General features: G+C 36.4%; 3 protein-coding genes across 5 annotated transcripts; 1 reads left to right on the top strand and 2 right to left on the bottom strand.

Annotated features, from left to right (window-relative positions):
- Positions 1 to 1,798: 1,798 nt before the first annotated feature.
- LOC110797618 (zinc finger CCCH domain-containing protein 39) lies at positions 1,799 to 5,343 on the bottom strand. The gene is made up of 2 exons (XM_022002727.2): positions 4,123 to 5,343; positions 1,799 to 2,364 (listed from the first exon to the last, which is right to left on the bottom strand). The coding sequence occupies exons 1-2, from the start codon at positions 4,913 to 4,915 to the stop codon at positions 2,111 to 2,113; spliced, it is 1,047 nt and encodes a 348-aa protein (XP_021858419.2). The 5' UTR covers positions 4,916 to 5,343; the 3' UTR covers positions 1,799 to 2,110.
- A 26,541-nt stretch (positions 5,344 to 31,884) lies between these two features.
- Positions 31,885 to 43,556, top strand: LOC110797616 (uncharacterized). 3 transcript variants are annotated; one of them, XM_022002725.2, is made up of 8 exons: positions 31,885 to 32,202; positions 34,155 to 34,663; positions 35,304 to 35,549; positions 35,633 to 35,790; positions 40,210 to 40,365; positions 42,367 to 42,730; positions 42,802 to 42,872; positions 43,333 to 43,556. In XM_022002725.2, exons 6-8 carry the CDS (start codon positions 42,375 to 42,377, stop codon positions 43,344 to 43,346), a joined length of 441 nt encoding a protein of 146 aa, XP_021858417.1. In that variant the 5' UTR covers positions 31,885 to 32,202; positions 34,155 to 34,663; positions 35,304 to 35,549; positions 35,633 to 35,790; positions 40,210 to 40,365; positions 42,367 to 42,374; the 3' UTR covers positions 43,347 to 43,556. The 3 variants fall into 3 exon arrangements, with proteins under 3 accessions (XP_021858417.1, XP_056693074.1, XP_021858416.1); XM_056837096.1 differs by lacking the exons at positions 31,885 to 32,202; positions 34,155 to 34,663; positions 35,304 to 35,549; positions 35,633 to 35,790 and having other exon boundaries at positions 38,600 to 40,365; XM_022002724.2 differs by lacking the exons at positions 31,885 to 32,202; positions 34,155 to 34,663; positions 35,304 to 35,549; positions 35,633 to 35,790; positions 40,210 to 40,365 and adding an exon at positions 40,404 to 42,201.
- LOC110797617 (uncharacterized) lies at positions 37,078 to 38,364 on the bottom strand. The gene is made up of 4 exons (XM_022002726.2): positions 38,209 to 38,364; positions 37,592 to 37,977; positions 37,422 to 37,492; positions 37,078 to 37,335 (listed from the first exon to the last, which is right to left on the bottom strand). Exons 2-4 carry the CDS (start codon positions 37,963 to 37,965, stop codon positions 37,322 to 37,324), a joined length of 459 nt encoding a protein of 152 aa, XP_021858418.1. The 5' UTR covers positions 37,966 to 37,977; positions 38,209 to 38,364; the 3' UTR covers positions 37,078 to 37,321.
- Positions 43,557 to 62,471: the final 18,915 nt, after the last annotated feature.

Raw genomic sequence — 62,471 nt, 5'->3', positions numbered from 1 at the left:
TTATTATTTATTATTTATTATTTATTATTTATTATTATTATTTATTATTATTATTATTATTATATTTATTATTTATTATTTATTATTTAGTATTTATTATTGATTATTATTTATTATTTATTATTTATTATTTATTATTATTATTTATTATTTATTATTTATTATTTATTATTTATTATTTATTATTTATTATTTATTATTTATTATTTATTATTTATTATTTATATTTATTATTTATTATTTATTATTTATTATTTATTATTTATTATTTATTATTTATTATTATTATTTATATTTATTATTTATTATTTATTATTTATTATTTATTATTTATTATTATTATTTCATTATTATTATTCATTATTCATTATTCATTATTCATTATTCATTATTCATTATTATTATTCATTATTCATTATTCATTATTCATTATTTATTATTATTATATTATTATTTATTATTATTATTTATTATTTTTATTTATTATTTATTATTTATTTATTATTTATTATTTATTATTTATTATTTATTATTTATTATTTATTATTTATTATTTATTATTTATTATTTATTATTTATTATTTATATTTATTATTTATTATTTATTATTTATTATTTATTATTTATTATTTATTATTTATTAAGTTCAGTTCAGTTCAGTTCAGTTCAATTCAGTTCAGCTCTAAAGAACAGGGCCTACAATTCACTAGGAATCAATTATTCAATGAAGTATTGATTTAATGGTTAAAAATAAGCTCAATAAGAATCCAGGTATAGTAGATCATAAATTTAAATGTTATCCACGTATAGTAGATCATAAATTTAAATGTAATACATCTCCCATATTTGGCTTCTCGACATAACTTCTTGTTCCTGTTCCACTACAGGAACTAGTATGCTTATTTGACAACTTGTGTGTAAAACCGCTTTACCGAAAAGACCACTTTGATTGTTTAACTAATTGGTTGCATTGCTTAACTAATTGGTTGCATTGCTTAACTAATTAGTTTCAGTACTTAACTAATTGATTACAGTGCATAACTAATTGGTTTTATTGTTTAACTAATTGGTTTCATTACTTAACTTATATGATACCAATGTGATCTTTTGTGTAAGACCGCCTTATAGTTTGTAATGCTTATTTGGGTCGGGTTGATCTAATAGGACAACTTACCATAAAATTTTGTACTACTGCTTCTACTAGAGTCTATGAACAATAACAAATTTTCATATATTTCCTGTGTTTCAAAATAACTGTAAAGAAATGATATCCATTTTGCTTGATATTAATTGGCATCCGTCTCGCAACAAAAGAAAATGATATCTACAAAACGTATATTTAAACGAATCTATCAGGAGCCACACGACTGTATATTTCCTTTCAAATAAATGAAGGATACAGAGTATTGGATAAATAGCGTAAAACTGGTAACACAAATTCTTATTTATAAAGGTTGTACAATAAATATTGTACAGCATAGTAAAAGTTAACTCAAAATGTTTAAAAGTTAAGCTTATATATGTAAAAGTTATCCATTTTTTAGTGATAAATTTTTTCATTTTAATAAAACTTATTTCTTCAAAATCACTAATAATGTATAAAATTAATCATTCAACTCTTTAAAATGTTTATCTATCAACGTTTTTTTTACAAAAATAAAAGTTAATCAAAACTAGGTTAAAGTTACAAAAAATGGTTAAAAGTTATCTTGGTGTACAATAAATTTATTGTGCACCTAGTGCGCGCAAGACCTTTTGAACTAGTAATGAATCAAGATTTTGAGAACGGGGACAAAAATAAGAGCAATCATTTATTGTAATTCCTATATTATGAGCTGAGTATACCTCTGACGTCTGAACTAAGCTATAGTTGCCTGTATATATTACAACTTGCAAGTCAAAATTCACAAACCAAAACTCCTACAAAAACTTTGGTTAAGAAATAACCAAAAACTGAAGAGAAAAATAAAACAATAATAACCTACCCCCTCGACTAGAAAAAATGAAAACACAAGCAGAAAATTCTATTGAAAAAATATCAATGATGATATTGATGAATACCTATAGACATTCAAGTTGTAAATTCTAGCAAAACTTAAACAAAAAAGACTCAGCTTTCCACTTTACTATTAGGCAAGTAGAGGGGCAAATCATCGATCCAATCCCCATAAATGCGATTAATCTTCTTGGTTCCGTTCCATTTCAAGAGGCACTTCTTCCCCTGGCCTTCTTGGCCTGAGGGAACTCCGTTATCATTTTTTACGGGAGTTGGATCATTAACAGGAGCAGAAACAGATTTAAGAGGAGCAGAGCTCATTGTCGCCGTTTCAGCATCAGCAGGATGACCACGAGGCAGCAACAACTCTGGAAAACAAGCAGAGCCTGATGTCAGAAAAAAGTGTTCATTGGATTCATGCTTAGAAATGACAGGATAAACCAACTAAATACTACAGAAGCCTATCTTCCATGAATCGGAATTCTATCTGGTGACTGGATGGACCAGTTACCACGGGATTTAAAGGGGTTTTTTGGGATGGTGTAGCAACAGGGGAGAAACTCTCTTTTTCAATCACCAAAACCGGTATACATAATCAAAGCTAATCATGAAGAAACATACTTCGTATCCCTCAATTTCTATCAGCAAAATCGATTTACATAATCAATGTGATTTATAAACAAACAGAACACTCATTTTCTATCACCTAAATCGATATATATAATCAATGCAATTCATAAAGAAGCCGATGTAGCTCATGTCGGAACTCAATATCTTCAGAAAGCCATAGAGGGTCAAAATATCAATATCAACCAAGCATTAATCAGAAGATAAAAAGTTTACCCAATACAACAACAAAAACTCCCACTATGAATCCAGTATTTTTCCCAACATCTCAAGGGCCTAATTGTAGTGAAGTTCTAGTCTTCTCCCTAACTTTAATGCCTAACTATAGCTGGGCAAGCAGTCTTAGACCAACTATATAGACCAACTAATTTCTCACAAGTTATAGACCAAGAGTTGATCATGGTAGGATAGAATCAACGAAAAGCATCAACTTTCAATCAATAATTGTTTTCTTATGCAACCAAATTACTTTCAAACAGGAATATGATATTGTGACCAGGGCGGATAAGATGCCCAACTTAAGATGGCAACCTCCTAATTTGACAACAAAATTCTACTTCCACAATCAATATATAAAGATTGAATGATTCACCGATTAACCTTCTAAAACCTCTAGGTCTAAAAGGTATATTACATACAAATCGGATCTAACAGTAATTGACCCTCAAATACTCCACAAATCACAAATCTGTCTTGCCTTATACGTAGTTCCTAAAAAGGGCAATTGCATTTTAATCAAGTCACGGGTAAAAAGGTATACTCACCAAATCAACAATCGACCCTAATTTAACAAGATGGAAAACTTAAAGATGGCAATCTCCTAATGCAACAAGTAATGATTGATTGACGACAAAATTCTACTTACACAATCAATAGATAATGATTGAATGATTCGCCAATTAACCCGCTAAAACCCCCCGCCATAAAAGGTACATTACTTATGGCTTACGAGTTACGAATCGGATCACAGAATAAGTGTCTCTAAAATGTTCCTCAAATCATAAATGTCTTACCTTTTATGTTGTTCCTAAAATGGAAAATTGACATTTTGCTCATGAGCAAGCAGGTATAATCACTGGTAACAGAATCAATAATCGACCCTAAGGTCCCTAACATGTTCCTTAGTTAGGCAAGCAGGACTAATGAAAGTAAATAACAAAAGCTATCCAATGCAATTCTCATAAGTCTGTCTTAAGCTCCATAGAGGAATACCAAAGGAAACAATTGACCTAATTTCCACAAGATAAACCCCACAGAGATCCTGATAACCCAACACTCCACCTTCTTACCACATGAGACATCTATGATTTTAACACATTTAACATATCATCAACCATTGATCAAGAGCAAATGACAGATACCCATTCTCAGCAACATATTGAAAACAACAAATTGCAGCAAGAACATCATGAATTAGTATAGTAATACAAATACTACATATATGCAATTTTCATAGGGTTTTATTGAGACAATTACTACAAATTTGTCATGATACATACCTACATGTCCATGAGCAAAATGGCAATTGTCCCCAAAAGGGCAGAGCCCTGTTGTTTCAAACTTGGTACATAGCTTTGTTTTCCAATAAACAGGCTTCGAATTCCCTCTCATGACATCCATACCACCATTACCATTCGCCGCCATCCGATGAACATCATATTGATCAGGAGCCCTAGGTTGCTGCACCATTGGTGGCCCTGTAGTACCAATGCTGATTGCAGAGCTCTCCCTAGAATTCTCCCTAAATCGAATCGGAGTTGGCTCCCTAAACTTAGCAGGCTCTTTGTGAAGAAAATTACACCTCTCCCCATAAGGGCATTCTTCCCCATTGTAAAATTTCTTGCAAAGCTTCATCTTATGAATGATCCTATCGTCATCCTCCCAGTTTTCACTCCCACCATTCCCTCTATCCTCGGTTCGCCCGCCCACGAGTTCTTGCCAATTAGGAGGAGGCTTCCTCAAGTCTTCTTCCCCATGAGCAAAGTTACAGTTCTCGCCGTTTCGACATTGACCCATCCTAAACTTTGCACACAACCTGGTTTTAAAGAAGATTTTTCCGGTTGGCTGATTGACAGTGGGGTTCATCTGGGGTGGTGTTCTATGAGTATGGTTGTTGTTGGATAGGTTATCAGAAGAGTTCTTAACCCTTTTCAATGGCGGATGATCATGATCAAATTCTGAATTTACCTCAGGTTGTTCGTTTGAAGCAGGAAATTGAGGCCAAAATCCCCCCATTGAATCTACCCCATTAGAGAAAGGGGCAAACGATGAAAAAGAATCAGAGAAACTCATCCTGTTGAAATTTGAGATGCAAAATCAATCAATATCAACAAACCCAGATCAAAATTAACTAAAGATTCAAACTTTCTTATATACCCACTAATTAAAACCAACCAAATTCCTAAATTAAAGGGGACAAAATCAAAGAATTCGGAAATTACAACGAAGATTTGATAAGAGGGAATCAAAGAATTGAATAATTGAATTAATTGAGAGATGATTAATATATATAAATCTCCAGATTAGTAAAAACAGAACATGGATAGTAGTGGGTAGAATATATATTGGACGAAATATGGGAACCCCAAATTGAAAACCCTAGCCGCCTTCCTCTAGAATTTGACAAAGGGAAAATTGCAGAGAAAAAGGTGGAAAGATAAAAGGAAAAACCCTAAAGCCCTTAAACCCTAACGGCTCATTATCTTAATTTACGCCATTATCCTCTCCAATTTACTTAATTTAGATTGTTCTGTTCTTCTAAACTTTTTTTTTTTTCTTTTTCTTTTTTCCTTTTTCTTACCTTATACGGAAGTGTATGTTTTGGGCCCTTCTTGAGCTAGCCCGACCCAACTTCTCTTTGCACTCTAAATCTAACTTATCAAAAACCGACCCGACTCGAACTCAATTTAACAAAAATCGAAGAAATTCGATATTCTTTTTAACGCGTTTGATCTGCAGACACAACCGACCCGAAATCACTAAGTCATTACGGAGTTACTCCCTCCGTGTTTATTTTATTTAAGAGATACATTTGGCCAGGCACGGTTATTAAGAAGAAATTAAATGAAATAAAATAATAAAACAAATGGAGTTGGATAGATATTTTAATAATTAAACAATGAGATTGGATATCGTGGGACCCTTCACGACAGCGTCTGGAGGCAGGAAGTTCTTAATTGTCGTCGTAGATTACTTCACGAAATGGATAGAGGCTGAGCCGATAGCAAAGATAACGGCCAACCAGGTACGAAAGTTTATCTGGAAGAATATAATAACAAGGTTCGGAATACCGACAACAATAGTACTCGACCACGGGGCCCAATTCGACTGCACACCTATCCGAGCTTTCCTGGCAGAATACCGGGTCAAATTCTTCTACGCCTCAGTCTGCCACCCCCAAAGCAACGGCCAGGCAGAGGCCGCTAACAAGCAGATACTCACGGCACTAAAGAAAAAACTGCCAACAAGCTACCGGAACAGCTAAGACTTTGTATGTAAACCAACGTGAAGTGCGGATAATGGTTGTATTTGCACATTAGTTTTGCACTTTGCTGATACGTTGCTAGTACAATTTATGAGTTTATATGTATGCCTTTTCCTCCACTTTGGTGTCTCATATGCTTGTATCTAATGTCTGATTAACACTTTGTTTGTCAGTGTCATTTAAATTTGTGATATGTTACCTGCAACTTCAATACAAAGATTAAAATGGGTGTGGATATAATGGCAAAGTTTTTCAGTTAGGCTGCTTTTACAGAGATCTCTTTCTTTGGTTTGATACATTAAGTTGCAATGTTAGTGATTGAAGGTACTGTGTTACTTTAGATTGGGATGAAAAAACCAAATACCTGGAATAACTAGACTATGAGCACTAATAATACTCCCTCCGTCCCGGAATACTTGACCTATTTTCCTTATCGCGTCGTCCCTTAATATTTGACATGTTTCTAAAAATGAAAATATTCTAACAATATTATATTATTTCTCACTCCACCCCTATTAATCCACCTACCCCCTACTCCATACAAAAAATAATTAAAAATTCAACCCCCACTCTCCCCCAACCCCACTCCTTTACACATTTCCCACTAACTACATTAAAATAATACCCCATTATCAACTACTACCTATTAAATTAAATAAGTCAATTCAAGTCCCTTAAACTTTGTGCTGGTCAAACCGGGTCGAGTATTCCGGGACGGAGGGAGTAGTAATTGTTAGATAATAGTCTTCTATTTGTGAGTGTGGTAGTATTCTCCCATATGGAAGAAATATGAAGTTTATGATGTCTTTAAATAGACCCATGTGCATAGTATATTAAATATGTGGTGGGTTAAGTTGTTGGGCCAAATGGAGCATTGGGCTTTGGTGTGCTAGTATTGGGTTGGTAATATAGCTATATATTACTAATCAAGACTTAGCACTTGGCACTTGCACGGTTATTTAATGACATAATTAATGTTAATCTTTTTGCGGTTATTAGTTAATTAATATTTCGATATTAATTAATTATTTATTTTAAATAGGATAATAACAAAGAGCGGTTATTAGTAACTGCCATATGGTTTCCTATTTAATCTAATGCACATTGATTATGTTAATCACGTTTTTTCATATTTATCATAATGTCAGTTTCTTCAAAAATACTTGTTCATGGAGAATGGTTTAATTTGCTGTAATCCGTTCTTGATTAGGGAATCCTGGGGGTAGATTAGCTTTGAATCCCATCAGCAATATAGTGGGGGCTAATATTATCCTTAGGACAGATCGAGATTATCTCGTCCTAATTAATTTTGATTTTCGTTTTTCATAATTCAAAGTTTCGTATTGAACAGTAATGTAATACCAATTGAGGTTGACATGAGTGGTAAAGGGCCTCTTGCTCATTAACCAAGATCTCGGGTTCGAGCCTTGGGAATGGAAAAAATCTCAACTGGGAGAGATGCTGCCCATCGAGGTACCCATGCAAACTCCCGCGGAAGATTAGTCCACTCGCCGAAGGCGGTGGGAACTCCTCGTAGTAGAACCAAAAAAAATAATAGTAATGTAATGAAAGTGCTATTGGCCACTTCACTTGTGCGACACTATTTCCCCTTTCATTGTCCGGTACCTTTCTTATGTACTCCCTCCGTCCCTTAATACTCGCACCGGTTTGACCGGTGCGGAGTTTAAAACATTTGAATTGACTTATTAATTTAATGGTGTTAGTTGGTAGTGGGGTTTTTTTTTAATATTGTTAATGGGAAATGTGTAAGAGGTGGGGAGTGGTGAGTGGAGGATGTCAATTTTTAAATAATTTTTTGTAAGAATAGGGGTGTAGGTGGGGTAGTAGGTAAGTGTGAGAAATAATATAATATGGATAAAAATTTCCATTTATAGAAGTGGTGCAAGTATTAAGGGACGGCCCGAAAAGGAAAGCGGTGCGAGTATTAAGGGACGGAGGGAGTAGCTATTTGTTACGATAATATATACGGAGTATATTATGTTAATATTTAATATTGTAATATTCTAGATATACGAAGTTACTTAATTAGCCTTCCCGTGTAATATATATACGTTGAGAATTAATGAGAAGGGGACGAGCTTGCATATTATTTGTCATGGTATCATGAGCCTAGGTTAAAAACCCTAGTATTTTTTTCCGCACAATATTTTTCGAAGTCAACGGGATTTGAGTATTTGAGAAATTCAGGTTGCTGCAAATTAGTGAGGAGTACGTGGTTACATACTATCTTGTACGCAATTTTGTGTTAGGTTATGATACATATGACAATTCATAAATCATGCGGAAAAAACCATAAAGCCAGGAAAACATATTATTTACACATAATCATTTAGCATAGTTTAGATGCATACTCTTTGTTGCGTGCCTTCCCTAGCTGCGCCCGAACCGAACAAGAACAAGTCTTTAGGACTCCAAGTGTCGTCCCTCCGTAGATAGTCCACAACACGTCCGGATCCGCCTTAAGATTGACCAACTAGAATCGCCCTTAAGGTACTACTTATTTTCGGCTAAATGGGCAAGAGTTATGGCTGATTTTTTTGCTTAAAAATCCTAGCTTTGAATACTTGAAAAGTTATGTATAAATAATGACCCTAGGCCCTTATTTATAGAGGTATGGAAAAGGAATTGGAATCCTATTAGGATACTAATTTATTTAATTAGAATCCTGCTAGGACTCTATTTAAATAAACTTTATCTAATAGGTTTAGGATTTAATCTTTTATCGAATCCCGATAGCTTTAGGATTCGCATACGAGCATCGCACGAGCACCGTACACCCGCGCAGGCCTTGCGTCCCACGCTGAGCGCACAGCGCTCGGCCCATGCTACTGTCCGCGCGCGCCCATGGCTTCGGCTGGGCCTGGCTTGCGCTGGGCCTGGTCGAGGCTTTGGCGTGTGTTGGTGATGCGTGTGGCTTGCTGGGCGATGGCCTGGCTTCGTGCTGGGCCTTCGTCTAGCGAGCCTCGTCCGATGCTAATTCGTACGATACGCTTTCGATTAAATTCCCGATTCCGGAATTTATTTCCGATACGAACAATATTTAATATTTCCGATTCCGGAATTAATTTCCGTTTCGAACAAATATTTAATATTTCCGTTTCCGGAATTATTTTCCGATTCCGATAATATTTCCGTTTCTGACAATATTTCCGTTTCCGGCAATATTTCCGATTCCGGCAGTATTTCCATTTCCGATAATATTTTCCGATACGTACCATGTTTCTGTTTCCGGCAACATCTACGACTTGGATAATATTTATATTTCCGATACGATCCATATTTCCGTTTCCGGCAATATCATCATTTCCGGAGTATTCATTTCTTGCCTGTGACGATCTCAGCTCCCACTGAAACCAAGATCCGTCGATTCCGAATATCCATAGATGGAGTATTTAATGCCATTAAATACTTGATCCGTTTACGTACTATTTGTGTGACCCTACGGGTTCAGTCAAGAGTAAGCTGTGGATTAATATCATTAATTCCACTTGAACTGAAGCGGCCTCTAGCTAGGCATTCAGCTCACTTGATCTCACTGAATTATTAACTTGTTAATTAATACTGAACCGCATTTATTAGACTTAACATTGAATGCATACTTGGACCAAGGGCATTATTTCCTTCAGTCTCCCACTTGTCCTTAGGGACAAGTGTGCATTTCCTAATTCCTTTGTCGCTCGATGCTTGCTCTTGAACATAAGGTAAGAGTTGTCATCCTTATTATGTCCAGAGGTGTTCCTCGGTTTCAGAGTTCAACTGATCAAATAAACAGATAATCATAGCCTATGATTCATCCGAGCACGGCCATGCATTTCACAGTTTCTAGCTCTCCGAGTGGCCTTGTACAACTTTTAAGCATCTCATCCCGATTTATGGGAGGACAATCTCAATCTTGCGATCTTGAGATTAGACTTCGTTTGATAGGTGATTACCTGAGCGTTGCCTTTATAGCCTCCTTTAACGGTGCGACGGTTGGTCAACGTCAAAGCAATCAGTTCTCAAACAAGTAATCTCAAATCACTCAGGTATTGAGGATTTAGTGTCTAATAATTTTAATGAAATTTACTTATGACAGATTTTCATCTCTTACAGTAAAGTTTCATAGGTCTTGTCCGATACTAGTCTTCCCAAAGTAAGTATCTATGCAAATGATTATGACATTGCCATGTCCACATAGTTCAAGAAACAGAACTACTAGTCATCTTGCATTCTAATCGTCTAACGTTTTCTATGCGTCCAATTTTATAGAAAACTCCGACTAGGGACCATTTTCAACCTTTGACATTCAAGTTCACTTGATAGACATTTCTTAGTCACAGGACTGGTCCTGACAGTCTATCTTGAATATATCGTCAAATTGAAGGGACTCATCATTTAATAAACCACTAATTAAATGGAAAAATGAATTCTTTTCATTTGTTGTGAATGGTTAACCAATAATGTTTTACAAAGATTTAAACTCTAAAACTTTAAAACATTAAACAGGGATATCAAAGCCATTCTCCAATATGCTTGATTCCCATAGCTGCAGTGTGCGAGTTGTGCTTCGCTTGCGGCAGAGGTTTAGTCAATGGATCTGATATGTTGTCATCAGTTCCAATCTTGTTTATCTCGACTTCTTTTCTTTCAACGAACTCTCGTAGAAGGTGAAATCTACGAAGTACATGCTTGACTCTCTGGTGGTGTCTAGGCTCCTTTGCCTGTGCAATAGCTCCGTTATTATCACAATACAGGGCCATTGGTCCTTTAATGGAGGGGACTACACCAAGTTCACCTATGAACTTCCTTAGCCATATAGCTTCCTTTGCTGCTTCATGTGCAGCAATGTACTCCGCTTCAGTTGTAGAATCCGCAATGGTGCTTTGCTTAGCACTTTTCCAGCTTACTGCACCCCCGTTGAGGCAGAAGACAAACCCAGACTGTGATCTGAAATCATCTTTGTCGGTTTGGAAACTTGCGTCCGTATAGCCTTTAACAATTAATTCATCATCTCCACCATAGACCAGGAAGTCATCTTTGTGCCTTTTCAGGTACTTCAGAATATTCTTGGCAGCAGTCCAATGTGCCTCTCCTGGGTCTGACTGGTATCTGCTCGTAGCACTGAGTGCGTACGCAACATCCGGGCGTGTACATATCATAGCATACATTATTGAACCAATCAATGATGCATATGGAATCCCATTCATTCGTCTACGCTCATCAAGTGTTTTTGGGCACTGAGTCTTGCTTAGAGTTATTCCATGAGACATGGGTAGGTAGCCTCGCTTGGAGTCTGCCATCTTGAACCTATCAAGCACCTTATTGATATAAGTGCTTTGACTAAGTCCAATCATCTTTTTAGATCTATCTCTGTAAATCTTGATGCCCAATATGTACTGTGCTTCTCCTAGATCTTTCATCGAAAAACATTTCCCAAGCCAAATCTTGACAGAGTTCAACATAGGAATGTCATTTCCGATAAGTAATATGTCATCGACATATAATACTAGGAAAGAAATTTTTCTCCCACTGACCTTCTTGTATACACAAGATTCGTCTGTGTTCTTGATGAAACCAAAGTCACTGACTGCTTCATCAAAACGTATATTCCAGCTCCTGGATGCCTGCTTCAATCCGTAGATTGACTTCTTTAGCTTGCATACCTTTTTAGCATTCTTTGGATCCTCAAAACCTTCAAGCTGTGTCATAAACACAGTTTCTGTTAAAACGCCGTTTAAGAAAGCAGTTTTGACATCCATCTGCCATATTTCGTAATCGTAATATGCAGCGATTGCTAACATTATCCGAATAGACTTTAGCATTGCAACTGGTGAAAAGGTTTCATCGTAATCCACACCGTGGACTTGCCTGTAACCTTTTGCAACCAATCTAGCTTTGAAAACTTCAAGTTTCCCATCCTTGTCCTTTTTCAGTTTGAAAACCCATTTGCTTCCAATGGCTTGGTAGCCATCTGGCAAATCGACCAAATCCCATACTTGGTTTTCAGACATGGAGTCTAATTCAGATTGCATGGCTTCTTGCCATTGCTTGGAGCTAGGGCTCGTCATAGCTTGTTTGTAAGTCGCAGGTTCATCACTTTCAAGTAATAGAACGTCATAGCTCTCGTTCGTCAAAATACCTAAGTACCTTTCCGGTTGAGATCTATATCTTTGCGATCTACGCGGGGTAACATTTCTAGATTGACCATGATTCTCACCAGATTCTTCTAAAGATCTCTGAGTTTCATCCTGAATGTCATCTTGAGCATTTTCTAGAGTTTGTTGTTCGACTCGAATTTCTTCGAGGTCTACTTTTCTCCCACTTGTCATTTTGGAAATGTGATCTTTCTCCAAAAAGACACCATCTCGAGCAACAAACACCTTGTTCTCAGATGTATTGTAGAAGTAATACCCCTTTGTTTCCTTTGGATAGCCCACAAGGATACATTTGTCAGATTTTGGATGAAGTTTGTCTGAAATTAATCGTTTGACGTATACTTCACATCCCCAAATCTTAAGAAAAGACACATTTGGAGGCTTTCCAAACCATAATTCGTATGGAGTCTTTTCGACAGCTTTAGACGGAGCTCTATTTATAGTGAGTGCAGCTGTATTTAGTGCATGTCCCCAAAATTCTAATGGAAGTTTGGCCTGACCCATCATTGACCTGACCATGTCTAGCAAGGTTCTGTTCCTCCGTTCCGACACACCGTTCCATTGTGGTGTTCCAGGAGGAGTCAATTCTGATAGAATTCCACATTCTTTCAGATGGTCATCAAATTCATAGCTCAGATATTCACCGCCTCTATCAGACCGCAGTGCCTTAATCTTCTTGCCTAATTGATTCTCTACTTCACTCTGAAATTCCTTGAATTTGTCAAAGGATTCAGACTTATGCTTCATTAGGTAGACATAACCATATCTACTGAAGTCATCAGTGAAAGTGATAAAGTAGCTGAAACCACCTCTAGCATTTGTACTCATTGGTCCACATACATCTGTATGGATTAAACCCAATAGTTCATTTGCTCTTTCTCCAACTTTAGAGAAAGGTTGCTTTGTCATTTTGCCAAGTAAACATGATTCGCATTTACCATAATCCTCTAAGTCAAATGGTTCTAGAATTCCTTCCTTTTGAAGTCTTTCTAAGCGTTTCAAGTTTATATGGCCTAATCGACAATGCCACAGATAGGTGAGATCTGAATCATCCTTTTTGGCCCTTTTGGTATTTATGTTATATATTTGTTTGTCGTGATCTAATAAATAAAGTCCATTGACTAATCTAGCAGATCCATAAAACATCTCTTTAAAATAAAACGAACAACTATTGTCTTTTATTAAAAAGGAAAATCCCTTAGCATCTAAGCAAGAAACTGAAATGATGTTTTTAGTAAGACTTGGAACATGGAAACACTCTTCCAGTTCCAAAACTAGCCCGGAGGGCAACGACAAATAATAAGTTCCTACAGCTAATGCAGCAATCCGTGCTCCATTTCCCACTCGTAGGTCGACTTCACCCTTGCTTAACTTTCTACTTCTTCTTAGTCCCTGTGGATTGGAACATAAGTGTGAGCCACAACCTGTATCTAATACCCAAGAAGTTGAATTAGCAAGTATACAGTCTATAACGAAAATACCTGAAGATGGAACGACTGTTCCGTTCTTCTGGTCTTCCTTTAGCTTCAAGCAATCTCTCTTCCAATGCCCCTTCTTCTTGCAGTAGAAGCATTCGGATTCAGAAGTGGGTTGACTGACCTTCCTCTTTACAGATTTGGCGCCAGTTTACTTAGTTGGGCTGGCCTTGTTGCCACCTTTCTTAGCATTCCTCTTCTTTCCAGATTTCTTGAATTTGCCCCCACGCACCATAAGCACATCCTGCTTATCACTTTTGAGCGTCTTTTCAGCGGTCTTCAGCATACCGTGAAGCTCAGTGAGCGTTTTGTCCAGACTATTCAGACTATTCATGCTATGAAGAGAATGGAGGATGGTGTCTATAGCCATTTCCTGAGAAAATTGCTGATCCAGCCGACTCATATTCTCAATGAGTCCAATCATTTTGAGAACATGTGGACTTACGGGCTCGCCTTTCTTAAGCTTGGTCTCAAGAATTTGCCTATGAGTCTCGAATCTTTCGACTCGAGCCAGATCTTGGAACATGTTCTTTAACTCACTGATGATTGTGAAAGCATCTGAGTTGATGAACGTTTTCTGCAGATCTGCACTCATGGTGGCGAGCATTAGACATTTCACATCCTTGTTGGCATCAATCCAACGATTGAGGGCTGCCTGAGTGACCCCGTTGCCTGCGGCTTCGGGCATCACCTCTTCTAGGACATACTCCTTTTCTTCCTGCATAAGAACTATTTGCAAGTTCCTTTGCCAGTCAAGGAAGTTTTTCCCGTTCAACTTCTCCTTTTCGAGAATTGATCGAATGTTGAATGAATTTTTGTTTGCCATATTTAAAACTACAATTGAAAAGAATAAACAAATAAATAACCATTCACAGTTTCTCTTAATAAACTTAAATTCTAGCATACATGCATAATTCAATGTTTATTAAGCATTTTATTCAAGTTATGTGTTCCGGCAGGTGTGAATAAAATGATTCCAAGATCCTAAAATCATTGAAGAACTAAGCACAGTTTGTCGACTTAATCCTAAAACATCTTAGGTAAGCAAAAGCCTTTTGCTAATAGTCTAGAAACTATTCTTGGTTGATAGGTACGTCTAAGAACTTATTAGGTAAACCTATCGATTTTGCCACGACATAAAAGGACTCCTTACTTATATCGTTGAGTTTCACCAAAACTAACATGTACTCACAATTATTTGTGTACCTTGCCCCTTTAGGACCAATAAGTAACACCTCGCTGAGCGAAAACTATTACTAGATTGATGTAAAGGATATCCAAGCAAGTGTATATTTTGGCATGGCACCTTTTATCTCAATTTTTAAGTTTGGAACTTAAGGCTCTTACTATGTTGGTTAGATTTTAAGTGAACTAAAATCCTTAATCATGCAACATAATCAAGCTTTTGATCTCATGCATTTTAAGACATATTTAAAAGCAATAAATAACTTAAAACATGCATAAGATAAATGTGATCTAGTATAGCCCGACTTCATCTTGAAGCTTTAACTTCAAAGTCCGTCTTGAAAATCTCCGTGGGAGGCACCATTTTCTTCAAATAGAATAAGCTATAATTAAAACTAATTACAACTATTTGATGGTACGCAGAACATATTTGAATTGGAAAACAACTTTGGTCCTTTAGACTAATTACATTCAAATTAATGGTACGCAGACCATATTTTCTATCCTATTTGGGCCATACTAGTCACTTCATAACCTGCAAAACAGTACATATACAATATATATACCATTCATCCATTCATTAACATGAATGGCCCACATAGCTGGTTAGTAAAACACATTATGCATCACATAAACATTTGCATCAATTAATCAAGGGCACCAATAATCTACAAATTATTCAGTCCTTATTAATTCTAATCAAGTTGTTTTAACCTTAAGGTTTTGTAGACCTAATCAAGAGTTTATGACTAAAAGGGGCTCCCACTTAAACCAATAAATTCATATGCTTTACTAATTTTAAACATAAAAATGTATTTCTAGTCTAACCGGAAACATACAAATTTAATTAAAATTTAAAGCTCATATAAATTTATAATTGAATCCATAAAGTTTAATTTAATTTCAGTCGTATTTAAATTAATTCATGATTTTAATTTTAGTAAAATAATTAGAATAAATAAAATTTATTATAATTACAATATTCAAAATTAAAATCCAAGAAAATAATTTAAATTATTAATTTTAAAATTAATTAAAATTACGTAAACTGAAAATTTCAAATTAAAATTTCAAAACGATCTAATCGCAACGCAACAATCCCACGCAACGCACGCCCATGGGCCACACGCACACAGCCATCGCTGGCCATGTGCGCGCAGCCCATGCGCTGCCTCGCATCGCTGCTGCTCACCATCGCAAAGCATCACGCGAGCTGGTGCTCGCTGCGCGCCCCAGCGCTCGACGCACGAGCATGCTGCCGCAACCCATCGCTGGGCGCAGCGCTCGTCGCACGTCGCAACACGCACCCGCACGCCATCGCTGGGCGCAGCGCTCGTCGCACGCACAACAAGCACTTGCACGCCATCGCTGGGCGCAGCGCTCGTCGCACGCACAATAGCGCTCGCACGCCATCGCTGGGTGCAGCGCTCGTCGCATGCACAATAGCGCTCGCACGCCATCGCTGGGCGCAGCGCTCGTCGCACGCACAATAGCGCTCGCACGCCATCGCTGGGCGCAGCGCTCGTCGTACACACAGCAGCGCTCGCTGCGCGCGAGCGATCGATGCTTGGCGCAGCACTCGTGGCACGCGAGCTTACGCTCGCTGCGCGCGAGGCTCCGCACGCTTGCGCGAGGCAGTGCGCGCTGTGGCGCAGCTCGCTTGCTGCCCACATGCGACTGCTCGTGCCTTGCTCTCGCCCTCGCCCATTCGCCCATTGCACACAGCCCACGACACAAGGCAGGGCTGCTGCCTTGTGCTCGTGCACCATGGCCTTGCTCATTGCATTCGTACCGCATGGGCGATGAGCTCCCTTGCTCGTCGTCACATGCCCGCACTATACAACACCCCTTAAGGGTAACACGTAGCGTCCATTGCTTTGTGCGTGCAAGTTATATGAGCGAATCGCATAAAAATTTAAAATTTATATTCAAAATTAATGACAAATTAATAAATAATATTAATTTCATAATTTTAGGGCGAAAAATCGAAAATTTATTATTCAATTGATTTCCGATTAACATGGATTCAAGTCTAGGTCATAAAAAATTTAAATTTAACATAAATTTACAATTTTTATGGTGGTTTTTAATGATAGGTATCTAATTAAATTATAATTAATTATGAAAAACAAATCAATTCTAAATTATTCGAATTTCAACAAATTAATCATAATTACAAATTAGGTTGTATAATTAACAAGTCTAGGCATTCATAATTGTTAAACATATACTGTAGGTCAATCAAAAATTCAAGATTTATCAACAAGAATCGCAAATACTTAATTTAACATCTTAAATTTACAAACTTTTGCGTTCGAAAAACTAAAACCTCCGAAAAGTCATAGTTAGGCTTCGAATTTGAGAATTCTGGGTTCGGCCGAAAAAAAAAAAATTTGTCAAAATTTTAGAATGTCTTTTACATGCGGAATTGACACAAAAGTCACTCGATTTGGATGAGTAACGAAGAAACTGCCGAAAAACTGCGTACGTATAATTAAATAAACGCAATTTGCAATTAGTTAACAATTACGAAAATTAATCACCCCTTTTAATTCTTGCAAATTTGTAATATTTAACCATGTTCATGCAATTTAGATTATGAAAATAATAAGAGGCTCGTGATACCACTGTTATGTTATGATACATATGACAATTCATAAATCATGCGGAAAAAACCATAAAGCCAGGAAAACATATTATTTACACATAATCATTTAGCATAGTTTAGATGCATACTCTTTGTTGCGTGCCTTCCCTAGCTGCGCCCGAACCGAACAAGAACAAGTCTTTAGGACTCCAAGTGTCGTCCCTTCGTAGATAGTCCACAGCACGTCCGGATCCGCCTTAAGATTAATTAACCAACTAGAATCGCCCTTAAGGTACTACTTATTTTCGGCTAAATGGGCAAGAGTTATGGCTGATTTTTCTGCTTAAAAATCCTAGCTTTGAATACTTGAAAAGTTATGTATAAATAATGATCCTAGGCCCTTATTTATAGAGGTATGGAAAAGGAATTGGAATCCTATTAGGATACTAATTTATTTAATTAGAATCCTGCTAGGACTCTATTTAAATAAACTTTATCTAATAGGTTTAGGATTTAATCTTTTATCGAATCCCGATAGCTTTAGGATTCGCATACGAGCATCGCACGAGCACCGTACACCCGCGCAGGCCTTGCGGCCCACGCTGAGCGCTCAGCGCTCGGCCCATGCTACTGTCCGCGCGCGCCCATGGCTTCGGCCGGGTCTGGCTTGCGCTGGGCCTGGTCGAGGCTTTGGCGTGTGTTGGTGATGCGTGTGGCTTGCTGGGCGATGGCCTGGCTTCGTGCTGGGCCTTCGTCTAGCGAGCCTCGTCCGATGCTAATTCGTACGATACGCTTTCGATTAAATTCCCGATTCCGGAATTTATTTCCGATACGAACAATATTTAATATTTCCGATTCCGGAATTAATTTCCGTTTCGAACAAATATTTAATATTTTCGTTTCCGGAATTATTTTCCGATTCCGATAATATTTCCGTTTCTGACAATATTTCCGTTTCCGGCAATATTTCCGATTCCGGCAATATTTCCATTTCCGATAATATTTTCCGATACGTACCATGTTTCCGTTTCCGGCAACATCTACGACTTGGATAATATTTATATTTCCGATACGATCCATATTTCCGTTTCCGGCAATATCATCGTTTCCGGAGTATTCATTTCTTGCCTGTGACGATCTCAGCTCCCACTGAAACCAAGATCCGTCGATTCCGAATATCCATAGATGGAGTATTTAATGCCATTAAATACTTGATCCGTTTACGTACTATTTGTGTGACCCTACGGGTTCAGTCAAGAGTAAGCTGTGGATTAATATCATTAATTCCACTTGAACTGAAGCGGCCTCTAGCTAGGCATTCAGCTCACTTGATCTCACTGAATTATTAACTTGTTAATTAATACTGAACCGCATTTATTAGACTTAACATTGAATGCATACTTGGACCAAGGGCATTATTTCCTTCATTTTGTTGATTGTTCATGGCTAAAGAGGACGATGTCTCTAAGCCAGAGGCGCTGGTGGATCTTGACTATCATCTAGGATCAAGCGATGGTCCGGGGGTCATGATTACGCCGGTGAAATTGAAGGGGGCGAGCAACTACGATGAGTGGGCTAAGGCAGTGCGTCGTTCGATGATTTCTAAATTCAAATTTGGGTTCCTTGATGGTACAATTTGTGAACCAACATCCGATCCCCAAAAGATGAAACATTTGGTAGCAATTAATTCATTGTTGGTATCTTGGGTTACGAATACGGTCGAGGAAAATTTGAGGTCCACACTTGAGGATTTTGATATGGTGAATGAACTGTGGATGCATCTGAAAACGCGATTTTGCGTTGTGAGTGGTACACGGGTATGTCAGATTAAGAATGCCCTGAGTGAGTGCAAACAGACCTCCACGGTGCCCATTGCTGAATTCTATGGTCGCTTGTCGAAGGTGTGGAAGGAATTCGTGCAATTTACGCGGGTGGCGAAGTGTTCATGTGGTGGTTGCAAGTGCAACATTGCGGGGCAGATAAGTGACATTCGAGCTGAGGATCACTTACATTACTTTCTGATTGGTCTTGACAATCACTACGATGCTATTCGTTCACAATTATTGGCTCAGTCACCTCTTCCCTCTGTTGATGAGGCGTATCAGTCAGTCACAAACACCGAGAGGATCCGCTTGAAGGGTGCTAAAGACAAGGACAAGGTCATGGCATTTAAGGTGGAGTCGATCGCTAAGCCGAGAACTGCAGATTTGGGTGATAAGTTTTGTCACCACTGTAACAGGGAAGGACATACGGAGGAGAGTTGCTATCAAATCATTGGCTTTCCTGAGTGGTGGGACGAGAAAAAGCATGGTGGCAGGGGTCCTGGACGTGGAGGCAGAGGGGGTAGTGGACGTGGTGCACGTGCAGGCAGAGGGAACCACCGTGCCAATGTTGTGACTGTGGCAGCAGGTGTGGGCAGTAGCACTCAGCAAGCTGGAACAACAGATATAGTGCAAGGTCTTTCGGGTGTGTCGAGTGATCAAGTGCAACAAATAATGGATATTCTGTCGAAGCCCAAGCCTAAATTACAAGGTAATGTGGAATTACAATGGATTGTAGATACAGGTGCTTCGAATCATGTGACGGGTAATCTGTCATTGTTGAGGAATATCACCACATCGGGAGATTGTCCGATAGTTTTACCAGATGGCGAGACGGCAAACTCGAATCAATATGGTTCTGTGACATTGGAGGGTGGATTAATACTTCGTAATGTTTTATTTGTGCCTAAATTAAACTGCAATTTAATTTCTGCATGTAACTCAATTAAGTGACGAATTAAATTGTTCAGCTCAATTTACTAACAAAATATGTGTGATTCAGGACCATTTGACGAGGACGGTGATTGGCGTGGGTGACAGACAAGAAGGACTATATTTTTTCCGGGGGGTTCCACAAGTGAAGGTGTTCGCAGTGCAATGTGTGTTTGACTTGTGGCATCAACGAATGGGGCATCCGTCGGAGAAAGTATTACGGTTACTCCCGCCTGTGAGTAATACTAGTAGGAAGTATAATAAGATTTGCGACATATGTCCGCGTGCAAAGCAATGTAGAGATAGTTTTCCAATTAGTGATAATCATGCTAGTCGAATGTTTGAGTTAGTTCATGTTGATTTATGGGGTCCTTACAAAACTCCATCGTCATGTGGAGCGAAATATTTTTTGACAATTGTTGATGATTTTTCGAGAAGTGTGTGGATTTATTTAATTAGCAATAAAACCGAAGTTGAAACGATGTTTCTTAATTTTGTTGCTACGATCAAATGTCAATTTAATCAAATCATCAAATTGTTAGAAGTGATAATGGTACTGAATTCAATTGTCTGCAAGGATATTTCTTTAAACATGGGATGTTGTTTGAATCGTCGTGTGTTGGGACGCCTCAAAAAAATGGGCGAGTAGAGCGAAAACATCAACATATTTTGAATGTGGGGAGGGCATTACGGTTTCAAGGAAATTTGCCTAAAAGATTTTGGGGAGAATGTGTAATGGCCGCGTGTTATCTTATTAATCGTACCCCTACTCCTCTTCTTGGAAACAAAACACCTTATGAGATGTTGTTCGGTAAAATTCCGTCATATACACCTATCTGGGTCTTTGGTTGTTTGGGTTATGCGTATAATCAACGAAGCAAGGGTGACAGATTTGAATCGCGTAGTCGGAAATGTGTAGTTCTCGGTTATCCATTCGGACAAAAAGGTTGGAAAATGTATGATTTAGAAACACGGGAGCATTTTGTTTCGCGTGATGTACAATTTCATGAGCGTGTGTTTTCGTTTATGGACTCACCCAATGGGCTGTTGCATTTGCCAAATAATAGTGGGTTGGTTGATGAGGGTGCTTGTGATCACTGGTCTTTGGGTGAGGAAGTGCAAGATCTGCCTACTGGCAAGGGGCAGTCTGGTGTTGCAGTGCCTACTGGCAGGGGGACGTATGGTGCTGCTGCAGTCCATAGTGAGGCGCTGCAGGGGTTTGATGTGGAGTTGCAGGTGTGTGGAGAGGCGCAGGGAGAGAGCAGGGGGTCTCTGGCGCATACTGTGAGTGAGGGAGGGGTAGGACACTGTGAGGCATTGCAGAGCAGTGCAGGTGAAGCAAGAGAGGAGTCAGATGAGGCGAGAGTTGAGGCGAGCGCTGGGGCGAGGGAGGCGCAGGCACAGGCGCTGCGTGAGGCGAGCGCTGGGGCGAGGGAGGCGCAGGCACATGCGCTGCATGAGGCGCTGCAGTCTGTGCTGCAGCGTGTGCCTATCACTGCAAGTAACCAGCAGCCACTGCAGCAGAATGAGCAGGCTGTTGCGAGTGAAAATGGGCAGCAGTACACAGGAGTTGTTTCGAACACAAGTGTGAATGGGCATGTAGATGATACGAAGTTAGGAAGAGGGAAGCATGAGAAAATTCCGTCAACGAAGCTACGAAGTTATGTGATGCATACGATACGGAAAAAGTATAGTACTTCGGAAATACCACCTACGACATCGCCTTCCTCAGGTACTCCTTATCCTATCACCTATTTTGTTAATTATGAACGTTTTTCGTCGAAACACAGAAATTTTATTGCAGCATTACAGGAAGAGAAAGCACCTAAAACATTTAAACAAGCAATGCAGTATGAGGGGTGGCGTGAAGCAATGGCAGCTGAGATTGTTGCGTTAGAGGATCAGGGTACTTGGACATTGGAAAACTTGCCGGATGGTAAGAAAGCACTCGGAAGTAAATGGGTGTACAATGAGAAGCGGGATGAAGACGGGAACTTGTTACGCTTAAAGGCTCGCCTAGTCTGTCTGGAAAATCATCAGGAGGAAGGAATTGAATATTATAATGAAACGTTTGCACCTGTGGCGAAAATGGCTACAATTCGTACTTTTCTGGCAGTTGCAGCGGTTAAGAATTGGGAGGTGCATCAGATGGATGTTCATAATGCTTTTCTTCATGGAGATTTAGAGGAAGAAATTTATATGAAAATACCACCTGGCTTTCAGAAGGATAATTCAGACAAAGTATGCAGAATGAAAAATTCGTTGTATGGTTTGAAACAAGCTCCACGGTGTTGGTTTGAGAAATTGTCTACGGCTTTCAGCAGTCAAATTTTGATTACTCCTTGTTTACACTTTCTAAGGGTACGTTGCAGTTGAGTGTGCTTATATATGTGGATGACATGATTATTGCAGGAAATAATAAATTTTTCCTGGAGAGTTTTAAAGCGTACTTGAGTGAATGCTTCAAGATGAAGGATCTAGGTGCCCTGAAGCACTTCTTAGGCCCGGAGGTGGCACGTAGTAGTCATGGCTTTTATGTATGTCAGAGAAAATATGCTCTGGATATAATTTCAGAGACTGGATTGTTGGGAGCAAAGCCTGCGGATTTTTCCATGGAGCAGAATCATAAACTAGCATTGGCAGACGGGGCGGATTTGGCAGATGGTGAGAAATATAGGCGCTTGATTGGGCGTCTGATCTATCTGGCAGTCACAAGACCAGATTTGGCATACTTAGTTCATATACTCTCACAGTTCATGCAGTCACCAAAGGAGGAACATTGGGAGGCGGCTCTGCGAGTGGTAAGATACTTGAAAAAGTGTCCCGGACAAGGTATTATGCTACGTTCTGACAGTCCTTTACAGTTGGAAGGATGGTGTGACTCGGATTGGGCGAGTTGTCCGTTGACTCGTCGTTCCTTAACTGGTTGGTTTGTGTTACTTGGTCTGTCTCCGGTGTCTTGGAAGACTAAGAAACAACATACTGTCTCTCGTTCGTCTGCAAAGGCAGAATATCGTTCGATGGCCGCATTGACGTGTGAATTAAAGTGGTTGAAGCAACTACTACGAGATTTGGGAGTTTCGCACAAGCAAGGTATGAACATGTTTTGTGATAGTCAGTAAGCATTGCATATTGCGCAGAATCCAGTGTTTCATGAGCGGACAAAGCATATTGAGTCGGATTGTCATTTTATACGTGATGCAATTAAGGAGGGGATCATCTGTCCTTCGTATGTGTCAACGAAGGTCCAGTTAGCGGATATTTTCACCAAAGCGTTGGGGAAGACACAATTTGAGTTTTTTCTAAACAAGATGGGCATTCGAGATCTTCATGCTCCATCTTGGGGGAATGTTACGATAATATATACGGAGTATATTATGTTAATATTTAATATTGTAATATTCTAGATATGCGAAGTTACGTAATTAGCCTTCCCGTGTAATATATATACGTTGAGAATTAATGAGAAGAGGACGAGCTTGCATATTATTTGTCACTATTACTTAAAGCTCAAATGAGATGACTGGAATTCTGTATGGATAGTACTAGATTTTTGAGACTCTCACACCGCCACACTGGACTTGTGTGATCGACTTGAGATCCCTATGTTTCTTTAGCAGTCACTTACTCGCTTTGGCACAAATTAACTGTCTTAAGCTTATTTATTATTGGTGGTTGGAGATGTACCATATGAACAAAATTCTCAAACGGAAAACTGAAGGTACCCAATGTCCAACTAGGCAACTAAAGCTTATTTATTATTGGTGGTCTAGGCTTCTTCAAACTTTCCCTTGAGGCAGGATGTGAGGTAATGAATCTTGCCTTTGATATGGTCGGTTGTTGAGTCGGAAATGCTAATGTGGGAATACCTGTGAAAATGTGCAATTACTATAAAATTCTAGTTCTGTTAGATACAGATGATTGTAGGATTCTACAGGCAGTCCACCTGGGTAAGGTGTATATAAAAAGATGATTGTAGGATTCTAGAGGCAGTCCACCTGGGTAAGGTGTATATAAAAAGATGATTGTAGGATTTTACTTGGCATGTAATCGAAAACTTAGTGTACATGACTCTTTCCTTGGGTGTGTAAGGTAGGTGTCATACTAGAAAGCTTTGTATAAAATAGCTTATTGGTCATAGATTCAAGAACAATGAACACTATTTTTCAGTTTTTATCGGCTACTTTCACATTAATTACACTTGTTAGGCAATAGTCGTTTTCTGTTGTCCTATGAGCTTAAAGACTGCTTCGTTTCCGTTGTACAAATGGCACCATTTTCTATTAAGTATATTTTTTTTCATTTTCTATTATGAAGTATTTTATCATTTCTCTCTTTTTTTTTTTTTGCAGATTAATTGTTCTAAAATTCTCAAACTGAAAACTGAAGGTGGACTAAAAATGACAGATGAAGATTATTTATATTTCAATTTAGTTAGAGCTATACTTTAGAATTTTGTCTTTAAGGATATTTGAACGGTGTACTTGAGTCACTTTTTGGTTTGTTTTAGAAACTTGTAAAACAATGTTTCTTAATGTAATTAACACCCAATACAAGTATGATTTTTCAATTCATTCATTTTTCTTAAAATGATTTTCGGTTTACAAGTTCTATATGGTTGTTAAGCAACTTTCTTCTTTTGATAGTACTAGTTGTTGGACCGCGCGCCCCCAAGATATCGAAATCAAATGGCAAAACGAACTAAACAAAAAGATAGAACAATTAATATAACAATAAGCTATTAGTTGAGTTTCTAAGAGTCCTATTTGCAAAAGGCATTAGTAAAGAACATATATGTAGCATATAGCTACTTATTCTTCTAGAAATTCTCAAAACTAAAGAAAGTTTATGCACAACAATTAGTTCGTGGCATACTAAACAAATGGAAAGGTTTACTGACGTTCCAAAATGCTCTTCTGCTTCTTCATGAACAAATGTCTTGAGGCGCAATTGCAGAACAATGTTCCTAGAAAGAGTCGTCGCTAGGTTAATTTTGATTAGGAAGGAGAACGTGCCTAGTGTTTCGAGCACATCTTTGAAGTCCTTTTGATCAACCTGACAATAGACATGCTTCACCAGTTGGTAAGTATATCACAAAATTAAATTTTAGAAGTAAATTGAAAGTATAAGTTCGAGGATAGGTTAGAGGGCAGATCTTGTATATTCTAAATATTTTTTTAAAATTTTCAGAGAACGTGTTAAAAAGGCATTGTGTCGGTATGCCAGTTCCATCACAGACTCGAAGTTCAAAGTATCTTCCGTTTCTTATGTCTTGTGTGGGTTGACAAGTTTAAAGGTTCTTGTTAATTGCTTGAGAAATCATTGTGTTTGGATAAATAATAGCATACTAAAAGCTCTTATCCTAACTTAAACTGGTATCCCTATACCCCCCTCCCCCCTCATTTTTAGATCATATCACAGTGAGATGAGATTATACACTTCCTTAATTTGTTCCCAAAGGAGTTCCAACATGTCTGTTTTCAAGGATTCCAACGAATATATACCAAACTATAATTTCATCCCTTTCCATCTCTCCCTCTCCTTCCCAATCCCCTTATCTTCTTCTCTATTTGTGTTTTATGGTTTGTGAATTCTGAAAGGTTTCTTCAAAATTGCCTATGCGTTTTGGTTATGTATGCATTGAGGTTGCGAGGAGTGATTCAGGATTATTTTTGTGTCAACGGAAGTATACTCTTGATATTATTTCGGAAGCAGGTTTGTTAGGCGCAAAGCCGTGTGGCTTTCCCATTGAACAAAATCATCGTCTTGGCCTAGCTGATGGGTCGTTAATGAAGGAGCCTGAGGCTTACTGTCGGCTTGTAGGCCGCCTGGTCTATTTAGTTGTGACTCGTTCGGACCTTGCTTATTCGGTCCATATCTATCACAATTCACGCAGGAGCCTCGAGTTGACCATTGGGATGCATCATTGAGAGTTGTTCGGTACTTGAAGGGTATACCAGGGCAGGGTATCCTATTACGTGCTGACAGTAATTTAACTTTGCAAGGATGGTGCGACTCAGATTGGGCAACGTGTCCCATCACTCGTCGTTCTTTAATCAGGTTGGTTTGTGTTTTTAGGTCATTCACCTATTTTATGGAAGACAAAAAACCAACATACTGTTTCTCGCTCTTCCGCAGAGGCAGAATATCGCTCCATGGTCGCGATTACATGTGAATTAAAATGGTTAAAGGGATTGTTGTTGAGTTTAGGAGTTCATCATCCTAAAGCTTATTCCATTATTTTGTGACAGTCAGTCCGCTTTGCATATGGCTAAGAATCCGATTTTTCATGAGCGCACAAAGCACATTGAGGTTGATTGCCATTTTGTTCGTGATGCTATAGTAGATGGTGTGATTGAACCATTTTATGTATCCATGCAAGGCCACTTCCTCACAGCTCGCTGACATGTTTACTAAAGCTCTTGGGAAGCAACAATTTGATTTTCTTCTTTCCAAGTTGGGCATTTTTAATCCCACACATACTCCAACTTGAGGGAGGGTGTTAAGAAAATTAAATGTTGTACCTAATTAATTATGAAAGTAATAATGTTCTAGCTGTTATATATGTAAGTTACAAAGTATTAAAAGTATTAATGTCGTAGTTGTTACGTAAGTTAGAAAGTATTAGGAAGGTTAGTGGGTTTAGGAAACTCTTTGATTTCCTTATCCCAGTTGTTTCATACGCCCTGCTTGGCAATTGTGGGTGTATAAATACTCTTGTTCATCAATAATATTGGGGGCAAGCTTTTCCCTTATGTAATATTTATCACTTATGAATCAGAAAACAGAAAAGAGAGAAAGTGAAAAAAAAATGTGGAAATTTGTTGCTTACAAGGTTTGAACCTTGGTTGATTGAAGAAGTATGATAGAGCTTGCAAAGGGAAGGAATGCAAAATATTTCCTTAGGAATAGTGAATTTCATGAATTTGTGACTCAAACCACTATTGATAAGCATAGTGTTGCAAATGTGAGTATTTTAAAGGTTAGAGATAAAACTCACTGGACTAGCCATTTGAATCAAATTCTGCAGTTTAAAAGCAGTTTGGGTATTTGGTGTAAATAAGTTTACAAGTAGATGTATATTGTGCAATAAGTTTATAAATATGTGTATTTGGTGAATTATAAATATGATTTAACGGAGGACTAACGGAAGATCAAATGAGGGGTATTTGGTGAACATTGCGGAAAAAATAGGGGTATATTATGTGATTCGAAACACGCGGGTGTATTCATTGCATTTCGTTAAACCTCATGGGCATTTCATGAAAAAACCGTAGTTAAGATGACCATTATAGATTTTTTTGATAATTAGAAAGGAATATGAGGATATTTTTGTAAAAAACATAGCCAAATATCTCTATTATATAAAGGAACAGCTGAGGGCTTAATGGTAATTTAACTTTTCGTGTCCCCTCAGTAATAGTCTAATATACCCCCAACAACTTCACATTTGGCGTCCACCCATCGAAAACCCTAAATAAAAAAAACGTACAGAGGAGAGAGAAAGGAAAGTCATCGTCCTTTTCTCTACGCAAACCCTTTTCCGCCATTTTTGTTGTACTTCATCTCTTCTTCGAGATCTACTTTCTCTCTCCTTTTCAGGTATCCGCTCATTAATTTTAATATTCAGATTTTCAATAATTGTAATCGATTATTGATAATATTCAGAAGTATTGATTCTGGTGCTTACAAAATTCAATATCCTAAAAAAATTGATTATTTTTTCATAGGATTTGAAGGTTATAAGGCGGAAATTGCAAGGTATGCTTATATTTTATTTTTCTTATCATTCAAATTAGCCTTTGTGGAGACAATAACTTCCGATCTGAATTTCTTTAGGATTTCTTCCAATCTGAAGAAATTGCATTTCGCATTCAGGACGCCGGCAAAGATGAAAGCGTTCAGAACTACAATTGATATGTTGATGATACTCTCCGATCAATTCAGGTTTTCGTAATTTCTGCAATTTTGACAAGTTTTGGGGGTTTTTGTTTTCTTCGTGTTTTTTGATATTTTCTGTTTTTAATCAGAAAAAATGGTTACTCTGTTGAAGAGTGAAGGTGGGACTCAAGTTTATGTTTCAACAAATGTGGAAAAAACCATTCAATTGATCAAAGAAATTGTGCGTAATCACTCTGATTCTGAAACTTACAACACTCTCAAAGAAACTAAAATGGACCCTAATGAAACCGCCCAGAAATTATTGAACCAAGGTAAATTTCTTAATTTTTTTTTTTTTGTTAATTTTGGGGTTATTTCTGGGTTTTGTTTTGTTGATTTTTTATTTATTTTAGGAAATGGGTTTATTGTATCAAGTAGCTAATTCGAAGTGTATGCGAAAAAGGTATTACATTAGTGGGTGCAATGATGAAGTTTTTGTAGTTTAAAACTTATATTATATGACGTTCTTATGTTTCACCTTCTACTTTTATGTGGATCTATTAACCAGTTATAATTGGATTTGTCACCTTTCACGTTTTTATTGATTCAAAGGGTTAGCCGAATAACCGTTTGAAACAAATGACTTCCCTGTTCCTTCAAATTTTGTAAACATGTACTATCCTTCTTGATTTCTCTCTGTTCACTTAAGGATTGACTTCACGTATCAAAAGGGTCCATATGGACACTCATATTTCTGAACGCAATGAAGTCTTTGGGGGAGTATGCTTGCAAACTACTCCGTACAATGTTTAACCAATCAGCCTTAACATGAATATCTTGCATTTGAAGCTTAAAGATACACCATAAATAACACAAAAACATAACTAAGCAAGCAAAACATAGCAGTCTTTAAAATGATTGTAAAGCAAAGAAGAAAATGACAATATGTAAAACCTATTTTTACATCTAGCTTTGATCGTATCAAGCCGTATATCTTCATCATGAATAAAATTCTGCAATAAATTATCAAATAAATTGTAATCAATACAATTGAATAAAGCAAGAAAAATAAGATTGTTCTTCAATTCATAAACTAAATGCACCAAAAGTAATTGAACGAACGGGGGAAGTGAGTTAAGCATGAGTTAATTAAGACTAAATTATCAGTTAATTCAACGGAATTCAGAAAAAAAAACCAATTAGCCTTGACATGAATTAAGGCTGATAGGATCAATTAATTTTTATATGGGCGTTCTATGATAACTACAATACGCCGTTTCTCTGCTTTCATGTGTACTATTCAATTAATTTTACTCACTGTTTGTTTCCCTTCTTTTATGCCCATGTATGGTAAAAGATTTTCGATGTAAAATGATTCATTAATTGGGTGAGAATTGAGGGAATGTTTATGGTGCCTTTTTCTTATTCATTGAATCATTTTTATACGGAGCACAACTTTACAACTTGATTGTTGTTTTTTATACATCATAGGCTAAGACCAGGAAGCTATTAGAAACGACTACTTCCTAAGACTATGCATATCAAATTATCAATCTTTTTTTTTATCAAAGATATAAGTTGTACTATTCAATTAATTTTACACACTGTTTGTTTCCCTTCTTTCATGTGTACAATAATCTATTTAGGCTTTATTTTTGTTAATATCAAGAAAATTGATGACTTTTTATTTTATTTTATTGACATCTCGCAAACCATTTTCTCTAACATTGTTCGTAGTTTTAAAAATTTCAGTGTGCTTCTTCTGAAAATCTATACTGAAAATTTCAATGTTTTGATTTGTTTTTTCCGATTTTTCTTTGAATTTCTTAACAGGCTCCAATTTTGAAAGCAACAACATCAAATCTGAATTTTTAGGTTTTTTCTTCTTTAATTATCTTCCTTCAATTTCTGAATTTTTAGAACTTTCTAGGTGTATATATTTAAATTTCCGTTTTTTTGGGATTTTTGGTGTTTCAGATTAGGGTTTGTCTCCTTCTCATCTCACCTCACAGATGGGAGCTCCATATATTCACACAGAAAGGTGATTTAGTGCAGGGGAATATTCAAAGGTGCTAATGTTTATTTTATTATTTATACAATGAAAAGGGGAATATAAACTCTACTGATGCTTATTTTCTAATGTTTTATTTTATTGTTTATTTTATTGTTTATACAATGAAAAGGGAATATAAACTCTACTAATGAAATGGGGAATATAAACTCTACCAATGTAGTAATGTTCATCTGGTACAAATGAAAAGGGCGAAACCGATGATGTTTTCGAAATGTGTGGTCCCTATGTTTCATATGTTTGGACTGGTTGTGATTTTGTATGCTCAGTTGCAGAATGGATTACTAGATTATGGGTTGTTCCTCCAATTATGCTTGCATTGGCTAGCATGATGCTGTCAAGAAATATGATATTTCATCTTTGAAGCAGATTGGTTCTGGGCAGCACCTTTGGGGAAGGAGATGATGCAGAATTGTTCTAAAACTGTGCCTCAGGCTATGATAGTTCAGGTATATTGAACTACATTTCTCTCTTTGATCATGTTTGAAGAATTGTTTGTGATGTTTTCTGTCACATGCTTAATGATTATGATATGGTTTCTAACAATACTAAATTGCCTTAACATATCTTTTAATGGCCTGAAAAAGAGGTGCTAATGGGGGAGTCAATTTCCTTTGAATATTCTTCTGATACATTTTTTATTGTTTATTTTAGTAGAATTTATATTCCCCTTTGAATATTTATTTTATTTAAGAGGTGCTAATGTTTATTTTATTGTTTATACAATGAAAATTAACTTCAGAATGCCAAGTCTAACTGACATATTTTGTGCAGTCGTACATTTTCTGTCTTAATGTCCATTTTTGGTTGCAGAACTGTGAACTGAGATTTTGCCTGACCTATTATCTGATTTATAGCATGGCATTGACAATTCCTATGTATCAATTCATGGACAATGCAATCCAGGAGTAATAGCAATGTAAAGAGAGGTGACCACCTCCTTGACTTTTTGTGGAGGTTGCTTAATGTTGGCATAAGTAGGAGGTTCTGCCCTTTTTATATTTTGGAAAATTTAGTTCGTTTGGGAGTTAGTTCTATAAGCAATTTTGATGGTCTTTGGTAAAGTTTATTTCACATGTTGTGTGTTTCAGATTAGGATTTTTGGATGATAATTCTCGGATTTGAGAGTATGGTTTTTGATGTTGATCTTATCCTAATACACAGTTTTGGAGCTAGCTGTTTTTTAGCTTGATTATGTGTGCGCTTGGTTGTACTCGATCTAGGATGATCAACCATTTCACCTGTTGCATTTTTAATCATTCAACATAATACTAGATATTAATATATTCAGTTGTTCATAAATTTCCTGCATATTATCAGAAATAGAACTGAATTTGGAAGTTGATTTTTTTTCCTGTGTTTGTATTTTGCAGATTTATACGGAACAGAGTATTTTGCAGTATCTTTTTTTTAAAGTTATACGGAGTAGTTTTTCATCCTTACTGCTACAGAAATCAAATTGTTTATTTTTCAATATTTGTATTTAACGTTTAACAATACAGAGTGATTATATTCTGGCTGAAATTTCATACAATTAGTTTATTTTGATTTGGTATGTTGGGCTAATTCCTAGAATTATGGGATGTCAATTACAATGGGAATTTTAGTTTTTTTTACTCACGCACGCATCGCGTGCATATAAGACTAGTAGTAAAGATTCTAACTGATAAGAACATTTAAGAACACCAACGTAAAACACGGGGAGAATATTTAAGAACGGAGGAGCGAACTGCAGTCTCATAACGTGAGATCAAATCACGTATAGTATACGGTCTACCTCATTCGACATTAGCGGCTTTTTCGACCCAAAAACAAATTACATTTTAAAACAGACGAGTGAGTACTTGTCAGTTGTCACAGTTCTCAAACCCATAGTTCATTCAACAGTGAAGACGAGAAACGAGCAACACTGCAGCAGCAATCAAAGTGGTTGCACGACATAATCAAAGTTGAATATGGAATTCATCTCATCCAGCTAGCCAATCCAGGTGAGCTGTCAGTTGTCTGAGACATTTTTGTTTATTCGAATTCCACCCAACATTCTTGCTTCGATCAAGTCATGCATGCTGTTTCCCATATTTTAGTGGCATGCCAATTAGGTGTTTGATGAAATGCCCAAGAGAAACCCCTTTTGTTTCCCACGTTCTTTTCCTAAGTGTTAATGCTATTCATTTACTAGCTTTTCTTTGGGGATTACTCTCTAACAGTGTTGAAGAAAAAGTTGAATTGTCACTATCAATTGTTCAATACTGAGAAGCTGTAGAATTAAAGTGGGAGAAGAATGGATTTTGATGTGAATGAGTATTATTATCCGTACAGTATGAGTTGTACATAACATTATTATCCGTGGGAAAGTTGGACCTTTTTCCAAAAAGGCTAAACCCTCGCCCAAGGGCCCACACTGCCCGACCCCGTAGAGTACGTAAGTCGCAACATGTGTCTCAGTTGGTCAGTGTATAAGGGGTTGCTTTTACAAAACACGGACGCTACATACATTTCCAAACTTGACTCCTCTTGCTCTTTACCAGCTGAGCTATGCGTTGGTGGTCCTAAGCAGATTTGTATTTTGGATATCAGATGTTCGAGGTATTACAAATAAGATGTTAATTTCGCAGATTATTTAAAAAAAAAATGTCCAATAAGATATCTTCTTGATCCAACTTATAACTGTTAAACAACCATCCAACTGATCATTTGTTCAAATGTAACCTCACCACTGATTATTGTATGCCTAACAATTTAAATACTTAGATTGAGAAAATTTATTTTTTGCATTCATGTGGGTTGATATACACCATAATACTTGTGTTTTCTTCTTTGTATGATTAACATAATTTTGTTGTGGGAGTTTGGAGGGATGAGAGGTTGGGGACTTGGGGTTATATTGGAAATGTTGAATATGGGCAATATAGTTCATATGGATGACCCCATAGTTGAGTAAAAGGAGAGATAAAGAACTTGAGTCACTTCAATGAAAAGGGCAAATTCTGTTCAAGAAACAACTAGGTGGAATCCAATAATGTCTTGGTCTGTGGCAGAAAATCGTCACCTTCACTTGCATATGTTACTGTCCCAAATTAGTTATCTCAGGTGTTCTGTTGTAAATTAAAAAGGACTATTAAATAGTTGTATAGAAACATGGCTTTCTCAAAGAGTATCCTTAATTTTATGTCTAGATATAGAAGTGCAGATTTGATTTGGCTTATCATTATGTTCCATGGCTGTAAGTATTGGTGGGTGGATGAACCATGATCGACAAGCTGAGAAGAAAACTAACTATCCTAATCATAGACAATTAGACAGTATGTTCTTGGTTGGTGCAGTGATCATGGCCCTTACCCCCCCCCCCCCCCCCCCCCCCCCCCCCCTTGGGTATCATATTGGGAAGAATGTTAGTTTAAGAGTTGGAAAGGCATCCACGACCTCACCTTTATGGACATCAGAAACTTCTTCTGCTAGGATTAGAGGTGCCCTTGTTAGCAATAATGACTTGTTGATTACTTGAGGCCAGTTCTTGTTTTTTCTACTTACCTTACTAATCTAGGTTCCACTCATGTATAAACCCAAACATCAGTAGCAAGTTTATTGAAAGCCACGCACATGTATGCCCACAAAAAACGTAGTGAAAATAAATTTTAATTAGATGGTATTAAAACAGGATTTAAAATTCAGGCAAAGCTCTAAGTTAAAGACAGAACATTTGAGGACACAAGATTAAACATATAATTCTGTATTTTTTAAAGATATTTTGCTTTATAGCACTAGTTTATATGATTTGTACTTCTGTTATGTGTAGTACTCCGTAGTATATTTTTCAGGCTTCAGTTGTTATTTTCTTTCTATTGGTGGGAACTGTCATTAGAATTGATTTTATGTAACTGTTGCAGAAGAAGCCAACATGTTATATTTGAAATCATTTGATATACTTCGTATTTTCCAGGTTAAAGGAAATGCTTGGGGTTGCAACAGTGCCTGCGTTGTTCCAGCTCATTCTGATATTATCTCTTCCCGAGTCATCTATGGCTTTACAGAAGATTTTGTTGAAAAGGGAAAATGATAAACCAAATGAAAGTTGACTCTGTATAATTTCCACGACAGAGAAATTCTGATACAAAGAGTCCTTTTTTTCTTTCTTTGACCAATATAATGTTACAGATGCTGAGGCTTGGCAAGAATCTACCTGAATGATCAAGTAGAGGAGAAAAAACAGCAATAAAAGAATCAGTTACGGAATATTTAGAAGGAGGCTTAAATCTGGGCCTGGGATCATTGATCAGATAGCTCAGGAACTTGCAGCCATCAACACTGTTTTGCACTGAACTTCCTGCTCCTTTCTGGTTTGATTGGTGACAATGACGATCTCCTACGACGATTCATGTTAGCCGACCCCAAATCATTATGGGACTAAGGCTTTGTTGTTGTTGTTGTTGTTGTTGTAAACCTAATCAGGTAAAACTATTCTGATATGAAAATAAATTCAAGCACGTGATATTTTTCTTTGTCACCAATTGGGTTGAGCATAAAATCGTTCATCCTTATTGGTATTCAACTTGTAACCATGATGCCTTACATCAGTGTAAGCGGGCCCAGTTAGTGGTGTAACACTCAGGTTGTTGTAGCATCTACTAGAATACTTGTCAGTTGTCAGTTTTTCACGAATTTGGACTTCGGGGTCTGGACTTTGGATTATGGTTCATGGTGTAAAAGTCAATTATACCCTTTGTTCTCCTTCAGGGTGTCCTATGACCTTATGGGTCTAGATGTTGGCAGGGTGCCCTAACTAGTCGAGTTTGGAGTTTGGAGTTTGGAGTTTGGAGTTTGGTTCATGGTAATAAAAGTCAATGTGATTATACCCTTTGTTCTCCTTCAGGGTGTCCTATGACTTTATGGGTGTAGCTGTTGGCAAGGTGCCCTAACTAGTCTAAACTCTAGATTGATAGATATACGTTATAGGATTGAAGCAAGACAATTATGTTTCTTAATAGTAAAATCTAGCTAGTCCTAACAATTCTTTTCTGAAATCCAGAGTTGGGGATATTTAATTTATTTCAATAAATGCCTTAATCTAGTTTCTATTTTCCCTTAACAGCATTATCTTGGAGCTTGTGTTGCTTCTATAAATGATGTACAATATGTGAAAAGGAGACCATATACAGTATTTCACAGAAGGTTGTCCAATGTCCAAGCGAATTGCAAATGCTGGCAGTCCTATTAAGAAGCATACATCATTTCTTATGTTCAAAGCACGGGATCTGTGCCACAGCTCATAAACTCGGCGAGTCGAGTTACTGAGGAATTGGGGGAGGCGTCACTGCACTGGGCCAGTGGCTAACTGGTATGATAATCTTCTACTGAGTGAGACTATTTTGACCTTAACTGAGGTTCTTGGCTCTTGATGCACCGTCCATTTTATTGCAGGCGTTTCAGTCCTTACACTAGTATCAACTTCTCAGTGCTGGAAACCAAAGGACTATTTATTGAGGAGATGGAGGGAATGTCGGAGAAAGGGTTCAAACCTCACTTCTGTCACGGGAATCACAAGGCTGGCGACTGAGACAAAGTAGCTATGCTTTGGAGTAAGATACGTTCGATCTCACTTTGTTTCTTGGGAATTTTCTTTTAAGTAGGCTTCTTTTAATTACATGCAAGTATGCAACTGTACTTTTAAGAACGAAAAAAGGAGGATCAACTTTGGAATTGCAGTGATGTTGCTAATATCAGTTCTATGTTCCTGAAATAGATTCTGCCAGGACTTATTTTTTCTGAATATCAGTATTTTAGCCCTATGCATGTAATTTTCCAAGTCTCTTCCTTCTGTTGATTTTATAGCTTCATTATAAACCTCAGTCACCAGAAATTAGACGGAAAGAAAAATCTTTATTATCAAAGAAAAGAGGATTCAGAAAATGAAAGAAATATGCTACTCTAAAATCTTTTTCCTGTCTAGGGAGAAAATCGTGTTTTTAGCTTTCTCATACCATAAATCCATAATATACTCCACTTACTCCTATATTTTGATGCTAGGTCGTTAGCATGGACCAATGAGAACACATGATGCATGATTGCATGCTATGGTATAGATATCAGGACAGATGACTTGATTTGTCTTTTTATTCACAATTTCATGAGTTTAATTTGGGATTCTATCATTTTGTTTGTTGAATTTACTTTTTTATGGATTACTATGCTAAGAAGAAAAAAAGGGAAACTAAGTGGCCAAGTAATGGATTGCAACTTGCATGTGTGGACACTGAGTCATCTATTCTGAACTTCTAGTGAAACCGATACTCCTGTAGTAAGCTATGAATGTTTTGGTCACTCTTTGCACATTGATCATACCCCTTAAATGGAGTATAATGATTGTACTTCTGAGAAGAAGCCACAAAATCATTGAAAAGTTCACTCATAAAATTATTTTGGGTAGGCAATAGTATTTTACTTTTTGGGGCTTCTTGCCCTGTTCTCTGAGTTTTACATATCTTACATGTGATATGATACACCAAAGACACTGATCCAAACAAATAATACTAGAAGATAAATCTTCATTAGTTGTTTTGATCTGTATTTGGTACGGAGTATAAAGTTAGGATATGCTAAATCCGTCAAACTTAGCGTATGGGAAGCCAGAAGATTAATGACGGAGAGAGGATTGGACCTTTTGTCGAACCCATGCTCTAAAGCGGAGCATCAGGTTCTTATCTGCATGCTGTTACTCTTAAAGATTTTATGCCAAAAAGGACTCATTAATAATTGCTCCTTCGAAAGGGAAACAAATTAGAAAAATAAGCATGTCCCTAGAACTGAATTAGACTTCAGTGATTCCTTGAATCTAGGTTATATTTAAGTGAGAGTTCTTAACCAGCTTAAAACAACCAAAAATCAAGAGAGTAACACTTATGAAACATGGATTTTTCCTTGTAACCCAGAAAAATTAGCCTTTTGGGCTTTACTTGACCCCTCCATAGCACCTTACAATGACTAAAATTACACTTGAAAGCAGTAGGGAGTTTCTATTTAGCTCCCTAGCTACTAATAGGTGCTCAAATCATGAAAGTTACATCAGAAACCAAATGAGATTGTGGAACCTGTGTAAAATCCCTTCTCCTCTTACATTGCTCCGCCTGTCCAATAAAAACAAAAAATCATAAGATGTTTTTTCTTAACAATGGGACAAATACACTTTAGCTAGAGGAAAAAGAAATATTACCAAAATCCCTTGGCAATCTGCACTTGTAGCATTCCATCCTGCATGCATAATTGTGTAAACCACATCCAGGTCTGCAGTAGCAAAGATGACAATTTCAGTCATCAAACAACTATTGCAGCCTGAAAAACAAGGCTAAAATTCTTTGACAGTGAAGAACTATATTATGTTACCTCACGCAAACCCAGTCACCAGCTTTCCACCCCGGCATGAGTTGTTGTTGTTGCTGTTCTGAGCTATAACCCCCAGCTCCCATCATCATGTCACCAGTTCCGTAACCAATACCAACGGTCCCATAATCACATTTAAGGTTTCCACAACGGAAACAACTTGTACGGCTAGCGTAATTGTGGGCCCCGCAATTCATGCTCTGGCAGTACCAGTCTCCGGCCAACACCTCTGTCCTGCTACCCTTTGTGTTAGCAATGTAATAGGGGATATCATCCTGGCTACCATACTTGGGAAAGCTACACTTCTGGCATGATTCCCGCTTCTTGAAGTTCACATGTTGGCATGCACCACATAACCAATCCCCTGGAGAACTCATTCTTGCCTTTATCTGGAGTTAAAACCAACAAGGAAAAAAGGAGTTAAAAACATTGAAAGTCAATAGCATTTTCTATATTTGCATTAGTTGATTAAAGATCGTGATTTTTATTTTTTTCCATTTTTGTACATCTTTTTTATGAGTGCGGCTCCCTATAAACTATATCACTTTAGCTCATAGGCTGAATGATGTAATAAGCTAGAGCATTGCTTTTACGGGACAGTTCAAGCTCGGGGAACTAACCTGAGAAATATGGAGCTTTAGAAAAAGGAAATGACTGAAATCAGTGGCTTATGAGTGTTGATAGCTAGAGAAGTGTTAGAACTTAGAAGTAGTTGGTGGGTGTTTGGTCCGTTAAGTGGTGATCCTTTTTATAGTAGTTGAGGGAATTCTTTTTTGGTGGGACCTGAAGTATAATGTGCACATCATGTTTTGGGAGTTTTTTCCTTTCTAAAGGGTTCCCCTGCTTCACTTGAGTCGTTTCCTTAAAAATGGGATTCCCCGGTATGGGAAGACACTATTTAAGGATTTATTTTAGGGTTCTGATTTCTGAATTCTACATCATTTCAGATAAAGGGAGCTTATTATTTTAAGAGGCAAGTTCATGCACACATCCTTAAATATGGGAGAGATTAATGACTAGTAATATCAAGTGTCCATCGTTTCTTTATTCCCTCTATATTGGAGTATTTCATAGTATATTTACAATATCCGAACTGCAAAGGTGTGATTCGACCCCAAAAAAAAAAAAACTGCAAAGGTGTTATTTGGGGTGGGGGCAGGGGAAGGAGGGTTGTGAGAGTTCACAGATATTTATTTTTACAAGGTCAGGTTTTCCTACTTTTTGTTTCTGATTAGGACGCCTAAACAAAGTTTGACCCAACTTAGTACTTTGCTTGTTTGGAATTTATTGTTCCATATATGTAATACTATTTTTCGATATCTAGAAATAGTTGTTAAGTTGCGGCATATGGTCATATTGGGTTAAAAATAAAGTTGTGTATGGAGTAAATTTTTGGATATTATGTACATATTATGGCATGCAACATGTTTAATGTTTTTGGTGAGAAGTTGTAGTTGCAGGCTGCAGCAACTTTTGTTCTCTTAATAATGAAATGGAAGAAGCAGGCAGTTGTGCACTTGTGTGTGGTGCTTGGCATGCAACAACTGTTTGGCAATTACTTTAGAAGTAGTAGTTAGTTAGCCTTTTTTTTATTAGTTCATTATCTATGCAAGGAACATGTTTGTTGTCATCTTAAAGTATGCTACTCTAGGAGAGTTCAAGTCAAAGTGATCTTAAAATATGCTACTCTAGGAGAGTTCAAGTTATATTAAGCTTCTACTCGTTTTCCCGACTGGTGGTTATGGACTTATGGGTATAAAGTTTGTATATGGTCCTGGTATGAGATTAATTATTCCGTATCAATTACCAAGTTCATGTAATGTTTTATACCTAAAAGATCGAGAGCTGATGGTTGATTTTTATCAAAAATAGGAGTGATTCCTTGCATTTAGAGCTAGCCATTTGCATAAATGAAAGTGTTTGTATCTGGTTCTGTCGACTTCTTTCTGTTCACAGAATATATTACATTAGAAACTACTCCGTAAATAAAATGTAAGATAATGACATAATAATACAAATGGACCAAACCATGTTGTTTCGTGAATGTCGTGTCAAGTTTCTCTCGGTAACTTTATATCAGATTCGAGTTATGTTGCGGTGTTGGGTGAGAGATCGCGAGCTTTTCATGCGTCACATGTAGCTAAAAGATTAAAATACTCTGCATCAATTATATGGCTTGTTTTTAGCAGTTAAAATTTCACCTAATTCAGATGAAAAGTTCTTTGGTATGAAGGTGTTTTTTTTCTTTTCTTTTTTGAAAGGTTGAGGGAGGTGGGAACTGGGAATAATTCTTTTTCTTGTTGCACCGTTGGACACAGAACTGAAAAGGGTATGCAATTTGTTAATAAGAAGTATGAACCAACTAAGCAAGTTACAACTTGTAAGGCCACTCTCATTGACTAGCCTAATTACTTACAACCTTCTCAAACATGCAAAATAAAAGGGAAGAAAGGACTTAGGGATTCCACAATTCACAGTTATGACACCTCATTTTTCTTATACTTTGTTTACCTTTCCCGTAAAAGCATCCAGGTGCAGTTATGTTAATTGTGGAGGAGTATCTGGCAAGGGCATCATAATTTATGGATTACTTGGGTTTTATTTTTCTTCTCTGTTTGCAGATTGCGTAGAGGATAGAAAAGAAAAGGCAACAGCGATTTTTGCTGTATGATTGCTGTCAGGATGGGGATTCTTTTCAGTATTATTGAGGAGCCATTTTTGCAATGACCACTGGTGGAGAATAAAAGAATGGAAGAGAGGGCTCATCTGTCTTTAAGGTTTTTTCATTTATCTTCCTTCATGTGAGAATATTCAGTGTGCTTGGTTTAAAAACTTCACGATGAAGGATTCTCTCTTATCAAAATCCTGAGACGAAAAAATAAGCAATCTAAGTGGAAAATCGACGACGTTTGGCATGTGCCATGTCAGCATAGGGGACCGTCGTCTCCCATGAGGAGGTGGTATGGCCTCCATGCTGTCTTTCTAGTTTCTTTGTTCTCCCACTCCAGTATATTCTTCTTTATTTTGAGATATTATTTGATTACTGCATTGCAATTTGCATGTGCTTTGACACCTTAACCTGATACGCAGTAAAGTATTTGTTATTGATTTGTTTACAAACTTTGACCCGTTATTACTTTTTAATCCTCTAAAACTGCTCTAATTAATATGATGATTAATAAATCAGCAAAAGTTTGCTGTGAAATCAGCTGATTTTGCGTAAACTTCACCTAGGTTTCTGCCATCTGAGTTATTCTGAAGGGAAACAAGGACCTTTTATCTCTTACCTTTTGTCTTTTTAGTTGAGAGAGGTTTCTGTTCCTAAGAGTATCTTAATACAGTTTTTTTGTTGGAGTGGTCTAGGAACTAAGTTAAAGCCATTTAATGCTGGAGTTATTGACCCTTAATCAAAAAACCACCCAAGGGACAAATTAAATTATATGTTGTCGCTGTTAGGTTTTCAATCATATCCAAAGATATCATCAAGGGAAAAAAAAACGAACCTTTGTTCTGTTATTACTTTTAAGTTTTACAGGTGTAGCCCTCCGATTTGACAGGTTCAGCCATGTCAGATTTACACTTTCAGGACTGTAAAACAGCATCAACATCTGATATGAGTTATCTTTGAATTATTGTACTAAGGGAATCGAAAACTAAGAGACTTGATAATTTTTTCCTTTTCTTGCACAATTTTTTTAGCTCATGATATGCATGAGATGAAAGCACTGGTTCCACAAATGTGAAATCTCCTCTTTCTGATTTTCCCCCTTTTTTTATGACATTGTTTCTTGCCATTCAAACCTGATTATTTGCACCAGGACTACATGAAACCTGCTTCAAGGGCAAACAGATAGGAGTGGAAGTCCCACGTTTAGTGATGATGTTGTATGCATCAGATTCATACATCCTTTCACATGAGAGGACTGAAAGCTTTAAGCTCTTAGTGAAAGCTGTTCCCTTTCATATAACATCATCCCGTCATAACACCTTTCCTAGAAGTGGATATTGGATGATTGAAGAGAATAAGAACATAAAGAACTTTATAGTGCAAGAGGGAATCAGATAAGATAAAGGGTCGATTTTGCTAATCACTACTCGAGTTTATGTTAATTGCTAATCACCCCCTTTTTTTTGAGTTCAAATTAATTTCATTAAAAGAAGCCGACTAGTCTCTTCCTTCTGACATCACAGATATGCTGGTATTTTAATGAAATTCATTTGCAATAAAAATAAAAAAGGGGTCTGTAAGTAATTTTCCAGTTCTGGAATCTCGTTTACTGCATCAGAGGTCAATGCTCCTGTTTACTTCACAGGCTTCTGCTAACTACTAACATATATGATTACAGATATGTTGGTACTGTTAAAGCCTTATATTTATAGGATTCTGTTAGTAAATTGTCAACTTTGAGAATCCTGTTTAAGGAAACCGCATGAAAGAGATAAAGGGAACAATCAAGATGATGTTAACATTCATGTCCCTACACAGGAAGCCTAAATTTAGTTATAAAAGGGCTCCATTGTTTACCTAATGAATTCATCTTCAACCGATCTTACTGGCTCTTCCATTGAAAGTTCCTTCTTCTCAATCATTTCCTGTTCTTTTATCGTTCCAGGTAATTTTTGACTTGCTAATTTGAACAATGTTGCTTTTTTAAGTCGAATGACAGGACACTGAAGTTCTCATTGTACGAGAGCTGAGACCCTTCAAAATTATGCCTAATGACACCTGACACTTATATTACTGTTCCATTTCTAACAAACATTGCTTTTCTATTTAGGAGAGGAAATGAGCTGGGGAGGGGACTGGATGTGTGGAGGATGCCAGCACATTAACTTCAAGAAGCGGGAAATGTGCCAATGCTGTGGCCTGCCTAAGTATGGTGGGAAGAATGATGCCTCAGCTTATGAGAACAATACTAACACCAACAGGACAGAAGTGCTGGCAGGGGACTGGTATTGCCAGGATATAAACTGTGGGACCCACAATTACGCTAGCAGGACGAGCTGCTTCAGGTGTGGAATCCAGAAATCCATGTGCAGTCTTGGATGCTGCGGAGCTAGCAGTGTCACGTCCTCCGGTGCAGGATATACTTATGAAGCAAATCCTCCTGGATGGAAAACCGGTGACTGGATTTGTACTAGGTAAATACCACCAAATATTATGTTAGTCCTTTATTTCTTGCATGTAAACTGTCTCATTTTTGGATATGCAGACCAGGATGTGGGGTGCACAATTATGCCTGCAGGATGGAGTGTTTCAGGTGCAAGACACCAAGGGATTACGGTGAGACATCTTCCTCTTTGTCTAACCAAAAGCTTTTGTGTAAGACCGTCTAACGGTTAGACCACTTTTCTGACACTAACTAAACTAGTGTAAAACATAACTATAAGTAATAAAATCATAACTAATTGAATAACAAAATAGTTAAGGTATATATACAAATAGTTAAATTTATGAGTCGAATAGTTATTATTTTCGAACAAACTTATTAATAACTAAAACTCATAAAATCTTAACTAATTGATCTCATTGCTTAACTAATAAGTTTCATTGTTTAACTAATTGATTCAGTGCTTAACTAATAGGTTCGGTTGCATAACTACTTGGTTTCGTTGCTTAACTAATTGAATTTCAAACTTAACTAATTGGTTTCAGCGGTTAACTAATTAGTTAAAGTACATGCATAAAAGTGGTCTAACCGTTACATTGTCTTTCTTAAAAGTTTGTATTGTGCTTTTTGCAGGAGGAATGTACTAAGAGTAGAAGTGTTAAAAAACCTGCTTTCTTTATCATCTTTATGCATCATCGTTATGTAATCAATCAGGCACTGTCTAAGAGGACCCAAGTCCAGGTCTCTCTTATTCAGGTTCCAAGGGTTTTCATATAAAGCTCAATGTATAGCTCATGGAAACTTTGTGTGTGTTTAGTATGTCTTAATTGCTCATATTCTTTCAAGTTTTTCTGACATATTTATGTTCTGTTCCTAGAGATCGGACTGAGCAATTTACATTTTTCATTAAAAAAATAGCAAGTTTCACCACCTTATCAGATAAACTAAGTGAACCAGCAAACAACTAACAGGTGATTGTCAAACAAATAGTCACATGGTTATCGACTATTATAACATGTGATCTCACTTAAGCCATAATGGAGCACCATTTATCCCCAACAGAAATATTCAAGGAATTTATGGACTCACTTTCAAAGGCAATGGTCATCACTTTGCTCTATTCCATGGACCAATAATTTATGTATACTTTAAGCATCAGAAACTCAAGAATCAATGAACAATAATTCATTGAAGAACCTGATTCTATGCACCCAAAGCAAAGATATACTAACACCTAGCTATTTTTACAATCTCACTGGTGGGTCAAATGCAAAATCTAACCCTTTTTTTTAATTTCTTATTATCCTAGATTTCATTCACTTTTTTTTTTCGACGAATCACAAAACAGGAAAATATAAGTCAAAACCTGTCAAATTACTATCATAAAATTATCACAATTTTAAATTTTAAGATTCTAGCACATTTTATAGAAAGGTATTTGAAGTAGGTGTCATATGCTATTATTGGAAAGTGTTTTGTTTTTAGAAAATCAGAGAGTCCTTAAGAAAGAAGAATTTTATAAATTGTTGGCTTTCCAGAAAATGTCTGGCCAAAAGAATAATTAACAACTTCTTTAGTTACCTCTAGAATTAAAAAAGAGTGGAGAAAAGAATTTTATAATTGTTCTTAAAATAATCTAATCGCGCAAAAGGTTGAAAGCTAAGCTTAATTAGAGTAATTGATGCTTACATTACTCAACGAATTCAAAGGGAAGAGATATACCATTGTGAAAACAGAATAATGCATCTGTAAATTCAAATGAAAATGTAATTTCATGGAATTTTATGAATTTAATTAAGTCTGCATTTGAAACACCTAAAACTCCTAATCATATACTTCTTCCGTTTCATAAATATAGCACCATCTTGTTTTTTATACTATTCACACTAAATATTTGGTTATCTTTTGAAATTCGTAACTAAGATAAACTATAGTCATGTGGGATCTTTTTAGATCCGTATCGATATATATTTTTTAAATATCAACTTTTTATAATTTTCATTTATACATCATTCGTGATATTAAGAGCCAAAATACGTGTTAGAAAGTGTAAAGTCAATCATGAAGCAATATTAAGGAATGAAGGAAGTATAACTTCCTAATTAGACAAAAACCAAATCATATCCTAGTATCAATATTGAAATATACTTTGTACCACACTGACAAATAAGAAAACAAAACAATTATTTAGGAACGGAAGGAATACTAATGAAAAAGTTCCTGTCAAAAAAATGAAACAATTATCAGAAAACAAAATTTAACTAATATAAAATGGAAAAAAGTTGTCATATTTTTCATACTCTGATACGGAGTACTTTCTTTTCTTCCTTGGGAATGGAAAAGAACATAAGAAAGTACACTTCTTTCTCTTTCACGTGTTTGGAGACCTTGGTTTTTTTTTTCTTTTTCATTATCTAGGTTTATTTTGAGCTATTTGCAATGAATTTGGATACGTTTTGATGGTGTAGGGAAATTATAAATGAACTTTGTTCTTTCTAATTAACTTCTAGCTAATTTAAAGTTATTTTTGCTAATCTAGTTTAATTTTAAGTTATTTGTATTGAATTTGACTTCCTTTAATTTCTTCGGAAATTAGACTATTTTCGGCCCTTTCTCATCAGTTAATTCAGCTATTGTCTCTCAATTTCAATAATTTTTCACTATATGGACGGAGTTCGTCCTTGTTCGTTAGTCTCCTTATGGTGGAGTTAGTTTTAGTATGTTTGGTTTGTCGTTCAGTTAGAATGGATTTATGTAAAATTGGTTCATTGGTGAAGTTTTATATGGGATTCCAACAAATATCAATTTTTCGAGTACATTCAGATAAATCAAGTGGAAATCATCCTCGCGGCTACAACAAATCGTTAGACCCTCTCTCTAAAAGGGCTGCATGTTCCAGCGTTATATACGGAAGACGTTCTACAGTGCAAGATCTATTCAACGACCGTAGTTTTGATGAAGGAAACCTTTATTTGATTCAATTTGTTATGTATTTGTTAGATCTATATTTCTCTTATAGATGTCGTATGACTCTTTATTAATGAATTAATTTTCCTATAAAAAAAAATTTGACTTCCTTTAAGGCCCTGTTCTTTTTGGCCTAATTTCTGTTTCATGACTTATTTCGCAGTTCGGTTCAGTTCAGTTTAATTCAATTCAATTCAATTCAACTTAATAATAATAATAATAATAATAATAATAATTAATAATAATAATAATACTAATAATAACATTAATAATAATATTTATTATTATTATTTATATTATTGTATTACCTATTATTTATATTTATATTATTATTATTATTATTATTATTTTTATTATTATATATAACTAATTAGTAGACTCGCAGAAAGGAAACGGGGGAGGAGACTCAGCTCGCAGAAATCCTGGTAATCACCTTCCCTATCCACAAAGGAATCCAAGACCAGCACGCCCTCGGGAAACATTAGTAGACTTAACTGTTTGTTATGTCGAAGCCCACACAAATGGTGGGAGTGCAAGCACAAAGGGAGATCGAAAACCTACAGAGGAAGTTGTCGGCCATGAGGAAACACCGTAAGAGAAAGAAGAAGAAGCATGCAGTGAGGACGATGGGCCCTGAAGAATGAGTTCCTTCTACATGACGTATGCAATGGGGAAAGAGGCCTCGGACACAAGAGAGGGCTCCACGAACATGATTTATGTGGACCTCTTGGTGAATGAGAGGAATGCTCGAGCCATGATCGACACCGACGCCTCTCACAACTTTGTGACCGAAACAGACGCCCGAAGATTGGGGTTGGTACTCAAGGAAGGAGGCAATAGCATGAATCCGTCAACTCGCCAATTCGGTCCTCGGTGTGGCAAAGCAGCTGGAAACAAAGTTGGGTGACTGGAAAGGGAAAATGAACTTCACTACCGTCAACATGGACGACTTCAACCTTGTGCTTGGATTGGAGTTCCTTCGCACCAGAAAAGCAGTTGTAATGCCTCACTTGAATTCTTTGCTTGTAGCAGGTGGACACACTTGTCTGGTTCGAAGTACAGGTACTCCCCCAGAAAGAAAAGAAAAGGGTCGATACCTTTCGGCAATGTGAGTGATGGAGCCCCAAAAGAAGGCAACATCCCAGAAGCAACCTCGCATCAATTACCCACCTAAGAGAGTAATGGAGCCGCTCAGAAAGGCAAGAACTCAGATACCCCCTCGCCACAAACACAAGAATCAAGATGCAAGCTCAAGCTCAAGCCCAACAGCTCCGAGCAAGAAACCAGAAACAAGGAAGACTTGGATTCACAAGAAGCACCCACTCCAGAAAGAAACACTCATCAAGACTCTCACAAAAACTCACCAACAAACCAACCAAGACACAACAAGATTCAAGAAGACTCCATCAACCGCCATCAACCAACGGCGCGAAAGAGACTCCAAAATTGCGAAAGAGACTCCAAAATTTAGAATAAGATTTTTTTCTTTTATCTATTGTAACTCTTGTAAGTCGACGAGGGCGTCGACAGCTTAAGTGGGGAAGGATGTTAGAATTCAACCTTCCTTTACTTGTATTTCTCTTTTCTATTGCTTTCTAGTTCTTGGCTTTAGAGAGAAATATTATGTTACTGTAATTCCAGTGTTCACTGGCAGTTTTTAGCTAATTCAAAATAAAACTCTATGAGGGGTATGGAGTTATGGACTAATACCTCTCATCAGAATTGCCTTTGTTTAATCACTTGCATTGTTGTTAGCCTTTATAGATATTGTGTTGTCGCATATTTTTAAGCTTTCCAAAACTCAACAAAGTCTCCCTCAAAACAGATACATTCTAGTCGTCGTCACGCTTATGTCTGCTGTCACACAAGCACCCCGATCGACCCTCGACCCTCTCTCTTGTCACTAATAGGAAAGCTTACCCATTCTGAAGCAAGCACCCGCTCGTGCCCCCGAGCATTGAGATTCACTTTCTGCACAACGCTTGCACTCTTGCCGCCCCATAGGTAAGAGCGCGCCGCAAAATCTGGTGTCAAAACATTCGGACTGTGACCATTGGGACCTTTACCCAATTTTCGGTGGTTGACTCCAATATTTCGCCGTTGATTCGCACGTGCTTATTCGAAAAAATGAATTTATTTCCTTCAGTTCCCCCTAACTACGCTACAAACCCAAAAGAACCTATTTTCTTTGGAAGAATTGGACGAATAAGAAGGGAAAAAAATCAGATTAACCCTAATTTCCACAAAACTCAAATTGGAAGAATTGAAGCAAAATAAATTGGGGCTTTTTCTCTTAACTTGTTCGAATAGCAACATATTGATATTGGAAGCCACAATTTTTTTTAAAGTTATTGTGCACGAATTGAAGAAGTTGGTCGAATAAGATGAAATGGAGAGAGCATAAAGCTTCGAGGATAGAGAAAGCAGAGGGAATTTATTATTTTTAGGTTCTTAGGGTAGTTGGAGGGGGGGATTTGAGGGAAAGTTAAGGGGGGAAATCATTTTTTAATAAGCACATGACCGGGATGCGCGAGTCGACCCCGAAAAATTGGAGTCAACCACCATAAATTGGGTAAAGGTCTCATTTTCACAACAAAAAATCTATTTAGTTCCCATCTCACAATAATTTTTCTATAAGGTCTTTTATTACAATTTTTAGAATTTAAAAGGTATTTTTTATGACAAAAAATCTTATTATTATTATTATTATTATTATTATTATTATTATTATTATTATTATTATTATTATTATTATTAACTAGTATAGTACCCGTGCGATGCACGGTTTATGATCTAAATATTAATTTTGCATTAAATGTAAACTATAGCAATAGGATTATTCTTGCGTGGACCTGGTCCACAATAATATTAGTGTGGACCCAAAATTAATAGTTTTCTCTAGCACCCTTTTCACACTCATAGTGACCTTTATTGTTCATATAGTAACTATAATAAACTAAACACCAAAATTCTTAGACATAGTAACCATTTTTTGAAACATAGTAACCTTATATTTTTAAAAGCGAATCGTGACTTAAAATCACATTATTCAAGCACAAAACATGTATCAACGATACTAATTTACATTTTTATCATAATAATCTTAATAAAATGCCAAAATAAATTGGGAACAAGTTGTTGACTTTATTGTAAGACATGGTTCACAATAAATTTAGTGTGGACCAAGTCCATTTAAGAATTGGTGATAGAAATATACAATTGTCTTCTAAATAGATATTATAGATATTCTTCGATCTAATTAAAATCCAAATCTACTACACTTGAAGAAAATTTGTGGAGACCCCCCTATTCCACAAAGATTATCTTGACCCCCGTTCATCACCATGTGACAAGTTATCTTCATCCATCTTTACTTTGATAATCATAACATCTAATACTCGATATACATCTACCAATTACCCGATCACTTAAGACCTATCCACACCGCCTACTTTATTCAAGTATATAGCTAGTGCAGTGGAAAATGTGTCAAAATTTTGAGAGTGGAGGGGGGTGTATGTGACCATAAAATAAATTGTGAAGGGTATAATATTTTTTTAGACTTCACCGACAACCAACCACATTCCCATCCCACTTAATCTCCTTAGAGCAACTCCAATGGTTAGCTACAATGTTTTTAAACTACAAAGTTTCTCATTTGTTGGATACAATACCTTGTAGCTCCTTATAATATTTCATTCAGTAAATAATTTTATTTATTTTACTTTTTCACCTTTTTTTGTGAGCTACCCTCTCATATGAGCTACAATATTTTGATAGTTGCTTACGGAATTCATGTACTAAAGTTTAACTACATGGTCATATATTTTTATTTTTTGCGAGTAGGTCTTTTTTATGACCATTTGGAGTTGCTCTTTTACCATTTCCTATCTTCTTCAGTTATAAAAAAAAAACCTCTTCAACTCCGGCACCAAAAGATAGGCGACTTATTCCGTGAAGAACAATCGTACATCAGATAGGAATAAATGAAATTCGGGAAAAATTATTGAGGAACACGAGAGTGGGAAAAAGAAGTAAAAGACCGATTAATTATGGAAGAGAAGGAAAAAAAAAGAGAAGACATAAATACTGACACAAGAAATGAGAATGTACAATCACGAGCCTACAATATAAAAGAAAATATTTCAAACGTTAAGATTAAAATGAGACACTAAAACGGAATACGTAAATAATAAAGAGGGACGGAAGGAGTAATACACATACATACCTTGAGTTGCTTTAAATTAGAGAAATAAACGCCTTGTAAAATCCGTTGATTATAATTATTTCAAACTCATCATTGGAGAATGTCGGTTGATATAGTTGAAATGACTCAATGTATTCTTAGTACAAATTATATTTACAGTCTAATCCAAACCCCACAATAGCGATGCAATGCCTTTGTACTTGTTCAATATTCCTTCACATGTATAGAGTAGGTTTATGTGGGGTTTGAAATCACTCCGAATCACAAACAACCCAATAATTGATTCTATAATTGATTCTATATACATCAGGTCGCACATCTTCAGACTTAAGAGTTTAGGGTTTACTACAAGAGCTAGCTCGACATAGTCGTGCATCTAAAACAAATGTAAACAATTTGTATGTAAATAAACAAAGCTCATCTGAAACAAAAAAAAGCCTTAAAATCCAACAAAACGTTGCAATAATCCTAAATAAACCTAAAGCCCAACACGTGGGCCTAAATGCTACTATCCAATTATTAAGGGGATGTAAGGTATTAGTGTGATTTCCCTATTTTTCGGTTTTTCTTATGAGAACTTGCGAGAGCTGTCATATTTACTTTTCTCTTCCGGTTGCACTCTTAAATATTTACTTGAGCAATCATCTTTATTTTTGTTACAGTTTTTTTTAAAATTTGTACATTCTTATAAGGGCGACGACGTAAAAGAATTGCATAAGAATTACAATAAAAATCCATATCATTTACTTAAATATATTTTATTAATACCTGTAGAAAAAATAAAATTAAGTGGTATATGAAAATTTTATTTACGAAATATATTTTATTTTATTAAATATTCTATAAATAATTGTAAAATTATTAAAAGTATTATATAATATTTACGGAGTATTAGTCATCGTGCGATGTACGGGTCCTAAACTTATGACTCCAAAAAAAAATATTAATACTACAATGTGTTTGAACATACAATATATATATATATATATATATATATATATATATATATATATATATATATATATATATATATATATAACATTATTTTCTGTTACCCTTTGTAGTTATTCAATTATTATTCTTTTATTAAAAACTAAGTTAGTTTCCATTATTTTTCAGTTTGATTAAAAAATTGTATTAACATTTTTGGAAAAGGTTTTTATTGATTTAAATTTTTGTGGAAAATTAAAATAATGAATACATAAAAAAAATAAAACAATTTAATGATAATATCCAAACCATATCATTTAACTTAAATATTTTTTATTATATGTATAGGAAAAATCAAATCTAGTTCTATATAACAAATTTATTTAAATGTATAGTGCATTTTATTTTATTAAATTTTCTATAAATATTTTTCAATTATTAAAAGTATTACATAAAAATATTTACGAAGTATCGTGCATTGCGCAGATCTTAAACAACTTGGTTGATAGAATTTTGCCCATTGTTTTGACGTTTTTCAAAACTTGTTTAAGGCTCTTAACCGGTGGGACACGATCTACAATAGCTTGAACCGAGATCTTGTAGTTTCTCCCTTGTTGTGATATCCCATCCCTTAACCATTTAAGTTTATTCCTCATTTCAAATGTGTACTCGATTGCATGATGAAGAAAACTATCTGAATATATTGAGCAGTTAGAGAAATTTATTAGATTAAAAAATCTCCCCTTATTTAGTAAAAGCCTACACGCAATAACCATTCAAGAAACCCCCTTTCAGTCGTATTGACATAATATAATAAGCAGTAATTTAGGACAATATCTTCTTCCAGCAAATGTATCTGGTATTCGACTAATTCGATTTTGTGTAATAAAGAATGTGCTTCTTACATTTAAGAATTACTAGTTGTTGGTGCGCGCGGTTCCCCAAGAAATTCAAATCAATCGGTAAAATCAAATTAGCAAATAAGCAGAATGATGTGGAAAAAAAAACCGAGAAAAGGAACTTAGAAAAAGAATATAACAATTAGATAAAGATTACATGATTCATCTATGCCAATGTGAATATGTTAAGGTTAAATCGATCTACGTAAATAACAATTTCTACGCAACATTGAATCCATTTTTCTAGTTCAATCTCTAATCTTTTTATTGTTACCTCGTATAACCATTTATAATCAGTTGTAAGTGAAAAATTTAATAAACACTTTTAAAATTACGTGTAAATCACAAACTTATGGACGATTTTTTTGGTGAGACGCAAATTAATAATCATAATATTACTTCTTTACATCAATGCATCAAGTGAAATTCTTGTACAAAGTATCAAAGAGTTGTTTTTCGTCCGTGATAAAGTTGCATTACAGAGTATAAAGATTTTTATTAAAGAGTTACTTACAAATATTTTTTTGCAAATTGGTCGAATTTGTACTTGGATTTTATAAATTTTATAATTATTACATAGTAATACTTTATATTATTAAATAACATAAAAACATAATTATTAATATAAGAACTAAATATAATTTATTTATTAATTTATATTTTATTAATATTTACAATCAACTATTACTAATATTCTAATGGTTAAAAATTTAGTAATAGTCTAATAACTTTAAAATAAAGTCTAATAAGGTCCTATAAGGTTAAATAAATTCTTATAATTTAAATAAGGTCTTATGAGGTTGTATGAGTTAAATAAGGTCATATAAGGTCATATACGGAGTATCAAAGAGTTATTTTTCGTCCGTGATAAAGTTAAATTACAGAGTATAAAGATGTTTATTAAAGAGTTACTTACAAAATATTTTTTTACAAATTGGTCAAATTCGTACTTGGATTTTATAAATTCTATAATTATTATAGAGTAATACTTTATATTATTAAATAACATAAAAACATAATTATTAGTATAAAAACTAAATATAATTTCTGTATTAATTTATATTTTATTAATATTTACAATCAACTATTACCAATATTCTAATGGTTAAAAATTTAGTAATAATCTAATAACCTTTAAATAAAGTCTAATAAGGTCCTATAAGGTCTTGTAAGGTCCTATAAGGTTATATAAATTCTTATAAGTTAAATAAGATCTTATAAGGCTGAATGAGTTAAATAAGGTTATATAAGGTCATATACGGAGTATCAAAGAGTTATTTTTCGTCCGTGATAAAGTTACGTTACAAAGTATAAAGATGTTTATTAAAGAGTTAGTGGAAGATGGTCCCTCCACTTCCATACCCGTCTAAAAATGTCATCTCCATCCCCGCTACCCACGATAGTATATATATGGTACTCACCCCCACCGCAACCCCAGTCACCGCCTCACGGGGTATAAAATAAAATTCATCCCCACTCCTTCACCACCCAGATATCTACACCTGCCTCAAACTCACCCTAGATCCAACAAATTTATTTTATTTGGTACGAGAGTTTTGAATTTTATAATATTGTTCTTTTCTATTATTTTATCCGGTTGTCCGATTCAAATAATTGAGTAAATAAACATAATATATAATATGAAAAGATGTAAATATATCTTAGGTTATGAATCATACAATAATATAATTCATGCGGAAAACCCATAAAGCCAGAATCCAAATTAATTGCCACATAGTCAATTAGCATAATTTATGTTACATACAATGTGATGCATGCCTTCCCTAGCTGCTCCCGAACCGAACAAGAACAAGTCTTTAGATCCTCAAATGTTTCCCCTCCGTAGAAAGTCCACAACATGTTCGGATCTGCTGAACTAGGATTTCACTTAAGGTTTTATGTATTTGGGTTAGGCTATTATGTTCTCCCTTGAACACAATGTAAGTAAAGAATATTGTTTTTGATGTATAAAATTATGAGGGCCTAGCCTCATATTTATAGGGTAGGAAATAAGGAGTTTGAGTCTTATTAGGAAAAGAATTACCAACCCTACTAGGATTGAAATTCTTATCCAATTAGAATTGTAACAATAATTAAACTCTTAATTAATCCAATTCTAGTAGGTGTAGACACCTACTTTTGTCTCCATTCCCGAAAGGGAAGGTTCGATGATTAGAACATAAATCTCCACTTGGCAACGCATCTCCTATAAAATAACGAATCTCGATCACCCTTTTCATTTCAGCCAAACCTGCTATTTATAGAAACCTGCTAAAAATAGTAACTGCCATAACGGGTAGTTGTTACAAGTGGCAAGACATAAAAGATAGAAATCTGTCAGAATTAGGTGTTGCACTCCAACATAAGTCCTAAAAGAGATAGAATTGGCAAAGGAATTCTATTCCTGCTATAATTCGGAAATAAGAGTTACGTATTAATTAAAATCCTAACGAACCTAGAGTTCGTAACGTGCCCAGACGCATTCCGTCATAAGTTGATACGCACTAAGAAACTCGGATAAGTCTCAAAAGCTCCGTGATTAAGAGTCCAAATCTGACAAAAGGCTCGGCCCAGATCCTATTTTCAACGCCTGGGTCTGGGCGCCGAAATCTTCGACGCCCAGCCCTGGGCGCTGAAAATACCTGGGGCCGTGTTGTTTCCGAATTCTTTTTGGATCCGGATTCTAAAGTTCTATCTTACCACGAACTCTTTCCCTGTAAATATAGCCTAAAAACCGACGTGAAGAACACACACAATTCATAATCTGAGTATTGACTCCAACCCTAAGCCTAAGCCTCACGCTCCGAAATTGATCCCGCGTTCTGTCGCAATCGACCCAAAAGTCGAACAGAACGTATCTTGTCCCTTGTAGCTGATGAATTAAGCCTAAATACTGGAACACTGCTCAGAAACCCGAGATTCGTTAAATAAAAGGAGAAATAGCAAAGCCAAGTGGTTAGTTTTCTGAGAACCGTGACGCACCTCTCAAGGGTGCGTTGTAATGTGTCCCTTCGCATGATTTAATCGCTTTCATCACCCTTTTATAAAATTGTTAAACTATTAATTTGATTGATCTATCACGCCTAATAAGATAATACCTTGGACAATTGAATTATCATGCTAGGTACCTTAAATCAATCTAAATAAGATAATCACGACCGATTTAGTATTATGTGTTGCATATTGCTAAAATCAATTCAGAATAGTTGAATAGTTTAACGCATGTCCCTTCAATTATTTATGCTGAGCTAGTAAGGATAACCTGCCTCTGGAGTTATCGATGAGAACTCCTCTCGGTAGTTACAGTCCCCCGAACTCTCAATCTCTGCCCTGCGGGTGTACGTTGAGCGATCCCCACACCAGGGATCACAAGGGAACCTATGGCCGTCGTGGTCGAACATAATTGCACTCCCTTTATGTCACGATAACCGGGTTTTGTCAGTTTTTCTCATTGTCGTTAAAAACTGAATGGCGACTCCTATATTACTAGTCGATTGGGTGTAAACTCACAGGAAATCTAGCTACACTTGATATGACAACGTCACGCCCACGAGGGACGAGGTCATGCATTAGCCTCGTGCTTTTTCGACCCCCTCACAGTGGCGACTCCACTGGGGAACGTTCATGAAATACTCGTGCTCGTAGGTAATCAAAATAGCCGAAGGGTGAAACGATCCTACTCCGCGTTTATTTCCTTATCAAGTTGGGAAGACCTGAAAATCAGCATATTTATGTGAACGGACAGAACCGCATAACGAATCCCGGCTCCCTTGGCATGTTTCATCTCGGGAGTTGGGACTAAGGATACCCATCGCCAACCGGGGGGTGCATACGCTTCGAATGTTATCCACTCGGCACTCGTCGCTAGTAGTACACCCGTCCCAAACCCAATCGCTCGCCCACTAAGGTCCCTCTCATTGGTGCATGCCCCCTTGGCTTACATCGTGATTGGCCTCTTGGGACGAAATTCGTCTGTTGAATGCACTACCTCGACCGGGGCATGTGTTGGATCTACGATAGAAGCGGTACCAAGCCAGGAGCAAATATTACCCATAGAAGCCTATCATAAACTACGTGACATATTATTTTTTGCTTCATGTTGTAATTCTAGTTATGTGTAGCGAATTATGTGATTATATTGTGATCATGTGTGACAAATAACGCTAGAAAACCAACGACCCTAAAAATTTCTCAAACATTCATAAACACCAATTGGCCAGAGAGTTGTACCAAAATACGTGTTCCGCAACCCCAGGCGATCGCCACAAAAATAAGCGAAGCCTAGGATGGCCCGTAACGGATCCCACGACGCTGCACAACGCGTAAAGGACGTTATTAGGCAAGCACGCAAAATTAAGTCGCATGTACAAAAAAAATACGCGAACAGAATACGAGTACCAGTTAGTGTTGGAATTTAAAGATGGAAAAGCGCTCAAAACCTGCCTGCCAGGTTTTGGAAAACCGACAGGTTTCTCAAAACCTGCCTGCCAGGTTTTCCGAAACCGGCAGGTTTCGAGTGTAAGTTGAAAATCGGACTTAAAAGGCATTTTTTGAAGTGAACCGAAAACCGGCCGGTTTTGGAAAACCGGCAGGTTTCGAGATCGGTTCTTGGTGTTGTCCGTTTTTGATCTTCTTTTTGGATTCCTCCTTTATGATAACCTTTTAAGTATTATTTATGGACAATTATCATTCTGATTATGGTGATTAAGTTGGTCCATTATTTCTCTTGATTATGGGGGTTATCAACTCTTCATTATCATGGGTTTATGGTTGAGAGTTGTGTAAACCTTAGGGAACGAATCGGTGGATACAATTGTGCACCCCGGTTGCACCGAATCTCGTTTTCAAGGCAGTGGTTTGGTTACCACGGCGCAACGATTTCCTAAACTCATTCTTATTCTTATTCTAGTATTTGCCTTGAAAATCCAATTATTACAACAATTTGAAAACGAGATATATTTCAATGGCTAAATACTTCTTATGATTTTTGAGGAAATTTATATTTGTGAGTTTGAGTGAAAGATAAAGGGAATTTAGAGGGTTTCCAAAGATGTTTTTCATTCACGTTTTTCTGGGAGAAGTCTCAAAGATTGATCCGGATCGAGGGTCATCCGTGGTCCGATTGTCCTGAAATTTTGACACAATATCCGGGACATCTTGGGCTTGATTTTCAACGGTCGGATCGTCATTGGATGATCGTGATCGTCAGTTACAACTTCAACAACGAACCTGATTTTTCTGGATACGGAAAGTCAAAAGTAACGTCTGGAAGAAGATGATTGATGAATGGTGGTCATGATATCGTGATGGAGGATTGATTGAAGATTTTGGAATGTCTTACAATACACATACATGATTTAATATCAAGGGAGGTTCATTCTAAACTACTTCTTTTAATAAGATATTATTCTAACATGTTCATTTCTAATAGTCATTTCAACAAATTATATTTTGTGAAGATGACAATATTAAAATTGATTTTTATATTGTCAAATGATGTTTGTTGGAATGATTACTAGAAAGTAGAGTATTTGAATTATTTATGATGTATGAACATGTTATTGCACTCTACAGTTTACTTTGGTTTCATGCATGTTTAATTTCATGAGGAGACCTTAGTTTTATTAAAGTTATGTTTTTAGTCTTTCAAAGACTAATGTGAATTATTTGTGCATTGTCATATTTTCCTTGGTAGAGGAATTTTGGGCTTGTGACTTTGTGTACTTGCTTTACTAAGGGTATTTAGTAAGTAGTTTTATTCTAATAGTGATTAGATTATTAGCCTTGTACGTTGTCATTTCAAGCGCTAACTTGTCATAGTAATATTGGTGTATACGTATGATTCCAAGTTCTTGTTTATCACCATGAATATTGGGTATGTAACTTCATAATCAATGGTTTCTTATGCATTGTTGGAAATATGCATATTTAATTCCTTGGAGTTTTTTGTGTACCCATTGGAGCAAGTTATTATAAGCTTGTGATGACCCCCTAGAACATAAGTGTTTGAGTTTGTGGAAGCAAACTATGTTAACCCTTTTCCTTGGAATATGTTGAGTGAGTTTTTACGTATAATATTTTCCTTGGATGTATACCTGATTATTCGAGTCACTACTCTTTTGGGAATTTGACCATTAATCTTGTCATGATTGGTATGGTGTTGTTTAATGAATTTTCTATGGTTGAGACTAAATAGCCTTTTTATTTGTGTTGGTGTTGGAATTTCATTAAAGTTGGCCAAAAGTTTTGAGACTTGAGTTTTAAGGGTTTATTGATCTTAAAATGGTTTTATGGGAATTGTTGAGTACATAATTTTATTATGGCATTTCTCATAGTTTAACCTTGTTGAGTGATCATTTTATGATCTTAATTTTTGGGCTTATTATTTCCATGTGGGGGTTGTTTTTGAATGCTCATGTATTTTTGAGAGTTTCTCTTGGGAAACCTTTAGACCCCGGTGTTTTTTGGAAAGTGGTTGTGAGTCCAAATATCCGAGATTCGAAATTTTTAGGTGTCATGTAAAAGAGACTTTTAAGTCCACTATATGGGAAGTGCCTAATATTTCAATGTTGGACTTGTTTTCTTGGTCCTTGTATTATTTGAGTGTACTCTTTTTATTATGCATGTAATTCCATGACTTCTTGGGATGTTCATCTTATTGATGAGTTTTGGTATGTATTTTTTTGAGTATTCTCATTTTAACGGTAATTCTTCTTTTAGCATGTTTGTGCATGATGCAATTAATTATTTGGCTATGCATGTTGGGTTTAAAGTGTCTCTTGCTTGATTGTTCTATTTTCTTCTAATTCTTTTGTTAGTAGTGAACAAGTTGAATTTAGAAGAGACTTGAAGTCAGAGTTTTCAAGGCATGAGAATTGCCCGTTATGCTAAAGGACGTTTTTATGTATGCCTTGAATTTGTGTTGTGTTTTCAATTCCTATGAGTAAGACCTTAATTCCGTGATTTGTCAATGGAGACTTTTTGTCGTTAACCTTTGAGGGGAAGCTTTTGGGAGTAAGTTAAGCTTACTTGTGAGTTTCGCAACCTACCTAAGGAATATGAATATCTAGATGTTTTCTTGAAAGGGTTTGATGACTATTCACCGGATGGTTATTAGGAGTTTCAAGGCTATACTTGAATTGGGAGAACCTTATCAACGTAAGGGAGTGAGATTTTCTTATTCTTATTATTTTGGGAACAAGTTTTATATCACTTAGATTTTTGAGCAGTTTAATTTTCATTCCTATATTGCATGCTCTTTTATCATAGGTATGTAAAGTGATTGTTCTAAGTGGTAAAACCATGAGTGATGAGTTCCCATGCTTGAGGATAAGAATTATGTGTTTATGGAATTCATTATGTGTGTTGGAGTTATCACCATTGTAATGGTACATGTACCTTATCGATATCTTGATGCATATTTATTGTGTAGAATTTGAATTCTCATAGTTGTTTAGATTAATAACTTGGGTGGAGAATTTCAATTCTTATTTTTCCAAGGTGATAATTATGTGTGGTTATTTTACTCGATATGTGGATGATGTGCTCAAGTTATATTTACATCACATGTTGAATATTGAGTTTTAAACCTTCATTGAATTCTATGTCTTCTCCCTTGAAAGTTGAAAGTGTTATTTAAGTAAATGGTTTTGAGTAATATATGAAAACAAATGTTTGGTTTTCATAGTAATTCATTTTCTTAATTTTTGAGAAGATTTGTGGAAATATAAAATCATATCATTTGTGGGTATGTGTGGAATGTAATTTTTAGCTTCAACCTTTAAAAGGACCTAAAACATGATTTAGGTTGTGGACGCTAGTATATTTTTCGCTATGATAATGATATGTATTGTTGGTATTTTGACATAGCTATTATTTGTGAATTTACTGTGAAATAATTGAGTTGTTTTTAATTTCACAAATTTTTAGTGAACGAGGGTTTGCTTCATTTTAAAGGTATCATGGATAAGGTCGAATGGTATTTATTTGCTATGTTTTCAAAGTATGTCGCTTTGAAGTTTTCGATGCAAATTATAGAAGTTTGATATTGATGAAGTACTTTCACTAAAGTGGCTATGTTGATTTGAGGATCATACTTTATGAAGAACTTTTTGTAAAATTGTGTTTTACAAAATTGTCCCATCAAATTTAATTGGTGTTAGTTGAACCAAGAACAAAGCATCTTATAATTTCTTTACCATGTGTGCTTTTGAGTGAGCATATACCATTTAAATGTCCTTGCTTATGGTTATACTTTCTAACTGAAAAACTTAATGCAAGGTACGCTATGCACTATGGTACGAAGATTGAATTGGGACATGTAATGATCCTTGATGGTTGAAATGTCGAGGGGGATAGGCTTCATGCCCATTTGAGTAAAGTAATAAGCATTACTTGCTTATCCCTATGGCATGTGTTGTAATGCTTGAATGAGGTTGAGTCTTTGAACTCTTAATGGTAGAGTGCTAGTTGAGATGCACTTTAAAGTGAACCACCACTTGTATGAGGGTTGAGTTGTATAAACTCTTAATGAATCTAACATATTGAAATGGACGCATTCAACTTGTGGATTCACCAACCAAATTATTTGAGATGTTGAACATTATATTATGTTCTTAATGAATCTATGGTCTTGTGGGGGTTAATATAGCTGCGAGGTAGCTCTTGATGGTTCACTAAAAGTGAACATAATTTAACCCTATTGACTAAGTAATATTTTGAGAAGCACTTGAGGATTCACCTACGTGGTTGTGAAGACTCGCCATCTTCTATGGAAACTTGGGCAGTTTCCTAGAGCTTCCATGAGAACTAAGGTAAACGCATGGCTTAAAACGCGTACACTTTGCGGAGTCCACATAATCTTTGGAGTGAGGTATGTGTTGTGGGGGCGTGACTTAAATCTTAGAGTTTCAAGGTTAGTCCACTCTTTGATCAAGGACTTAAGGGTTTCAAGGTTCGTCCACCCATGGGTTTGTAAGTCATAATTTACTTCACTAAGCATTTGGTTTCAATTTACTTTATGTAACACCAAGTGTTATGTATTAAGCTCCTCTTATGCCCAATATCTTCCTCTTTCATTTGGTATCTTTTCTCATCTTTAGTGGGGGATTGTTGGAATTTAAAGATGGAAAAGCGCTCAAAACCTGCCTGCCAGGTTTTGGAAAACCGGCAGGTTTCTCAAAACCTGCCTGCCAGGTTTTCCGAAACCGGCAGGTTTCGAGTGTAAGTTGAAAATCGGACTTAAAAGGCATTTTTTGAAGTGAACCGAAAACCGGCCGGTTTTGGAAAACCGGCAGGTTTCGAGATCGGTTCTTGATGTTGTCCGTTTTTGATCTTCTCTTTGGATTCCTCCTTTATGATAACCTTTTAAGTATTATTTATGGACAATTATCATTCTGATTATGGTGATTAAGTTGGTCCATTATTTCTCTTGATTATGGGGGTTATCAACTCTTCATTATCATGGGTTTATGGTTGATTAATATCATTGAATTCCTTTGAAACCTTTGATTTCTTTGGATTGTTTTGTCTCCTCCACACATCCTATAAGTACTCTTCATTTTCTGAGTTGTTGGTACACACATATATTGATCTCTTCCTCTCCTCCTCCTTTCCCTTTTGTTTTGGATGGAAGAATTTTGGTTCATGATTAAGTAATGAATATTTGTATCTTTTCAAACCTTTTCCTTCTTATTCTTTTGGGCATAAGTTTATGTGGCTCCATCTCATCACCCAAAAGTGCCTTTGTGTGTTGAGAGTTGTGTAAACCTTAGGGAACGAATCGGTGGATACAATTGTGCACCCCGGTTGCACCGAATCTCGTTTTCAAGGCAGTGGTTTGGTTACCACGGCGCAACGATTTCCTAAACTCGTTCTTATTCTTATTCTAGTATTTGCCTTGAAAATCCAATTATTACAACAAGGGACACATTTTCAGCACCCCTGGCTGGGCGTCAAACATTTTCACGCCCTGCGCTGGGCTGAAGTTGCTGCTTGGCCTTTTTACCAGGCACCGCAGCCTCGGTGCCCGCGCACAAAATATACGTAGCAATAAAAAATTCTTAACAAATTTGCTACGAGGACGTATGAAAAAGCACTCGATTCTAAGAACGACTTATAAAATAAACGACTCTTTGTGTCGTCATTAGGCCTCCTATGACGGCAATGTTCGGCACCAAAACCGAGCAAGCTAATTAAAATAACTTTGAATGTCACACGGGTAAAGATTTTCGAAAATATAAAAGAGTTCAGAGTGCACACACGATAGTCCAAATGTACTAGTCCGACTTAAGGGTAGTCATAAAGTGTCTAGAAGGCCAACTCATAAAATAAACTAATGTGTCTCCTACTCCATAATGTTAATACAGAGTCCCTGAATACCTACCCGTGATAGCCATCAAGGATCACAATGGAAGTGGCATATCCTGAACATCCACTCCTAGAGGTCGCACAAACCCAAGAGATGCATGCTCTGGGACACGACCCCCTACGTTCTAAAAGGCCACTCGCCTCAAAGAGCTACACAATGCCAAAAGCCTTCCCCAACACACATGCTTTCCGGCTATTGTTTGGATTAGAGAAGAAAAGAACAAGGAGCAAAACAGAAATCATGGCATTGGCCCTTCAAGATGAATTATTTGATCCCACTAAACTGATTGCCCCATCACCCCTAAAGATCGACCAAATCAAACAAGGGTGGCGCAAGACCTTCAAATGGACTAATGCTCGTGGAATGAAATTCAAGATATCTGCGGGAGAAGGCCCAATGT

This window comes from Spinacia oleracea, chromosome 2 (genome assembly GCF_020520425.1).
Source record: "Spinacia oleracea cultivar Varoflay chromosome 2, BTI_SOV_V1, whole genome shotgun sequence".
In the NCBI taxonomy this organism is placed as follows: domain Eukaryota; kingdom Viridiplantae; phylum Streptophyta; class Magnoliopsida; order Caryophyllales; family Amaranthaceae; genus Spinacia; species Spinacia oleracea.
Note: the sequence above shows the minus strand (reverse complement) of the source record. Positions and strands in the feature narration are given on the sequence as shown.

Bases quoted from the DNA above. Each gene is read 5' to 3' on its own strand.
- LOC110797618 (XM_022002727.2), bottom strand. From the start codon at position 4,915: ATGAGTTTCTCTGATTCTTTTTCATCGTTTGCCCCTTTCTCTAATGGG. The intron at 2,365-4,122 runs GTATGTATCATG...CTTGTTTTCCAG, and splicing joins TTTTGCTCATGGACATGTAG to AGTTGTTGCTGCCTCGTGGT.
- LOC110797617 (XM_022002726.2), bottom strand. From the start codon at position 37,965: ATGAGTTCTCCAGGGGATTGGTTATGTGGTGCATGCCAACATGTGAAC. The intron at 37,493-37,591 runs GTAACATAATAT...TTGCTACTGCAG, and splicing joins GGTGACTGGGTTTGCGTGAG to ACCTGGATGTGGTTTACACA.
- LOC110797616 (XM_022002724.2), top strand. From the start codon at position 42,117: ATGAATTCATCTTCAACCGATCTTACTGGCTCTTCCATTGAAAGTTCC. The intron at 42,202-42,366 runs GTAATTTTTGAC...TTTTCTATTTAG, and splicing joins CTGTTCTTTTATCGTTCCAG to GAGAGGAAATGAGCTGGGGA. The intron at 42,731-42,801 runs GTAAATACCACC...TTGGATATGCAG, and splicing joins GGTGACTGGATTTGTACTAG to ACCAGGATGTGGGGTGCACA.